The 72,089-nt window shown below is 42.2% G+C and overlaps 2 protein-coding genes across 8 annotated transcripts in view; both read right to left on the bottom strand.

Moving 5' to 3' along the window:
- Positions 1–17,233: 17,233 nt before the first annotated feature.
- Positions 17,234–25,852, bottom strand: LOC147898991 (DNA repair REX1-B protein). 2 transcript variants are annotated; one of them, XM_087378522.1, is made up of 4 exons: positions 25,659–25,846; positions 19,535–19,628; positions 18,149–18,253; positions 17,271–17,970 (listed from the first exon to the last, which is right to left on the bottom strand). In XM_087378522.1, exons 1-4 carry the CDS (start codon positions 25,769–25,771, stop codon positions 17,689–17,691), a joined length of 594 nt encoding a protein of 197 aa, XP_087234648.1. In that variant the 5' UTR covers positions 25,772–25,846; the 3' UTR covers positions 17,271–17,688. The 2 variants fall into 2 exon arrangements, with proteins under 2 accessions (XP_087234649.1, XP_087234648.1); XM_087378523.1 differs by lacking the exon at positions 18,149–18,253 and having other exon boundaries at positions 17,234–17,970; positions 25,659–25,852.
- A 28,354-nt stretch (positions 25,853–54,206) lies between these two features.
- LOC147898990 (small ribosomal subunit biogenesis GTPase RsgA 1, mitochondrial-like) overlaps positions 54,207–72,089 on the bottom strand; it is a 19,013-nt gene continuing 1,130 nt past the window's right edge. For 2 of the 6 annotated variants that reach the window (XR_015541448.1, XR_015541449.1), the window contains 6 exons: positions 71,807–72,089; positions 69,895–70,149; positions 56,831–57,100; positions 56,560–56,747; positions 55,863–56,155; positions 54,711–54,832 (listed from right to left, as the gene is read on the bottom strand). The exon at positions 71,807–72,089 is cut by the window's right edge. Coding sequence is in view for 2 of the 6 variants with exons in the window: in XM_087378554.1 (XP_087234680.1) it covers positions 54,706–54,832; positions 56,560–56,747; positions 56,831–57,100; positions 69,895–70,149; positions 71,807–72,089 (1,123 nt within the window). In the remaining 4 variants the exon portion in view is untranslated. Of the gene's footprint in view, positions 54,833–55,862; positions 56,156–56,559; positions 56,748–56,830; positions 57,101–69,894; positions 70,150–71,806 lie in introns of those variants that run through there. The other 4 variants (XM_087378554.1, XM_087378553.1, XR_015541450.1 and 1 more) reach the window with 4 other exon arrangements.

The following is a 72,089-nucleotide window of genomic DNA, read 5'->3' as shown; positions in this document are numbered from 1 at the left end:
TTCCACATTCGATGAGTTTTCATCAATTTTGAATGGGATTATTAAAAAAATACCTTGTTCAGTGAATGTGTTGTTTTTTTTTCCATGTTCAAGAAGCGAATGCCTTATTCTTCATTTTCATCAATTTTAAATGGGTTATATAAAAGAATTGTCTCTCTATAAAAGCTTTAGCATTTTTATGTAGAGAGACCTTCACAAACTGGATGACTTTAGGTTTTCCTTTTCTTGATTTGGTTTGACACACAATTGTATTCAGCTAGTGTCAAACACATGTTTGACATATGTGTTGTGTTTGTTTCATGTCAGTGTCTTCCAAATGACTCCTCTTGAATTTTGATCCATTGATTAGAATTGGTGATTTTTTTAAAAGACATTAGGAGAATTTTGGACTTAAAAAGGGTCTCATAAGGGGGAGATAAAGAAAAAGATTAATGACTAAATTTCTAGGGAAAAAGGTTGTGGTAAGGGAAAATTTGACAGTTCATAACTGAAGGTTCACGTATTTTTGTTGTCATTTAATGACCTTCATTTTCCAGCGTGGATCTAGATTCCTAATCCAATGGCCCACATACGTTGCCTATTCTAAGCCGTGGATTTGAATCCCTAATCTAATGGCTCACATGCCACATCTTTCTTAGGTCGTTGTTCACATATTGATCCAAGGGCACACCATGGACCATGGAGGTACAAGTCTCCAACGCAGATCTTTGGTTCAATCCGAGGGCTCACATGAAGCGCCTTGTATGGACCCTTAGATTTACTCCCTCATCTAAGGGCTCATGTATAACGCCTATTTTCAACGATTGGATTGACCTCCCCATCCAACGACTCTCTCGATTAGGCGGCCAATGCCATTAGGAGGGATGAGCCTCAATGCTTGCACATTCACCATGTGGACTAAGGACCAGTATGACAGCAGCGACAACAACGACAGCCGATCTGCACCCTTAGATCAAGAAATCATCAAGAGGAAAAGAAAATTTAAATAATTTAATTGGCCTATTATCTCATTTTCTACAAAGCCACAATAAACAAAAGGAATCTAGATAGCTACTTAGTAAGGCTTTAGGTTTGGGATGGTAGACAAAGAAGTCTCAACTTCCTAGTTGAATTAGTTGCATCACTCAAAATATCTTTCCTGCATGAAACAAACACATAATTTTATATTTCTATTAATTATCCAGCTGACTTTTTATTTCTATCAATTAGCTAGCCAAATCTAAATTATTTTACCTTTTTCTCTTAAACAAACAAGATGGATGATTTGTCACATATTTCACTTCTTTACTAGTTCTAGACCAGTTGGCTTGTCTAATAACAAGCACGGGTAGCTTTCACTTTTATACACACCCTACACTACCACTAAAGCAATTTCACTGATCTTAAGTTTTATTGCCAAAACAAATGCACAAAAATAATGTATAGAATGTAAATAACATTTTACATAAATTTTAAAAAACCATAATGAATACAAGACTACCTCTTTGGCAAATAAGCTAGCTCAATCTTTTGGATTGGCTTTTATCCAACCATTTCTACATCAACTAGCAACTCGTTGGCCTCATTTTTTGTTTTCACAACCAAAGCCTTAATGAGTAGAAGGTAGCTCACTTTTGGACCATCTCCACCAGTGAGCAAATGCATCCAGCCTGGCCGACTTCAGCGAGATCTGCACAATGCAAAAAACGGACATCCCAACTTTCCATGAGCTCCAACGGACAGGCCAGAGTAGTGCATGACCTTCACGCACTCGGCCAATGGCTCCATCTCTATGATATAGCAAGCAGGATGACTAAAGGTACGTGAGCTTCTGCCACAAATGATGCCATGCTCTAACAACTCGACGACACGACTACAACAACACCTCCAACTCCACAAAGCTTTCAATGGTTGGCCCCTACATGGAATCCACACTCCATTCAACCACAATGAGCAGCCAGCATGGCTCCAACACCAATTACAAGCGAGTCACACAACCCAACCAGCAGGTGTGACTCGAGGATCACCTCCAACTAGCAGCTCTCCATCAACGAAGAATGAGACACGAGCCACGCCCAAGCTCTACGGACTACAATGAACGATGGCATCACTCAGCAATAAGGAGTGCCATGCCTAGTACACTCAATGTAGAGAGCCAAGTCGGCAACTCACAATGAGCTTTATAGAGCTAACGAGCTCTCGGCGACCCCTGACAAAATTTTCTATGTAAGAGGAATCTTTTAAGATTTTGACAAAATCTCTAAAGATTTCTTCTAACCTTATCACCAAGGTTGGGTCCTCTCAGTGACACGTGGCAATTCTTCTACCCAGCCAAGGCTTGGTCAATGACTTGACATGTGGCAGGCCTACCCTATCCTATGCCACATCAGCATCGATTGACACATCAGCAATCCAATGACTGCAGTGCCACATCCTCGATGGCCACCTTAGCACTACCACATCATCAATGCCACATGTACTAGCATGTCATCATGCCACATGCCACGTGTACTACCATGTCATCATGCCACGTGTACTACCATGTCATCATGCCACATGGCACAGTGCCTTCTAAGCACACAATGCCTCATAGGCACACTTTGTAATCAGCATGTGACCCATAGTGCCACATCACCCTCCAACTACACCATCATTTTGATCACCCCCTTATGATTAAAGTTTGGACATTCTTCTGGGAGCCATAACTTTTGATCTAGATGGAATTTTGAGGTGATCCAAAAAGTAAAATTGATCACCCGACCATGCTCTACACATTGAGCACCTCATATATACTATTTGACTTCTCCATAGGTTAGCATCATCAAATACTCATCATCAAAGATCTACTATAATGTACTCACCACATAAAACAAATCTAAATAAAATTCATTTGCTGCATTTTGCACTTTGACATGTAGTCTAGCTATAGACTAGCATAGCCTTAGAGGAGATTAAACTCCACCAAGCCAAGTAAGCCATTACCATATCACCTGATTAGTTCCCATCGGCATCAACCCCTTTGGATCTATCATCGGGATACATGTTCATACATGTGACACCAGATTAGTCTCTTGGCATTTGGAGATTCATCACGTTAGTGTGACACTTAGCAGTCATCTTCCTCTCGGAATTAGGATTGTTGCACATTTGCACACACATGCCACCCATGTACAGTCATATTTACTAACTATTTTTTGGCATTGGTTCCTACACACATATCCATCAGCCTTGTACGGCCTCTTAGGTATTCTTGACACATGTTTGATCCTTGGCACACAACAGTTCTTACACCATGACATGGTTTTGACCATTTAGTGTAAGCCCCCAGTGGTAGCTCTCATATAGTGTTCTCATGGTAGACACTCTCATCGGTACATGAGTAAGCCTCTCGCACATAGCATCAGACAACCTCCAACATAGAGTTATCCACATCACACAATTTATGATACACTAGTTATGACTCTGGATGAGATCCGTGAGTGGAAAGAAAACCTACTTCAAACATTCATTGCCATAGGATATGTACCAATTTATGATGCAAACTCGAGCCTCATTGGTCTTGAGAGATTGGACATAGCTGTTCATGATAGCATGGATTAGCCCTTAGTTTCTGATCATGCAAATTTTTTTGTAAGACCTCAGTATGAGGCACATTTGACAGTAAGCCCTTACCACGAGGCAGTCCCATCTACATCAACACAATATGAATCTAGTGATGTATAGCCTTCACATTCATGCATGGATCTGACTCCATGGACTACCACATCAGATGCAAATACACAATAGGAGTTCACCGGTGATCATGTAGTTATTCAATAGGTAAGATCTTAATATGAGGCACTCATATCTCCAGCTGCATGTGGAGATACATGTCCCAATGCATTCACCTACTCAAGTGATTCCCTTGTAGCATCCATCACTGATGCTTTCACCTCCAACATGGAGCTTATCACATCCTTGGACACAGTTTTGATGAGCAGTTCAAATCAGCACATCGGTCTTCAAGACATTCAGCATCGGCTCAGTCATGTTGCATTGCACCACCCTTGGATCCAGTTATCACTAGCACCTCATATCTATAGCAGATCATTCCTCAACATAGGGATATTTATGCATCAGTGCAGTTGTGCCCCAATGCAATGGACATAAAGCTACTTTAAGTAGGCATGCATACAAAATACATGGCCATAATAAGAAAGCCTCACATGATGGATAATTATAGTTTAAGGTTTAGCATTTGTACAAAGAGAAGATGATTGAAGGTGATGAAAAATTACAAGCTACAACCATTGCACTAGATTATGTAAGAACTTCAAAAATGTGAAGATCATGGATAAAAGAAGACTAATGTACTATGCTTTATGAGAGTTTCAAAAGATGTGAAGGGGGAGACATTTTTGTAGGTGCATCTAACTAGATGCCTTGTGTATCAAATAAAACTTCAAGAAAAGGTTTTTTTCCACTATCTTGATGTGTAAAATGGTCCAAATTTGTTAGTCAAAATGATTATCTCAACATGACATCATGGGGAGGTCCTTTTTCGAGAACATTGTATATCCATCTTGACAATAGGACAAAGAAAACGAAAATCAAACCTTTCTTGCACACTTGTGTATGTTGTTGGATAATGAGATAGTTTATTCCTCTTAGTTGGGCATACACTAGTTTATTCCTCTTAGTTGGGCATACACATGATCAAATAGATAAAATGTTCACTACATTCTTCAAGAATCTTGGAAGAAATTATGCATTCTCTAGTGGGGATGATGGCACTTGTGAAATATTCTAACACTCCATGGTGTCACTTGAAGAAAACTTCAAAAAGTCTTTTGCCATAGGGAAGGTGAGGAACACTATATCAACAATCTTATCTTCTTGCCTCAATTTCTCATAGCATATCAAAGAACATATCGATACAAGAAATGATATACCTCTTTCTTAGATTGATTGTCGATAGATGGCTTACAGTTTTTGCTCTTTGTTCTTGTCCATGAAATTTGTGCTTTGGTGCAAGAATCTTTGTTGATTGAGAGTGAGGTCAAACAAGACAAGATCAAATAATGACGAGTATGAAATTCTAGTTGTGGAGATATTGCAATTTGGAGGGTTCAAGAGCAAGAACACTTCTTTATGCAATCTTTTGTATAGTTGACACCCTCCGATTCTTTAGTACAACTTGTCCAACCTTACTTCTTAAAGTATGAGCTTTGATCTATATACCGAATTGGGAGATGTACCTTGGCGCATGATGATCTCAAAAAGACAAATAGAACTTGTTGAAATGTGCACAAGTTTGATACTGGATCTAAATTTTGCTCCATGATTGCAAATCTTTCCAAGGTATTCTTGGACATCTTTTTTGGCTTGCACAGGTGGTAGAAATCCACAAGCTAGAGAATGGCCAAGTGCATCATATCATTAGATAATGGTATAGAATGACACATGCTAACTCATTAAAAGTAAATATGTTCTTGAACTAGTTCCATTATAAAAAGGAAAAGGACAAGAAGGGGTGGGAAAAATTAGCCATGCTTGGGAACTTATAATCTTAAATAAGTAGATGTAATTGTCTATGATTTCTAACTTAGAAATGGTAGATGCATCAAAATGAAAGTGATAGACATCCTCTTTGAGAATGTTCTATTAGCTCCTTCTTGAGACTAGCATGGGTGCAAATGTAAGTCTCCACATGGATGAAGAGAATGTTGTTAAGAAGGAGTATGGATCACCTACTTGTTCATCTATGTTGATGATCTTGATCGCAATGAAGATGTGCATGTTGACACAAAAGAGGATGCACTTGCAAAATAAGAGAATCCATTGGCATTTATGGTTGTGTAGCGATAACAAAATATATTTTTTAATATACTTATTTCAAAATTTGTTCTTTTCAATTTCTTTTATTGCAAGGGAAATAATATGGTCTATCTATTTTCTTTTTAAGAAATATCAAAATTTTGTGACGTTTTAAAATCCGTACGAAAGTTATTTGTAAAATGTAAGCCTTTTTTTTTCACAATGATACTATGTAATGGTGTCTTCAAAATTGAAATAAAAAGTCCATTATTTTAAACCTACCTTGCATCCATACTAGTTCAAGCAAGTGCCTACAAGCCCCCCCACCCCACCCCCCCTCCCCCTCTTCAAATTCGTGCTAGTTGGTGAAGGGTGGCAAACTTCAAATTTTGGAGAAATTGGTGCCATTCGTAGGCTCCTCCTTCCTTCTTACTTGAGCTAGGTCGTGCCACTATGTTTGATTCTTCCTCCTCCTCATGCTCCTCATCAACTTCCTCTTCGTCTTGATCCTCATCAACCTTCTCCTCCTTAATTCTCAATATCGCTCTACTCCTCACTAATGGCCACCAAGCAGCTGCATGTGCATGTCATGCATCAACGACTAGATGCTAAATGCTATAGTCACAGTGAGAAAATCTCCTCATGCTCCTTCTCCTCCTTGAACTTCCTCTTGCTCCTCCAACATCCTCTTCCTCCTTATCAACCTTCTCCTCCATCCTTCTCATCAACCTCCTTCACCTCCTGCTCGTCACTCATGGGAACCACAGCATTCAAGAGTATATTTGGGGGGGATGGTGGGTATATGGATCTACCGACTGCTCATCCCTTTTGTTGCTTCTAAAACGGAGCACAGAAGAAGTCCAACTACAAGGTGTCATCCACTCATATAGTGGTGGAGCATATTTTTATGAGACTAAAGCAAATGTGGGGGGTTCCTTCACTAGGTTCTTGATGTGGAGTCCTTACCCAAGATAATTGCTACAGCTTACGTGCTCCATAACATTTTTTTGGATTATGACCTAGGGATGTCCATCCAGGGCATGGACATTCACGCAACATGTACTCCACAAGTCCATGCAACATGGACAACGACACCTCTATGACATGCTCTCTTTCAGCACATGAGAGAAGGGCTTATGTGAGCCTTAGCATTTGTATCTTGTGTCACTTTCCATTTATGCATTTCACTTCTTATCTATCTTTATATTGGACCTTGTAACATATGTCAGAGAAAATGGTTATACATGTCAAATGGTCATATATGGCTTTATATGTGCCTATACATCCATGGGTATATTAATTTATCTATTTATATTTATATTATTGTATGGTATATCTATGGTTACATGTATATAGTTATATATATTCTTTATTTGTGTGTTTAAACAAATATTTACTATTATAATATATGTGTGTGCATGCGCGCACATGTGTGTGTGTATGAATATATACATCTATATATATATATCTACTTATGTTCTAGTAGGCATATGTAGATTGGGATAATATTGTTCACCCATTACCTCCCGGCTTACACATGTACTTTTCTTGAACCATTACAAGAACAACTCAAACATATATATATTTATATAAACACACACACACACACACACACACACACACATAAAAGATATATATATAAACATATATATGGTTATGCCTTTCTCTGGTATTTGTTTATTTTGGGAATGTGTCAATACTCAAGCAAATGATTTTCATCATTATAGCCTTGGATTAGCCAAAGCTAGATCAAACAAAATTTAAAATACATCTTTCATTTACATGAAGGAAGGGTGTAATGCCTAATTGTGTTAGAGTTTGGTGTTTGCTTTTGCAAACAATGTGACAAAAATTGAGCCTGAACTCTCAATACCTTCCCTCAAGATCAACATCATGAAGTAGGCCTTCCCTCAAGATGATGATTCTGGGGAATCGAAGAAGGACTGAGCATTACATTCCATCACACCCCTTTAATGGGAATGTCCTTCCTCTACGTCAAGCCAAGAGCTAGTCGGTGTTTCTCGAAAAGCTCTTTACCGAGTGGTTTGGTAAAGATGTCTGCAACATTTTCTTTGCTATCACAATGTTGTAGTGTGATGTCACCAAGTAACACTCTTTCTCTGATGAAGTGCTCTCTGACATCAATGTGCTTTGTACTGGAGTGATATATTGGATTTCTAGCCAATGCTTGAGCCGATTGATTATCACAGTATATTGCTGTTGGCTTTGACTCATCAAAGTAATCTGTTTCTGACAATAGTCTTCTGAGCCATATAGCCTCATATGCACCTGTAGTGAGTGCTCTATATTTTGCTTCAGTCGAAGACAAAGAAACAGTTGGCTATTTGTTTCACAACCATGATATAGCACCTTGACCAAGGAAAAATGCATATACCTGTGTCGATCTCCTAGTCTCATGATCTCCGCATAGTCACTGTCACAGTATCCATGCAACCGTGGATGACTTCCTCTATATTCTATCCCAAACTGTCTTGTACCTCTTATGTATCTCAAGACTCTTTTGGCTGCATTCCAGTGAGATTGTTTTGGATTTGCCATAAATTGTGCTAGTGAGCTTACTGCATAACAAATATTTGGCCGATCCGATGAGCTGCCTATAGTATCTGTCATTAACTGTAGGCTTTTCTGAATCTTTAGTAAGTTTCAAACTCTGTTCCATGGGAGTGACTGCAATCTTGCAATCTGCCATATGAAACTTCTTTAGGAGACTATCAATATACTTGAGTTGACTCATGAATGTGCTATCTGAATCTCTCCAGGACTCAATTCCAAGACAATAGTGCATAAGTCCAAGATCTTTCGTGTCAAACTCTGCAGATAAGTCTTATTTCAGTTTTCTGATGAAGCTATCGTTGCTTCCTGTCACAATCAGATCATCTACATACTAAAGTGCAATAGTAATGTCTTCCCCTTGAACTTTGTAGTAGAGAGTATGATCTGCATTGGACTTCATGTATCCCAGATCAGCAAAATACTTGTCGATTCTGCTGAACCAACTTCTGGGTGCTTGTTTTAAGCCGTAGAGACTTTTCTTGAGATGGCAAACCTTATTCTCCTTTCCTGGTTCAACATAACCTACTGGTTGTTGCATGTAGACTTCCTCGTCTAGATAACCATTGAGAAAAGCATTCTTGACATCGAGCTAATACACATTCCATTTGCTACGTGTTGCTAGTGATATCAGGAACCGTATGGAATCCATCTTTGCTACTGGAGCATAAGTCTCATCATAGTCTTGACCATATTGTTGTGCAAATCCTGTGGAGATGCCCAATGTGTGGCTTTTGTCCAGTGAATGCTTCATAAGGAGTCATACCCTGTATCAGTTTGGTAGGAAGCCAATTAAGCAAGTAGTTAGCTGTAGCTATTGCTTCTACCCAATACTGATTTGGAAAAAGCTTTTCACTAAGCATTGCTCTAGCACTGTCTGCTAAAGTCCCCTTCTTCCTTTCAGCTCTTGCATTCTGCTGAGGAGTATCTGCACATGTGAATTGTCTTCGAATGCCGTGATTTTTGCAAAAGTTCATGAATGTTGAAGACATGTATTCACCTCCTCTATCTGATCTCATGACCTTGATCTTTCTGTCTGTCTGGTTTTCTACCATGGCTTTGAATTCTTGAAATCTGAAAAACACTTCAGATTTCTCTTTCAGAAAGTAGACCCAACAATATCTGCTATAGTCGTCGATGAAATTCAAGTAGTAAAGTGAACCATTAATGCTGCAGGTCTGGGCATAACCCCATACATCTGTATGAATTAAATCAAGAATACCCCGTGCACGAGAGGTACTTCTGACAAAGTTGGTTCGCTTTTGTTTGCCGAAGCAGCATGCTTCGCAAACTTTTCCAAGAAACTGTAGCTTCGAAATCCCAATTGCCATACTCTGATTCCTAAGATCTAACAAGTACTTGAAGTTGACATGACCATATCTCTTGTGCCATTTTGCAGATAGTGGCATCTGTTGTGGTTGAGCTGACATGGCATGCTTATTTGGTACTGTAGCTAGCATTATGTATAAGCGTCCTTCCTTGACACCTTTTGCTACTAGCTGACACCTTTTGGATTTGTCTCTGATAGTGCATTCATCACCGTCGAAGATGACTTTGTAATTGTGTTCCGTCATTTGACCTACTGACAAAAGGTTATTACTGAGCTTCGGAACATAGAGCACATCTTTCACTAATCCTTTTGTACCAGTGAAATTGTTCATAGGGATAACACTTGTCCCTTGAACTAGATTCGATGCATTCTCTGCTGTGTAGATGACATTTTTCTGACTTCTAATGGCTTCATTTCTGTGAACCATTCCTGATGATTTGTCATATGAGATGATGCACCGCTGTCGATGTACCAAGGATCCTGTTCAACTTGGTCGACTTGATAGCTGAAATCCTCTTTGGGATTGAGATCAGTGTCTAGGTACACTGTATCAGTCTGATGCAATTCCTCGCTTGCAAGAAACATATTTCCATGTTCATTTGCAAAATGACTGTGACTAGAATGTCCACCACGATGATTTCCTCTGCCTCGAGAATTCCCTCGATTACTACTAGATTGACCGCCTTGGTCGTACTGCTTCTTGCGGCAATCTCTTTCATAGTGTCCAAACTTGTGACAGTAGTTGCACTGAATGTTTGACACATTGGTGGATGTATTCCCTCGTCCTTGGAATCTTCCTCGGTTGGAATGATTTCCTCTTTGCTGATTCTGATGTTGCTGATGCTGATTTTGACTTTGATTTTGTTGATGATGACCACTTTTCTGGTATGATTTAACTCTGCCTTTGCCTTTGCCTCTGCTTCTGTCTGAAGCTATGAATGCCTGATCATTAGAATAACCTTTACGTGCTTGAATGGTTTGAGTCCTGAGTTCTTCACCAAGTAGGACTTGACTGAAGTTCTTTCAGTGTTGGAATTTGCCGTTGGATGGCAATACTCTGGACTAGATTCTCGTATCCCTCTCCTAGTCCATTCAAAATGACTTGAACCATTTCTGCGAGGTTCATAGTCTCTCCTGCTGCTGCAAGTATAATGTGGGAGCATGGATGTCTTTGATGATTTGCATTAGCATGATGTGATCTCTAGGAATGCCACAATCCAAGCATACACCAAGTAGTAAGAGGGTTTACTGGTCTTGGAGCTATATACATGTATGCAACATGAAGGTGTCATGCCAGATATCTAGCCTTTGTTGAAGAATTGAAGGCTTGCAGTGTCCTGACAACACTGGAAGAGGGGAAGAAACTTGATAAAAACTTTGCAAAAATAAGATGCCTGGAGAAAGCTAAGCTATTCGTTGAGCGCTCCCAACTAGTGAATAGTGGTTTTGAGTTGAATGTTTTTTTGGGAACCACCTTGATGGTTTTCTATACGAAATGTGGAAGCATGCAAGATGCATGGTGTGTCATTGACAATTTCCCCTTTTGTGATGTAGTTACATGGACTAGCATGATCCTAGGATTATAGCAAGGAAAAGTTGTGCTAACTTTGGACTTGTACACATAGATGTAATGAGGTGCTAGCTTACACACCTGCCTATATTCACCCTTTCCTAGGTCCATATGACAATATCTATATATGTTCATACAGGAGCAAATTATAGCCAATGTATAGCATATATCATAGTATATACAAGGGCATGTAACCTGCATATATAGCCACATAGTTTTACATAAATAGCACTAAAAAACAGCAGCATTACACCCACCACTAGTAAGTGGAATCCAATAGATAGTAAGTAAAATTTGACATGTCACATCGCAAGTCTCATCATACTAATATCATAATTTTTATGGCCACATATGCTTTTTTGGCTAAGCCATTTTTGGAATATACTGCATAAATGCGGGAGAGAACACTGGTTAGTATCCTAGCATATCAAAGAGTGAAATCGACGCAAGCAATGTGAGAATGGGTGTATTGCTTAGGAGGTCGCAAGAGTAGTTGTAAGAGAGATAAGGCCAACATTTCCAAGTAATGTATGTATTGAAGGAGATACGGCCAAGGGAAAGGATCTAGCTAGCTAGATGTCACCGATAGACCCGCTATAAGAGGAGCAAGAGCTCCAAGATCAATGACGTTTTTAGTACTAGCCATATTTAAGCAACATGAAGGCAACTCAAGGGGGATGGTGCACCAGCAGCAGCAAGGAACTAACTCAAGAATGGTGCAACAATTTGAACATACGTTGTTTGCATTACAGACCTTGCGGCAAGTCAATTGGCTAGTCGGTTCAAGGAATCAACTGACAAACTCTAACCGATGCAATGGGCTAGTCTATTCAAGGAACCAAGTGATAAACTCTAACCGATTTAGTCAGTCTTCTTCTCGAAAAACCTTTGGGCGGCCAAATATGAGAATCGTGTTGGATATCCTGCTCAAAAATAAATAAAAGATACCAAAAGGTATTTAAAAATCATTTATAATGAGAAGAAAAAATCGCTCAAGAAGTGACAAGAAGATGAATCCCATAGGTATTAGTATGGTATGTATTGGTTAGCCAAATGCAATTGTTCTATAATGGAGAAATAGGACAGATTTTTTAATTTTTCAAAGAAGACAAAACAAAATATAATAGATACTTAGTGTGTGGGTGGGTGGGTGGGTTGAGGTGGGTGTTTGTGTTTGTATGTGTATGTGTATGTGTGTATGTGTGTGGGTGTGTGCACATGTGCGTCTATGTGTGGGGCACACGTGTGTGGGTTGGGGGGGGTCTGTGTTTGTGTGTGCATGTGTGTGTGCGTGTGTGTGCACGTGTACATCTATGTGTGGGGCATGCATGTGTATGTATGTGCATGCACCCTCACCATCTTATGTGTGGGACCCTCTCATTTGCATCGCTAATGGTTCTAGTCAAACAAGGGTTTTTATTAATAAACTTAATGCATTTTCTAAGAATTTTATTCCTTTTGAAACCATTTTGCTAGGATAGATGTACAAGCTCAACACGTTCGCGAATTCACAAAAGGGGACGATGCTAAGTAAATGACCATGTGAAATGACCTAGTATTATATTGAGCCATTGTGATAAAGTTCTAATGCTTGTATATTTGATAAACAATTGTTAGGAGTTGAAGTTTTTCTTTGTTCTAGCCAAACTAAACAAAAATAAACGTGTGCAAGGGGAAGAGAGAGTAAAGTTAAAAATTAAAAGGTCATTTTCGTGACAAAATAACCATTACAAGAAGATTTCCTCCTTTAAACAAGGAATTTCCATGGGATGAATCCAAATGGTGTTTTTTCGAGTGTAGGGTTGCATAGGCTAAAGAAACATCCTAAGGGGTTATTAAAGATATAGATATAGTTAATGTGCCTAAATGTTTTGCAAAAAAACTTAAGTCAATCGGCCCTCCCTAGCCTAGCTAGCCTAGATATATATTGAACTTCATAAATTGCAAAATACAACCAAATTAGGGAGCAAAAGTAACCCATGGGAATCGTTTTTACTCATGGTAAGTCTAGGCACCTACTTGAATATAAGAATTGTGAGGCACCTCTAACTCTTATCTTTGACCCTAACACTTTAAAGTTTTAAAAAAATGTGATCCAGGGAATTGAGAATAGGTATAAGGCATCATCTGCATGCCTTTCCAAGCCTAGTTGTAGTGCTATGTTTTAACATAGAAGGGTAGGGTTGTAAATTCATAATTTAGTGCATGAAATTTTACTAGATGGTGTAAAAAGGCATGATAATTATATAAATCATGTCTTGCTATGTGATTTGATATGTAACATGACCCCATTTGAACTTGTAAATCAAAAGATACAGGGATGTGAAAATGTCATCTTTTGGGCCAAAACACGTTAACACGCTTCCTGTTTTGGCCCAAAAGATGATGTTGCCAAAACTAGGAGCACATTAACGCGCTCCGTGTTTTGGCCCAAAAGATGACATTTCCACATCGATGTATCTTTGCAAGTTGTCAAAATTTAGTTGTTTTAGGCCAAAAGACGAGTTTTTGATATCTCTATATCTTTTGATTGTCAAATCCAAACGGCATAATGTTACATATCAAATCAAGTGACAAGGCGTGATTTAGATGAATATCATGTCTTTTTGCACCATCTTTAAAAATTTTGTGCATCAAAATACGAATTTTGGGCTTATTTGTTGCACCAAATTTATGGTGAGGTTCCCCTTAATAGGGAGCAAGGAGACACCCCTTCATAAATGTACATATAAGATTTACATTAAGTTGCTATTTTATTAATCCCCTCATGTACATGAACTGCATGTAAGTGCCCCCATTAAAAAAATACCCCTCAGTGCACTAAAGTGCTATGTTACATGTTTATGAGTGATCCCTAGGGTATTGCCAAACCCAAATGGGGTCACGTTAAATAGTCCTCAACTTTGGACTACTCAACTTCAAGAAATATGACACATAACCCCCCTTTTGAATGCTTTCTACTTCAAGCAATTATTTTATGGGACACTTAGATTCTTTCTTTGCTTGCTTGATTTTCCTACATCTTCAACAAATTCTCGCTCACTTTTTTAGGCTCGCTTGCATTTTACCACTCGCTCTATCGACTGCCTTCTTCCCAGGCAGCTTTTGCCAGAAGGACAAAGTCCACCACAAGGTTGAGGTGGCATTTTCAGCCTCAACCTTGGTGCTTTTCTAGCGCTCTGTGTAAGAATGTTTTTTTCCCATGGGTGTTCTCTTTCTCATGCCTACCTTTGGATCCTGAAAGAATTCCGCTTCATTATTCTAATATACAATTGGTTCAACTTCGCAAGAATAGGAGTATATAGGAATGACATAATAATGTTTTCTACACCAACACCCATTGTAGGAAAGTATGTGGACTTCCCTTAGAAATAAAGCTTTTCACTCGAGGGAGAAATCAATTTCAAAGATCCCTCAGCTAGCCATTCGATAATGAAGCGAATCACACTTTTATCTCCAAACCATACCCTTGCATAATGTAATTCTGCCATGAGCTTTTCTCTTGGGGTTTCTTTCATACTTAATAAAGTCTTTTCAATGGAAAAAAAAAACAGCAATGTTATCTGCAAGCTCACTATCCAAGAACTCCTCAACCTGTCACATGGAAAGACTCAATCCATAATATCAGCCTGAGATCTGACAAAAATGCTCATTGCTTCAGCCACAAACAAATACAAGAAAGGAGCAATATGGCATCCCTATCAAACTAATCTAGAAATCCGAAGTCTCTCTCCCCTATCACCTCTAATAAGCAACTGGTTGTGGGATGATCTGTACAAAGAAGAGCCCCTCTAATCCATGCATTTAAGAATCCAAAACGTAGGAGGGTACCTTCCAAGAAACACCAATCTACTCTGTCATAAGCTTTCTGAAAATTCAAGAGTAGAATGGCCAGCTGTTGGCCACTCGGCACAGCCCAGTCTGAAGCCTCCCAAAATGAGAAGAAAATGCTTCAACCATGCACAAAGCCCATCCGCGTATCATGAATGAGATGTGGAAGAATAGGATGCAAATGCAAACTTATAGCTTTAGCCAAGATCTTATAAAAACTGCCCAAAAGAGTGATTGGCATCCATTGGAAAATCAAATTTCTGCAACCCCTTGTTGGGATAAGATGGATGAGACCCTCTGTAACTGAATCACACATAGAACAAGAGTCCCAAACACCCTGCAAGCTAAGGTAACATGGTCCCCAATTATGTCCCAAAAGGAGGGTCCCAAATACTTGTTCTTGGGGAGGGCAAGGAGTGCAGTCCTAAATTCAAGATTGATTAAAGATGCATCAATTGAGCCTCATGTCTAGTTTTACTAATGCTGGAATACCCTGCCAAACTCTATATTTGGCATCATCTCTGGCAGGTGTATCAAGATCTACTGAAATAAGGAAGGCTTAAAAATCATGATCTAACTGTAAAACACCGTCAAAGTCAATAAGCTGAGAAACACTCTCTACAATGTCTTGGGCCAACAGTAGAGAACAAGTGTTTATTGACTTTGAATCCAAAATGATTCTCAGGTATCAAAGGCATACTCTGCTCTCTTATCTAAGAGCCCTTGCTGCAGCAAGATGCTCCCAAATTTATAGGCCGTTTTAGCTCCTCCCCTTGCAAGCCTGACAACTGTTGTTTGAGGCCTGTCTCCAGTTTGAGAATCTAATATCTCCTAATACTAGCGATAGGATGATAAAAATCACATGCATATTCAACATTGATCCTACTTGCTCACGACCTTGACTGCCCACCAGAAGAGGAAACCATTCGATCGTTGGAGCATGATATGGTCATCGAAATTATTAGGGTCAAGCACAATGACCCTAACTCTAGGTACCCCATCCTATCTTATTGCCTCTGCTACCGAAGAGGAAAACCACGGAGGGATCTCTGTGACCAGCCCAAAGGTAGCTCCAATTGTGGGCAAGGGGCCGATGGAAAACTAGAGGCAAACCTAGGAATCTGATAAATAGTGAAGTCACATGCATGTCCTTCTTCACAGGGTCAAAGCCTAAAGAGAAGTATTTGAAAAATATCTTCCCGGGTCTCCAAGTGCCAACGGGCTAGCCTTGAGCACTATGGTCGCGGCTCCAAGAGAGTCAAAAGCCACTTGAAAGAAACCTCACAACAAACATCGAGCATCAGAAAGGTGGGAAGGTAAGGTGGCTGAGTGGAGGGTCCTGGAGAGGTAGTAGGCAGCAAGGGCGGGTGGAGAGGTAGTGGGAGAGGAAACGGGTGAGGAGAGGGGGGGTAGAGCAGGCAGTGGATGGAGTGGGACCCGTGGCCTGCTGCATTCTCCCCCACCGCCTTCCATGCTCCTCCCCACTTTATGCTGCTGCTGCTTGCTGCATTCCTTCTCCCCATGGGCTTCCCTCCGCTCCCCTTGCTGCCTTCTCCTACCCATCTGTATCCTCCTCCAACTCCGCTCCTAGGAGAGCAGCAAGCAGCAGCAGCGTGCAGGGGCTATGCAGCTAGGGAGCAGTGCGATGGGGATATGGGCAGCATGCCTGGTCACTAAAAATACCTTATTTTCATGCCTATGGGTTTTCAAATTTTTATTCCACGTTTGCATATTTCCTCCAAGAAAGCGATTGATTATATGCCAAATTCTCCAAAGTTTTTGAACGAACCACGAACACGGTAACAAGTAGGGATAGCATCTTTGATCATACAATAAATCATTCCACCCTTTGATCATACGATAAATCATTCCACCCCTACGACGTCATAAGGTCGCTCTTATTATACATAAGTGCCTCTCCCTTAAAGCCTCATGAATGCCATCTCAATTTACATGCTTTTCAATGTTGAGCCTCATTTTTTGAGATGTATGAAGAAGTGTGAATCATGTTTATAACTACCCTCTCTCATTTATCACTAGAATTACAGCCACCAGAACCTTCTTTATGGTACAGTTCCAATGCCAATGGTTCCTAAGTTTCCTGTAATGGCCTTAGCAAACGATGGTCAAATGCCTTACTTATTGCATTTTTTGTCTCCCACATTATGCTTTGTTGGTATGTGAAATTGTCCACATTCAAGAAGGGCAAGGACTAACCAATCACATTGCATCGAAGGGTGTAGTGATCATCTTCTTGACCATATCTTTCTGCTGCATGTGTCTGTACATACAGTTGCATCAGCATAGCCTAGCTCTTAAATTAATAAATCTGTATACACTGGATTAATAAACTATGTCTAGCTGACATCACCTTGGTACAAGTTATGATGCAGAGAGATATGGACAGAGCAATAAATTCAAACCAGATTTGGACACAAAAATGCATCCATATATTGACCCCTCAAGTGTATATTGACCCCTAGAAGCTTATCATCACTCAAAACCTATTTTTAGAGGGCCAATTAAAATATTTGAGAAAGACAAGATGCTGTAGTCAAGATCAACTAATCCACGTTAACTGCGATTAAGATATCGAGCCGGAAAGAACATCCTAGTGTAGATCAGCTGCCTCCAGCTCTTCAACTTCATATCTCACTTCTTCCATACACTCGTTAATGGCTGTAACAGCATCCTGTACAGCTTTGATAGCCTCATTCAAAGCAGCATTATATTCAAACTCAGCCTCTGCATCCTCTAAACCATCAGCAACTGAAATTTCATGGACATGAATGCAATGGTGTTGCAAGGGCATGTTCTCAAAGCAGCACTGGTCATGAGTGACAACACGTTCAGATGGCCGTCCTGCTTTCTTCAATACCTGCATCTGTGCTGTCTGAACAAACAAACAAGCAAACAGCAGCTTATGTTAGGAACGGGTCTACAAAGATATCTAAACTTTCACACCCAGGTGATGAGTGAAAATCAAAATATAGCCAAAAAATGGATCAATTAGAGGATTTATTAGATGACTCTGAGATAGACAAGGAATAATTTAAGTTTTCACACCACACCATATGCAATTTTTTCTTTTCTTGAAGCTGAACAGAGTGCAATAGCTTTGCCATGTCCTCTCTGCAATATCCAGGGCTCCTAAGAGTGGATTCTATCTTGAGAACCTGCATCATAATGTCATAGAAAAAAAGGTTGATTTCAGCCTAGCTGCTGTTAATTTCTCCTGCTTTCAATTCTTTTTGGCTCATCATTGTCAAATTGATATTCCCTGCCAAAGATGGGAGCTCAAAACATAATAGATAGACAGAGGAGAATTTTTGAAAGGCCATGCTAGACCTTCCCTGAAATCTCAGTTAGGAATAGCCTTTTCTGTAACCTATCTTGTGTTAAAGGTAATCTATGTTGTGTTTAAGGTACGTACAGGGATGGAAAGCTCTGTATGGGGTAAGGATGCGAATGGGCAAACCAATAAAACCACTGGAGGACTGTCATGTTGTGGCCTTGAAATCAACTGGTTATTACTGGTATGATCACATGATCTTAGCCTGGCTTTCCAGGGGAGATCTCCCCTTACTCCTCTAATTTGTCAGCTTGTACGCCTCACCAATCATCTTTGGTTGATTTCTGGAGAAGGCGGACGAGTCTGATTCATTCAGCCTGAAGGCCCATCATTGCCCGGAGGCTTGTCCCCTTTGTCAAGCTCTTTGCCTTTGGCTTTATCTGAGTTGCCATCTCTATAAGAAATTGATGCATGGTCAAATTGTATTATTATCCTTTTAAAGACCACAGGAAAGCCTTTTTCTGTGTGCTGACCTTGATATTAAAGCCGATCATTCTTAGCAATGGCCTTGTGAGATCATGGACATAGAGCTGGGGTGGCACAGCTGGTTGACTTTCAATATCTTTTAAGTGTACCATGGACTGAGGTTGGCTCTTGAGTGAGCGTGGGTGTGCGTGCGTGCTTAGCACACGTGTGTTTGCACACGCACCTGCACACTCATACTACTCAAACGTCTGTAGAAAAGAGCTAGACTTGACAAATCAAATTTGCACTTAAGCTAGCCCTTTTTCATTTGAAAAAAGCTAGCATGGATAGAGACAATTTCTAGCAAATTAGCTTGTTTTGTATATGGACAGCCGAAATTAACATGTATCTAACCATGTACTTCACATTAGTATGTACTATGTAGAATGCCAATCTTGTACTTTCCTAAATCTATAATGTCTATCATTCAAAGTCCCCTTCCATAGAGTGCACAATCATCAAATTAGGAGTTTGTTTGGAATGGAGCGCTTCCAAATTCGGGGATCAGCAATTCCTTTCGGATTGCATTAGGGAGATTAGCTGCACTCTACAAAGTGCTGGTTACGAAGAGAAAGAATCTTCAAAGTTGATCAGCTTTTCTGAGATATTTAAAATGAGTATGGTAAAGAAAATGGCTCACTTGCTTTGAGCAATCAGTAAATTCAGACGTGATTTGACTGCAGAGTGCTTGGAAGGTTGACTCAGCTCCAGTCTCTTTGTAATCCGAAAAAGCTCTGCAAAAACCATGAATTGTCTATTGAATTTAAAGTTCAAATGCTCATTACTTTACTGTCCATTCTCTCTCTCTCTCTCTCTCTCTCTCTCTCCCCCCCTCCCTTAGGGCTGCATAAGAAGGAGCCAAGCATTAAAAAATGGCTGCATTTTGTTGCTTTGTAGATTTCAAGAAAGCATTTGACATTGTTCCACGCAAGAAACTATGGAAAAGATTGAAAAGCTTCAAGTCCCACACGAACTTCGAGAGGCTACATACCGTCTGTATGAGAAAGTACGAGCTGAGCTAGCACAGCCACTTGTAGATGGCTCCTTCTCCAAAGGGAAAGCTGTCATAGCAGTGACATAGGTATCAAACAAGGCTGTCCCCTGTCGCCAACTCTTTTTGCTTTTTATGGATGACCTGGAAGATTGGATGAGAATAAACCGTAGAGAAGCTGTCCAAATAGCAGGGTTTTTTCTATTTTTGCAGATGATATACTCTTCTTCGCAAAGAGCAAGCAGAGAATGCAAGCACATTTGGATGCAATAAGGAGCTTCTGCAGCTCAGAAATGCAAGTCGACATAGCCAAGACAAAAGTCATGGTGATTGGGACTCGCAATAAACAGATTGATGCCACTTTCAAAGGGGAGCCTTTGGAAACAGTCAAACTCATATAAATATCTAGGGCTGGAATTCGCCAATAACTACAAGTGGAATACATGTGTAGAAAGAAGAATCTTGGGAGCATTGAAAGCTTTATACAGCTTCCAAAATAAGTGCAGGAAGACACATCTATGGAATTGGGAAATGAGAAAGTTTCTATACACTATGCTTGTACAAATAGTGATCCTTTATGGGTGTCTAGCATGGGCTATTGGGCTCTCTAGGACCTACTGGAAAAGAATAGAAACGTTACATAAGAGATTTCTCATAGGGGAATTGGGGGTTAAGGCTCAGACACGCTACCCCATCCTGTTGGCTGAGATAGGTATAATACCTCTCGAAGGGGAGGCACTATGCCACAATTCATGGCTTACCTCAACAAAGTTGAGAAGATGGATGCCATCAGGATACCTCACAAGGCATTGGAAGCTACACAAACCACTGGATGGTACCGAGATGGGATGGAATTATGGGGTATAACCAGAGGATGCATGTGAGATGAGGGGGATGGTGGCACAGAAGATGCTAAAAAAATTATAGCAAAACCCAGGGGCAATTGCAGTTCTACAAACATGTGATTAATCCAATGGACAGCTATGGGATGCAAAAATACCTTGAGGAAGACGTAAGAAGGTTTGAAAGGCATCTAATATGCAAGATGAGAACCAGCTCACATGACCTAGAAGTGGAGAAGGGAAGGTGGGAAAGACCTTTGGTGCCAAGAGAAGAAAGAACGTGCAAACGAGTAGCACGTACTTCTAACACGTCAGACCTATGCAACAGCAGAGAAAGATACGATAGAAAAAGGGGCAACCTGGAAATTCTATTAGAGCAGCCAGCTACAAAGCTAGGGAGCTATATAAAAGGAGTTTTGGAACCCACAACAAGGTACTTGGACTAGCACACAAGCTAGCTCAACAAGTACTAGTCTATAGTATTTTCTTTCACCCGATGTAAAAGACCACTATTTGTTGATGGTGATCACCAGTCCCATAGATCCTGAAGGGTCTAATACAATCAAACCATATCATATCTCTCTCTCTCTCTTATGCAAGCTGATGCTTCATGTGCCTACCCAAAAAACAAAGAAAAGGGTTTGATTTAGCATCACATTAAGGGGAAAGGAGAACGAGAGAATGACAGAGAAAGGGATAAGGGGAGAAACAAGAAAGAGTACAAGATTCCAAAGCAATTGACTCTACAGGACATTAACACACACGTCAACAGGAATGGACTAGGTCTGGACAGCAAAGCGATAACGAAGACTGCTACAGTATCTACCTCGGTGGGGCCATCATCCTCATCATCATCACCAACATCCACCTTGGGGTCCTCACCATCAACTTCGACAACCACAGCGGGATCTTCTACCTCGACCTCGACCTCGACATCGACCGTTACATCAACTACAGTTCCATCACCTACTTCACAGTCTCCAAATATCTATACTGGCCTACAGTACTCTCTCTCTCTTCCCTGTCACCCCTCCCACTTAGCCAACCCTTCTTCCAGTATTCTACTAGAGTCCCCTTATCACTGCTCAGCTCACTCGATCACCACCCACCATCCAGCCCCCCCACCTTTGTACTAGCTCCCTTCCGGTTCGAGATCCCCAGAGGATTGGGCTACCCACAAGCTGACCCACCAGATCGGTGGGAGTCTCTTCTCATATATGTACACAGTATTCGGGCACGTGAGGTGGAGTTGACCTGATTTGCACAAGAGCAGGCCCGTTTCCGCATGCGCTCGTCATTCAGCAGCAGGCCAGTCTCATCCAGGAGCTCAGATGGGTCACACCAGCAGTGGCGGTGGAGGCCCAGATAGCCACCATGCAGTCGGCCATAGCAGAGACTTCCAAATGGGGTAAATGTAGTGAAGTGGGAACCTGCGAAGGCAACCGTTTCGCCTACCCTTTTGGAGCAGCAACAGAGGGCCACTAAGGCTTTCAATATCAAAGTCCGAGGAATCCCACAAACAGAGATCTCACCGATGGATAATGCGACCACCTTTGTGGCGACTACACTAGGGGTCCCTGATCATGCTATTGTGGGAGCATGGTGAGTGGGGAGAGACCCCAACAGAGAGTAGCCTCTTGTTATACACTTCAGCAACACTCAAGCACGCTTGGCAGCTTTGCGTCGTAGTTCGGCCCTACGGGGTCACCCCACTACATCTATGGATGAGAACCTGACTCCTTTGTAGGTAGAGGAGAGACATGCTCTCTTGCAGCTGCGGGATGCGGCTCGAAAGGAGAAAAAGTGGGTAGTAGTGCGGGATGGACGTCTCATCACCGGACCCCACCGATCACCTAACCGTCCTCCCACATAGGGGGCGAGGTCTATGAGAAGCAAGATACCGAGACCCTTGCTTGCACCATTTGGAACTGTAATGTAACCCTGGTCCCTTTGGTCAGAGCCTCGGAATTCCTCGGAGTTCTACACAGGACAAGACATAGTCTTCTACACAGAGACACATCAGAGCCTAGAGCGCCCCTTACTGATGGTCAGTGGATACACTTGGGAGTCAGCCTACCGGGGGGAGACGAGGGAGACATGTGGAGTATGTGGTTCAAGAGGAGTGGCAATCCTACATAGATTGTCTCTCATTGGAGCAATCTCAGTGGAGAGGAGAGATGCACATTCTAGGTTCCTTTGGATCTCATTATGACGCACGACTAGCCAAGATCTCTTCGTAGCGATCTGCTACTTCCCACCAGAGACATCACACTTCACCAGGGTAGTGCAGGAGGAGGCCGAGACATCACCATACACAACTCTCCACCAGGATATCATGGATTTTTCAAGCCGCGGAGATGTTCTTCTAATTGAGGACTTCAACTCGAGGACAAGAACACGTCATGTGCCACTGCTAGATTTTCGAGAGAATATTGTTTTACTTCCTGACATAGATCTCACTGACGTTGGCATATCATGAGTGTCCACTGATAGACGGGCCCCTATTACCTCCTATGGACATGCACTACTTGATCTAGGTACAGAGCATGATCTCATTCTCTATAATAGCCTTGAGCAATGGCCCTCCTCCAGTGGCTTCACCTGCTTTCCACATGGAGGGGGGTCTAGCGTGGTTGATTATATCTTGGGATCCCCTGCCTTCACATCACACATCACGGACTTCTCTGTTTCGCCACCTCCACCTAAGGCGGATCATACACATCTCTTCTTTAGTATCCACCTTGCTACACCACCTACAATACCACCCACTTACACTACCTATAATGGCCTACACTTCGATCATAGCCTCTCACCAAGATATTATGCACGACTCTACACTCTACTCACCTATATTGATCACATACCTCTCCTAGAGGACGGGGCCACTTTGATTAGCCGATCACTGCACGAGACTACCCTTCACGCCTTCCCATACACCACACTCTCTAAATGTCCATCATCTCTAGGATTCATGCCATGCAATAGCTGGTATGATGACGAGTGTAAGGCTCTTTGCTTTCAAATCCATACATGGCCTACCAAGAGAACTGGACATGTTACGCGAGTATCGCCGTCTAGTTCGCCAGAAGAAACGAAACTTTGTTCGCTGAAACGAGGAGAAATTAATGAACATCCTGTTTAGCAATAACCCCGAAGACTTTTGGCGACAGTTTCTTGAAAGGCGGTCCCCCTCACCACTCACAAATACTCAAGGTTTGGCACAACTACGCTCGCACATTATATGACATCCCCAACCAGCCCACTCCTGATCTTTCATCCACACTGTGACCGATCTTTTGCAGTCTATTCACTAAGAGGAGCGTCAAAGACATGGTCATGAAGCTTCACAATGGCCAAGCGATGGTTCATGAGGGTTTATGCACCGAGTTTGTTGCATACGGGATTGCTATCCTAGCAAAGCTATTTAACGAAGCAGTTTGTCTCAGTTCCCCACGCACATGGACCCTCAACACTCACACACCTACCCACAAGGCAGGGGATCCCATGAGTCCAAATAACTACAAGACCATTATTGTTGGGCATGTCATGTCCAAGATATATGCGTCAACACTTGATATGGAGGTCAACCACTATGCAGAGATGCAGGAGCTCAGAGCAGATGGGCAGGCAGGCTTTCAGCATAATCATGGGACCATGGACCGTACTTACACTTAGGAGTCAAAATGGAGACCAGGGCATGGAGACAAGAGGGACTATTGCAGCTTTGTGGATTTCCAGCCCTTGATACACTACGAACAGCAATCTCATTAGATGGTTGCAAGAGCTACGCTATGGCCAGGAGATAGTTTGGACTGTTATGGCACTTTACGAGAGGGTTTCCAACAAAGTCCGAATAGGGGTGGATGGACAGATGAGATCATGAGCACTATATGTTTCAAACAAGGCTGCCCAGGCTGCCCACTTTCACCGACCTTGTTTGGCCTTTATATAGACGAGCTTGAGTCTTTTATGAGGACCCTAGGAGGAGCTGGTTGCTCCATCGTAGGCTATGCTCCAGATTCTATTGCATCCAGTCTGCACATGCTGGCTCCAACTTGACTATCTTGGTCCAAAGCTGATTCATGACTGCTGGTGCAAGAATCTGTTCGATATTGGTTGGATTTACTGAGAGTCATGTTGGAACGAAGTCCAAAATTGCTATAAAATCTAATGTGAGGCTGAAGTCGTGCATAAAATCTAATGTGAGGCTGAAGTCGTGCTCAGGGTTGAGATTTTCACAATTGAAGACGATTTGTTGAATGTTCGATCCTTCACTCAGCAACTAATCCTCCTAGTGTTGAAGAAACAACAACAAATACTTGCTAGGGTCCCTCCGGAACAGAACGGACCTCAAGGAAGCCAAGCTGGTAGGGCATTAAATAGTAGGCTCTAGAGAAGTTTTGATCTCTTCAGGCTGATGGGGTGAAATCCCTATCACCATGAAGAGAAACAGATTGTTGTTTCACCTAAAAGATGTGATTTATTTTCAAGGACACGGTTTTCATTGGAAGTCAGGTCACACGTTGACTACAGGAGCCCTTTTTTTACTTAACCACACGGCTTACAAGCACTTTAATTGGTACTAATTGGTCTTGCTCTTTTAGGATAATTTTCATGAATGAGGCTTTGAGTTTGCAAGCTTGGACTATGATCTGCCATAGATAATTGGAAAATTTGTTTCAGTAAAGTCCACCATTTAAAGAAATAGTTTCTAAAATTTGCGGATGAAATGCTTCGAGTTGCACACTCGCGTGTTCCACGTGGATGACGAGTAGCGGACTCGTTAGAAAATAAGCTATTTCCCACACACCCGACTCTCCGTAAAAAGCTCTGATCCTCACATGATTGCAAAGACTTTGCACGGAAGAACTTGAGATATCAGATCAAGGCAACCTTCTATGGCAATTGATTGCAAACGAAAGTCAGCCTACCTGTGAAGCCTATTATAGATGCTAGCACGACGGTACTGGATTGAGAGAAAGCGACAGAGCAGCTCACGAACGGACTCAAGCTGGGGCTGTGCAGAGAGGGAGGGAGAATCCATGGTGCATGAGCCCACATCTACAATCAAATGTAGAGAAAACCCATAGTGTGCAAGGACCTCATCGTAGCAGCCACGTCAGCACCCATGGATGTTCCCCCAAAGGTGAATTCATTCTCTGACGTGTCAGTTGAAGTATTGCTTGAAACACATCGTTGTAAAAAAGGAGCAAGTGGGTTCTTGGTTCGGGGTCTTGCGTGTTGGTTAAGATGTGGTCGATGGTGGATCCATAGATCGTTGCTGGTGCGTTGATGAGCTTACGAATGTTTTGGTGGAACATGAAGTCTTACAATTGAGCCATGCTCGGCGAACAACAATTGAAGTCAATGTTGAAGTCTCCCAATACGTACATTGGTGTAGAAGAGGGAATGAGTTGTAGTACATTTTCCAAGGCTTGAAGTAACAATGTCATTTTGCTTGTCGGTGATTTGTACAAGTTAATGATTGCGATTTGCTTTCCATCTATTTCTTGGAATACGGTCAATAAACATTGAGAATCGGCATTGTAAGTTGCTGGTGTAGAGAATCCTGGCGTGTCTTTTGTAGTATGTGGCAATCCCCATGTCCTCATGTTGAGAGACCACGCTCAACATCATGTGATTACATGTTCATAGCACTAACACATATAGAGTGCTATAAAGGAAAGGGTTAGATGCCGTAACCCTAACCCTAAATGGGTTTGTATATATTCTACATTTTCAACTAAATCTAGTGTACAGTTAGTCATTTGTGGTGTGCTCTCTAGCTGTGCCCTCTCTCCTTATCTCCACTCTTCTCCTCTCCCCTCTTCATATTTTGTAATGGTATTTAAGCTCCCTTGCCTTCCGTTGAGGCATTGCAATCCGTATGAGAGAGTGTGATTGATTGAGAGATCGAGGGTTCGAGAGTTCTTTCACTTCTGATGAGTGATAGAAAACTTCCGTTCTTCTTAGAGAAAATTTCCGTCCATTGAGAGAATTCCTTCTATCCTTTGTGAAGATTTCCATTCATTCTTCTTAAGAGATTCAGTGAGAGAGGGAGGTCATATTGCAGTGAGACTCTCATCATTGCATTTGATAGAAATTCTTCTCTTTAGGGAGAGAGAGAGAGTTCTTGTTCATTTCTACTCTAAGTGAGAGAGAAAGATAGGTTTCATTGAGAGAGTTTGTTCATTAGAGAAGGCTACTCTCTATCTGCGAGAGAAAGGTTTCTTCGAGGGAAAGGTTCCTCCTACAAGTCTCAACCATTATCCTCTCTGTTCATTGAGAGAGAGCTCGAGGATCCCCTACAGCTTTGACAAAGCCAAAGCAAGCTAGGCAACGGACGACCTTCTTCAATGACTCAGATCTACATCCAAAGCTCAAACATGAGCCAACTTTAACAAGACGCCACGCTCCAACCGGCTACTACCAACACAACATCAAACCTCTTCATCTATTGGACTACTCACCCGCTAGCAAACAACAGCAGCGGCTCAACAACTAGTAGCTATCCAACAACAAGCGGCTACACAATGGACTGCAGGCCAACTCCCTTCAGCAAAAGACTGCAGCAGGTTCCTTGACCAAGCTGCAAAGCAACTCACGCCAGTAGACATGCCAACTCTACAACGATGTCTGGGAGTCCCAGCATCCTTCACGGCCTTCTCCAACAACAGGGCCAGCCTCAACCCAACGGCATGCAACGTCTCCCTCACCTTGACTCCTCCATCAACGGACTCCCACAGCGAGCCCACACAGTGGGCGACTCTTCTGCCTATAGCTTAAAAGCCTGATTGTGAAGAAAGGACATAGAAATTCCTTCGTCCCTCCAGCAGACTTGCTTCTGTGCCACCCGCGACTGACATTGCAGTTTATACGTCTGTAATTTGTGTCGCCATTTGCCAAGGAAAGCTCAACAAACAGCCGTGACTATTCATGCCTCCTTCTAGGCACTTCAAGCAGGCTTGTGATCTATTCTAGCCAGCTTTGCAGTAGCATTCTAGCGAGCTTCTAATCTTAGGTGCCTATCGCGATAGATTTGTAGCCTTTTTTGAGCTCTCAATTTTGCATTTCGACGCCGTTTTGACGTGCAACTAGTTCCAAAAGAAGGCACAAACACCTGCAATAGGATTCTACACACTTAGTAACGCATCAACGATGCCACAAACTGCATCGCCATAGCTAATCTCCTCCTTCACGTCGCCTCTCTACCACAAGCTTCTAATTTTGCTATGTGGTAGATTGGCTCTAACCATGATTGGGTCAAACCGACCTTGGGTTGCCATTGGTTAGACTTTTGACATGTGGCTCTCCTCATACCACACCCCTTATCTCGTTAAGTTAACCCGAGTACCATAACCCTCGTCAACAAGTGGATAGGGTTGGTCAAGTAAACCTCGAGTCAAGCTTAAGTCACCACACTAAGGTTTGGTCAACATTCTGACATGTGGCAGCCGATTGCCACATCATCTTATCTACCACCTCAACAATACCAGTCATCATTCCACCTCAATTACCACATCATCATTGCCATGTGGCACTGACCCCTGTAGGCACAGTCCTCTACCCGGCACACTGAGCACACACTGCATGTGACCACTGCCACCTGAGCACACTACTCTAGAGGCACACCTCTTCACAGGCACAGGCACTACATGTGACCCCCTGACTGCCACATCATCACTGAGCACTTTGCACTCCTTTTGCCCCTCCACCTAGATCAAGTCGTATCTCTTGATCCAGGAAGAATTTGAGGGCACTCTAAAAAGGAAAATCTATCAACTTTTTGTGCTCTATGCGCTTGTCATATCACGTGCACATTTTGGTACAAGTTGCCTACACTTTTAGGCCTCGTCGACAAATCCACTTCCTACACACACATCAGCCTCTACATTGATGCATCTAACCCAGCACATAAAAAGAACCAAAGAAATATTTGATGTTCTTTCATTGATCAATGGTTGGTCTGGATCTAGATCAAAGTAGACTAGGTCACCGAGACGATTTAAATTTCTCCAAGTTGCCAATCTAAACCATGCCCAAAATTCCCGACTAGTTCCTACTCGAAGTCAGTCCCTACACTCACATATGGTTTCACATCATCACATTACCTGAAACCTGACGTTCATCAGTTGAATGAGCAGACTTTAGAGTGTTCAGAGGCATTGACCGATTGCTCAGTGGGTAGATAGCACATGATTTGATTTCACACACACATGCCATCATTGTAAAGCCTATTTGGCTATTTCATGGCATTGTGCACTTTATTCCAACCTTGTAAAGCCTCGTGGCTATTCCCAGCAGCATTTTCCACAAGCCTTGTAATTTAGATTGGATTATATGTTGGAGTTCTACCTTGACCGATAGTTCAGATTTCACTTGCCCCACTTAGTGTTTTGCAATTGATTCAGACAGTGATATCATTTCTTGCACCATGTTTACGACTAGCAACCTCAATCTGGAGGCATCTGCTAAGCTAGACAACTCCAATTATGGCACATGGAAATACCAAATGTGAAGAGACATGGAAATAGGAGAATGCCAAGCTAACTAGGAATGCAAAATGGAAAGCAAATGAAAGAACAAGTGCTAGGCAATGATAACCAAAATACTCACATGATATAAGGCTTGATGTTGACTGATGTGAATGACTCAAGAAAAGTACAACACTATATAGTGTGCCACTAGACTCTAGAAAGTCACAATGTCTATGGGATATCTCCCAATATGACACGTGGCATGTCTAGGACTCACTAGACTATAAAACACCCCCTAGACACCTAGTACACTCATTTTTTACTCACTTTGGCTTCATATCCAACACCCCCCCATGAAGGCAATGTGAAAGACTACTGGAATGGAACGAAGAACAGAACGGTCATCAAACTGTGCACCCTATGTAACTCAGAGGCTAAAGTTTGAGCATGTTTAGAGGTTGATCCAAGCACTCTCATGGCTTGAGAGTCAACATGCTCAGAGGCTCACGTTATAGCATGGCTACATGATCAACTCATAGGTCTAGTAATACACCAACATCTTGGAACTCAAAAGCCATGCCTGATAAACAAATAGACCTATCAAAGACAATACATATGGCTCCCACAGTACATCCCCCCTTGGCTTCATAATAAGACACGTTAAGAAGCCACACACCAAAAAAATAGGAAAACCAATACATCTTTTTAGGAGGACTATCCAAGGTAGAGGACCTTTAGACTCAATGAAATCCAAACACTCAATATATATAATTTTAGGGGGACTACCGAGGGCAGAGGACCCCAAAATAACATCAAGCATGTAGTAATAAAAAATAGATCCCTTATGATAAGAGATGTCCTCCAAGTAGCCAATGCACATGTGTACACATCCCTGCGAGACGATGACAATGTCAATGAAGCACTAGGCAGGATTGCCCCAAAAGATGTGTCGGTGAAGTCCATGGGGTAGCTAAATGGAGCACTCACATAGTGACTCTCAAAATGGCTAAGGGAGAGTTATTGATGTCAAAGTAGAGGCCAGAGGTGTCATGAGCACTTGGAGAGTCGGTCAAAAGTGGAGCTCGGGCACTAGGAACAATCGTGGTAGTAATCAGAGAAGTCAGAAAGTGTTTGGAGCTCACATAATGCTCACTATTAGGAACCTTCAGGGCACAAAAGCCCCAATTTTTATCCCAAAATAGGACAGAAATGGTGTGTAGACAGAAGCAGCAATAGCAAGTGGAACTTTTGAGTCATGAAATGAGGTGTGGATAGCAGCAGTCGGTGGGAATCCCGAGGGCAGGAGCAACAGCTTGGCAACAATCCCGAGGGCAAGGTGAACAGTAGATCCAAGGTTGACGTAGGTTGGTACAGACATATGTACGATAAGGCAGTCTGTACGTATGTATAAATGTACGGCATGCGGGTCAGGTTGTACGATAGATTGTAGGGTCAATCATAGGGCAAATCATACAGGCAGATGCAATGACTGGAACGGGCTGTTGTAAGGTCTGTTTGCAGCGGTTTGTAGCAGTTGGAGGTGAAGCTACTAAAGTGGCTCAGTTGGCTAAGCAATGGCAGGAAAAGCACGGGATATGTGGCAACTCCAAGTCATGGTAGAATCTAAGCATCATGTCATAGATGGGTAGCTTCACGTTGGTGAGGCTTGGGAAGAAGAGAAGGGAAGGGGAGCTCCTCCAAGAGAACAGAGGGCAGCTTCTCTTTCTGGCTACCCTCTACCTCATGGAGAAGCAAGGAGGTAGGGAAGGGATAGGAAGGAAGACTCTGATACCCTATGAAGAGACATGGAGATAGGAGAATGCCAAGCTAACTAGGAACGGAATGGAAATATGGAAAGCATAATGGAAAGCAAATGAAGGAACAAGTGCTAGGCAATGATAACCAAAATACTCACATGATATAAAGCTTGATGTTGACTGGTGGACTCAAGACAAGTACATCACTATATAGTGTGCCACTAGACTCTAGAAAGTCACAATGTCTATGGGATATCTCTCAATATAACACGTGGCATGTCTAGGACTCACTAGACTATAAAACACCCCCTAGACACCTAGTACACTCATTTTTTACTCACTTTGGCTTCATATTCCAACAGAATAGAGTTCAAGACAAATGGGAGTATGTTGATGGATCTACACCTAGACCATTGGATGATCCAACCAGCAGTAGCTCTACTCCACCTAGACCATTGGACGATCTAGCCAATAGTAGCTCTACTCCACTTGTTGCCTCACAGCACCGATAGTGGGATCTCCAGCAACACAAATAGTTTTTGCACCTGTAGTAGATCCTGCCATTGCCCGAGCACAGGTGGAATGGGACAAGAAAGGCAAGTATGCATATCATCTTATCAAGCAAAATGTGTAAGAAGTCATGCTAGGATAGCTTAACACCATCAAGACATCAAAAGAAGCATGGGATATGTTCGTAGCTCTCTATGAGTCCAAGAACACTTCCAGGATTCTCACAATGAGAAACCAAATCAACCAGAGTTTTAGCAATAGTAGTGAAATCGATCATGCTTACCTACTCAGGATCAAAGACTACAACAATCAAGTTGCTACAGCAGGAGAGACTATGAATCCCGCAGAAATGGTTCAAGTCATCCTGAATGGACTAGGAGAGGGACAAGAGAATCTAGCAGAGTATTGCCATCCAACGGCCAATTTTGACACTGGAAGAACTTCAGTCAGTTTTACTTGGTGACGAACTCAGGACTCACGTTATTCATGCATGCAAAGGTCATTCCAATGGTCAAGCATTCACAGCTTTAGATAGAAGCAAAGGTAGAGGCAAAGTAAATCATTCCAGAGAAGTGGTCATCATCAGCAAAAAAGTCATCAGCAAAGTCAGAATCAACATCAGCATCATCCTCAGCAACATCAGCATCAGCAAAGAGGAAATCATTCCAATCGAGGAAGATTCCAAGGACGAGGAAATGCATCCACTAACGTGTCAAACATCCAATGCAACTATTGTAATAAATTTGGACACTATGAAAGAGATTGTTGCAAGAAGCAGTACGACCAAGGTGGTCAATCCAGCAGCAATTGAGGGAATTTCCACGGAAGAGGAAATCATCGTGGTGGACATTCTAGTCACACAATCATTATGCAAATGAACATGGAAATATGTTTCTTGCAAACGAGGAAATGGAGAAGACTGATACAGTGTATCCAGACATTGATTGCAATTCAAAAGAGGATTTCAGCTATCAAGTTGACCAATAGATCAAGATCCTTGGTACATCAACATCGGTGCATCATCTCATATGACAAAGCATCAAGAATGGTTCACACAGATGAAACCATTAGAAGGTTAGAAGAATGTCATCTATACAGTAGATAATACACCGAATCTAGTTCAAGGGACATGCATTATCCCTATGAACAATTTCACTGGTAAAAAAGGATTGGTGAAAGATTTACTCTATGTTTCGAAGCTCAGCAAGAACCTCTTGTCAGTAGGTCAAATGACGGAACACAACTACCGAGTCAGAGACAAATCCAAAGGATTTCAGCTAGTAGGAAAAGCAGTCAAGGAAGGATTTCAGAGACAAATCCAAAGGATTTTAACCAGTAGGAAAAGCAGTCAAGGAAGGGCGCTTGTTCAGAATGCTAGCTACAGTATCAAATTTGCATGCCATGTCAACTCAACCGTAATAGATCAGTGCGATGGTAAGTGCAACTAAACACTTGTAGCACGGTGTAACGGAGGCCAACACAGAAGTAAATGGAACGCTCTATATTTCAAGGTGGCAATATATATAGTCTTGTATGCCTTGGTTTGAAGAACAATAGCAAAAGTAAACCTATAGAATTATGGGATGGGAAGAGGTTTTATTCCCACCCCAATGTATGTAAAATGTTGCATTGGGTCAACCAAGCATACACGATGGAGCTAAACCTTAAGTAGTATGTTGTAAGGAAAGGTAAAGTAGGTAATACATCTACGCATCTGCTTCAAATGCCATGACGAATCTGGAGTTGTTTATTGTGAAATGCCTAGGTAGGCGATGGCCCATCAATAGGTTTTATGTAGCCACTACGATGTGGATCGTACTCCACAAACAGGCAACGCGATCCCAAGACCTCCTCTGTGTGACCACCACAACATGTGAACCATCACAAAGTACAACATGGCCTTTCAAAGAAGGAATGGAGAATATGTTTTGCGGGCTAGTGCATGTATAGCAGAAAGCACAGGCAAGATCACGGCTTATACGAGAGCTTGCACATGTACCACACTGAAACTCAACCAAAGGGCCATTCAAGTCATTGAATTATAGAAGTCTGCTTACCTAAGCACACAGCAAATGATAAGTTAAGTATTCAACTCACCTGCTTGTGCCTATGGTTCAAAAAACAATTAGAACACGAACAAGTTGCACCTTCTATTGGTCATATGCAAGTTCCTGACACTTGATGCACAAAGGCAACTTGAAGAGTATCATGGAGTCTTCCTTTCAAAAAATAGTAATGAGAATGGTGAAATCAAATACTACCAACACGTGGCAAGCGCCCATGTAAGAAATGTCCTTTGCCATGCACATAACGATTCCCTCATCATTGAATTCTTACTCTGTGTGTGAGGGTTTGTCTTCGATCATTCACGAATGATAACTACAAAAACAAGGGTTTGACAAAATATGAAGAGGGGAGAGGAGAAGAGTGGAGATGAGGAGAGAGGGCACAGCTAGAGATCACACCACAAATGACTAACTGTACACTAGATTAAGTTGAAAAAATAGAATATATACAAACCCATTTAGGGTTAGGGTTAGGGGATCTAACCCTTTCCTTTATAGCACTCTATAAGGTTAGTGCTATGCACATATGATCACGTGATGGTGCTATGCACACATGATCACATGATGTTGAGCATGAACTCTCAACACCTTCCCTCAAGATCAACATCATGAAGTAGGCCTTCCCTCAAGATGATGATTCTGGGGAATCGAAGAAGGACTAAGCATTACATTCCATCACACCCCTTTAATGGGAATATCCTTCCTCTGTGTCAAACCAAGAGCTAGTCAGTGTTTCTCGAATAGCACTTTACCGAGTGGTTTGGTAAAGATGTCTGCAATATTTTCTTTGCTATCACAATGCTGCAGTGTGATGTCACCAAGTAACACTCTTTCTCTAATGAAGTGCTCTCTGACATCAATGTGCTTTGTCCTAGAGTGATATACTGGATTTTTGGCGAATGCTTATTGATTATCACAGTATATGGTTGTTGGCTTGGACTCATCAAAGTAATCTGTTTCTGACAATAGTCTTCTGAGCCATATAGCCTCACATGCACCTGTAGTGAGTGCTCTATATTTTGCTTCAGCTGAAGACAAAGAAACAGTTGGCTATTTATTTGACAACCATGATATAGCACCTTGACCAAGGAAAAATGCATATCCCTGTGTCGATCTCCTGGTCTCATGATCTCCGGCATAGTCAGTGTCACAGTATCCATGCAACCATGGATGACTTCCTCTATATTCTATCCCAAACTACCTTGTACCTCTGATGTATCTCAAGGCTCTTTTGGCTGCATTCCAGTGAGACTATTTTGGATTTGCCATAAATTGTGCTAGTGAGCTTACTAAATAACAAATATATGGCCATGTGATTGTCAGATATATAAGAGATCCGATGAGCTGCCTGTAGTATCTGTCATTGACTGTAGGCTTTTCTGAATCTTTAATAAGTTTCAAACTCTGTTCCATGGGAGTGGCTTTTGAATCTTTAGTAAGTTTCAAACTCTGTTCCATGGGAGTGGCTGCAATCTTGCAATCTACCATATGAAACTTCTTCAGGAGACTGTCAACATACTTGAGCTGACTCATGAATGTGCTATCTGAATCTCTCCAGAACTCAATTCCAAGACAATAGTGCATAAGTCCAAGATCTTTCATGTCGAACTCTACAGATAAGTCTTGTTTCAGTTTTCTGATGAAGCTATCCTTGCTTCCTGTCACAATCAGATGGTGAGAATCCTGGATGTGTTCTTGGACTCGTAGAGAGCTGCGAACATATCCCATGCTTCTTTTGATGTCTTGACTGTGTTGAGCTGTCCTAGCATGACATCTTGCACATTCTGCTTGATCAGGTGATAGGCATACTTGTCTTTCTTATCCCATTCTGCCTGAGCTCGGGCAATGGCAAGATCTGCTACTGGTGCGGAAACTGTTTGTGTAGATGTAGATCCCGTTGCTGGTGTTGTGACAACAGATGGAGTAGAGCTACTGGTGGCTGGATTGTCCAATGGTCTAGGTGTAGACCCATAGACATACTCCCATTTGTCCTGATGTACAAGAATGGTCTCCATTCGGTATTTCCATGTACCATAATTGGAGTTGTCTAACTTAGCACATGCCTCCAAATTGAGGTTGCTAGTCGACATGGTGCAAGAAATGTACTCAAAAGTGTCGTGAAAATCTCTGCGTGAATCAACTACAAATACACTGACTATGCCAAGTGAAATCTCTGTACCGTCGGTGAAGAAAGAACCGCAGTATATAAAATCTAATTTGTCTTACAAGGCTTGTGGCAATGATGCTGGGAATAGCCATTAGGCTTTACAAGGCTGAAATGATGTGCACGATGCCGTGAGAGCCGAATAGGCTTTACAATGGTGGCATGTGTGTGTGAAATCAAATGCTATCTGCCCACTAAAACAATCTGCAATGCCTCTAAAGTCTGAAGTCTGCTCATTGAACTGATGAACATAAGGTTTCACATAATGTAATGATGTGAAACCATATGTGAGCGTATGGACTAACTCCGAATAGGTACTAGTCGGGAATTTCGAGCATGGCTTAGATTGGCAACTTGGGAAAATTCAAAGCATCCCCTCTATGGCGATCTAGTCTACTCTGATCTAGATCTAAACCAACCGTCGATCGATGAAAGAACAACAAATAATTCCTTTTCTTTTGTTCTTTTTAAGTGCTAGGCTAGATACATCGATGTAGAGGCAAATATGCGTGAAGGAAGTGGTTTTGTTGGCGAGGCTCAAATGTGAGTGTAACTTGTGCCAAAATGTGCGTGTGATGTTAGAGTGCATAGAGCACAAAAAAATGAGTGACTTTTCTTTTTGGAGCGCCCTCAAATTATTCCTACATCAAGAGATATGACTTGATCTAGGTGGAGGGGCAAAAGGAGTACAAATGTGCTCAATGATGATGTGTCACTATGAGTCACATGCAGTGATGATGTGGCACTGTGCCTAGCAAGAGGTGTGCCAGTGGAGCCTGTGCTGAGGTGGCAAAAGTGGTCACATGAAGTGACTGTGAAGCACTGTGTGTGCCTGCAGAGGTCAGTGCTGACTGGACAGCTGAGGTGGCACTGTTGAGGTGGCAAAGATGATGATGTCAGCAAGGTGACATGGCACTGATGATGTGGCACTGATGACATGGCATAGGTGACATGGACTACTTACGTGGCTGATGATGTGGCAAATGATGTGTCTGTGCTGACATGGACTGCTGACGTGGTAGTGATGACGTGTCTGTGCTGATGTGGCACATGTGACGTGGTAGCCTCACAGGGCTGCTGACGTGTCAGACAAGGCTAATGTGGCAACCACCGTGGCAAGTGATGTGGCAGATAGGATGAGGGTTGATGATGTGGCAGTCGGTTGCCATGTGTCAGGATAATATGGTGATGTGGCACATTGAGCGAGGGCGATGATGTGGTAGATAAGGTCTGCCACATGGCAGACTATGGTCCTAGTCTAGGGGTGGCCAAAATCATGAAGATTCGATAGAATCTACGAAGATTCCATCAACACTGAGGGTCATGGTTGAAGGAGGCCCATGTTGGCACCGTTGAAGCTGCTTGGTGGAGTTGTAGGGAGCCTAGCTGTTTTGGCTATCCTTGTATGCTACGGTTGCACTGGAGGCAAAAGGTTGACATTTGGAAGTCCGCAGGTAGGTTCGCCCAGCAGTGTCGATGGAGTCGGCTAACTTGGCGGTGGTTGCGAGCCTTAGAGCATAGGTTGCTGTCGTGGATGCGCCATCGACTATGAAGGCTGGGTTGTAGTTTGCATCAAACTTGCGAAGAGGCTAATTATAGCAATGGAGAGGCAGAAGGTAGATCAAAGTGGCTAGTCGTTTCCCGGGAGCCGCAAGAGCATTTAGGCGAAGGATGTGAACACCTCCTGGCGTTGCAAGAGCCTTGTTGAAGGAGTGCTATTGAAATTCGTAAGGTTATATTGGAGTCGAAGACGTCGCCCGTGCTCTTGTTGGAGAGGCTACAATTGAGCGCAATTTGGTGCTGGCAAAGCTACGTGATGGAGGTTATTGCATGTAAGGCTTTATTGGAGAAGGACGCCTTCTGATCTAAAACCTGTGAGGTAGCCCGTATGGAGAGGCTTTGCTGCAGGACATGCAGCCCGTGGCTGTTGGAGCGATGGCTCTTGCTACGTGCTGTCGCTTGATGAAGGATATCATTGGAGTGGCTTTGCCCTATGTTGGCGTTGTTGGTTGCTTGGGCATACTACTGCAGAGTCACGGGCGTTGAAGAGCGCAGCTACTAGGAGCATGGCTCGTTGAGGACCCGGTTGGAGGAGCTGGAGCACAGTCACTGGGCAGCCGCTTGGTCACCTATGGAGCGTGGCTATAGGTAGTGCCTTGGTTGCTGAGGAGCTGGACGCTGGAGGTCACCTGGCAGAAGCTTGTTGAGTCTAAGCAGTGGGCTGCTGGCTTGAGTTTGCAAAGGTTGCCCGTCAAATTACAGCAAGACAATGAAGGCCTAGCTGGGATGAGTGGCACCGCCTTTGCTCATGAGCTCATGCTACAGTCCATTGAAGAGCCTTCATTTGGAGCCTTGGAGCTGTTTGCCGAAGGCGTTGTAGGAATGGATGTCGTTGCAGGGCCCGATTGCTTGGATGGCTCATTGGAGTAGAGGCTAAGCTAGAGCTTATGAGCTCAATGGAGCCATAGATAAAGCTTGGCTTTAGGCAAGGTAAGGTCTCTCTCTCACAGACAAAATGACTAGAATTCGACGGAAATTCTATTCTCTCACGACGAATACAAATAGATCTCTTCCTCTCGAATCAAGATCACACTCAAAGAACTCTCTCTTTCTTTCTCTCAAAGATGGAAATCACTCTCACAAATCTCTCACAAACAATGAATCTCTCAATGAAACAATGAATCGAATGGAAGGAGATTAACGGAAATCTCTCATGGACGGAAATTCCTCTCAGATGGACGGAAATTTCTCTATCACTCAATGGAAGTGAAAGAACACTCAATCTCTCTCAATCTTTCGATCTCTCTTGCACTCTCAAGGATCGCAATGCCTCAGCAGAAGGCAAGGGATCTCTACTACCATGACAAAATATGAAGAGGGGAGAGGAGAAGAGTGGAGATGAGGAGAGAGGGCATAGCTAGAGAGCACACAATGACTAACTGTATACTAGATTTAGTTAAGAAAATAGAATATATACAAACCCATTTAGGGTTAGGGTTAGGGGATCTAACCCTTTCCTTTATAGAACCAGGGTGGAGGTCTATACATCTAATGAATACCTTGTGTGGCAATGACTTAAAAGTTATCAAAAGGCCAAGTTTTGTAGAAATGAGTCCCACCTTTTGATGGTCACTCTAAAACTTGAAGTCTCACGCTCCCAAATGGTGTGTAGGGTGTAGATGATATTCTACTAGATGGTGATGAGGATGGCTGTCAGGGGGACTTGATGGCATCCCATCACAAAATTGTTATAGAAAATCCAGATGTTCTAGGCAGTGATGCTAGACATGGTCTCCCAAACAATATCCTCTAGCAAAGGCAAAGGGCTTAGTTGGGAAGGAGGTGTTGCATCATGTGCTTCTATCTTGAAAAGTTGTTGGACTTGCATCTTGTAGGCTTAATAGGTTGGGTCAATAGAGAAGGCATGGGCCCCTTGTTAGCAACACAACCATCCCTCAAGCAAGTCTCACTGCATTCGCTATGTGTCAACCACAATATGGAGGGCTCCATCCAGAACCTTTGAGGTGCTAGGTAGCCCAAAGAGAGGTCTATCAATGAGACTGTTGATGGTAGAAAGGTGATTGTGTGGGAGCCCCGTATTCTTGCTAGGGCCTGGGGGGTTCTAGGGGGGCTGCTAGCCCCCTTGGTGGGGGTTTGGGGGCGAGAGCCCCCGAGGCGATGGTATAGGGAATATTCCTTAAATATTCCATGGACAACTAGTCGGTTCCACTGACTAGGTTGACTGGTCATCTCCATCGACTAGGTTGACTGGTCGGTTCCACTGACTACGTTGATCTGACTAGATCTTTGAACTAGTAGCTCTTCACCTAGTATCTGTCTAGATCACCATCTAAGCTCCACTGTGGGAGCGCATGGGTGGACGGAGCCATTATCTGTACTACATCAGTATTGAAGGAAAATTTTATTCATCTCCAGTTTGCTGTGTACTCTTTATTCTTTGTTCAGTTTCTGTTCCACTGCATGTGTAATTTAACAATACATAGTTGTATTGCTTGATCACATGGGAGAAAGAATTATTGCATATGGTAGCATGATCTTACTTCATACCTTTACTCATACCTTGCCCATATTATGTGCTCATGGCACTGTAACTCTCAACACTTTGCTTTTTTCTTTGATCTACATTCACTTTGATAGTGACCATCCTTCCAAAAGGATAACACTTCTTAGTTGCTTTGTTGAAGAGTGCTTGCTCTTCATAGGTGTTGCTTATTGTGATTTACTTTAATTTCCTTTCATGTTGAAGCCCATACGGCTCAATCTTGAGATGTATTTCTCAATTCTTTGCTTTAGCTACAAACACAATGGTCAACTCATCTCATGCATCTTTAGCATGTTCCTTTGAGTCTATATGATGGATTAGATTAGGACATACTGTATCCCAACTAGTGATAATGGTTTCTCACCTTTTCATACCAAAATTTCACTCAATGCATTAGGTATTTTTTCCTTACCTATCTTATTGTGTATTAAGATAGGTGTGTAACCCTTTCTCAGCAAACTTCTTGATAATTGAGGTGCTTAATGCCATTTGTAATTGAATGCAATGGTACAAATGTGATAAGCATCTAGAGCTTTAAAAAAAAGGTGACTTTGCCATTTTGAACACATGTGAATACCACTTGGATCAAAAGCTATGACTTGTCAAAACTTTGATCAAGAAGCAGGGTCAAAATAAAGATGTGGCATTGCAATGATGTGGTAGTGTGTGTTTGCATTGTGTTTGCATGCTACTTACTAAAGTGTGCTTAGCAAAAGTGATGTGCTTATATGGAATGATGACTAGATCACCATATGATGATGATGATGTGGCATTACCACATGTTATTAATGAGGTGGTAGTATGTGCCATGTGGCAATGCTAAGATGGTTATTACCTCATGTCTTGATGACATGGTAACATTGCCACATGGTTTCTACTGCTAAGGGCCCTATCCTTCCACGTGGATATTGCCACTTGTCCTCCTCCCTTATACACCTTATCTACCACATGGCCTGATGCCATGCAACATCATCTTCTCTAGCTATGCTATGAGGTGTTATAGGTTGTTGGAGTGCTCTCATTCATTGGAGTTCGTTTTTGCAAGTTCTTCTACTTACCATCTACTTGTTTCTTGTAGTTGATGTTGATGTCACTATAGTAGGTTATTGCTAGGTTTGTTACTTTCTCATACTATCTGGTTGTTGACTGCTTGTGTTTTGCATTCAGTCATTGTTTATTGGTTTTATAAGTATGCTTGGTCTATGTTTTCATTCCTGCCTTGGTGCCTACTTTTAGCTACATGTTGCCTACTTTGTATCCTTTTCTTGGTTATATTTGTTGGCATTATTTACTTGTTCATTGTTACATTTTCAGCTTGAGCTATTGTACTAGTTTAGTTTTTGTCATTTGTCTTACTCAGGATTTTGCTATTACTTTAGTTGCCATCACTTGCCTTAGTTTGTAATCGAACTATTTCCTTAGTTGTCTAGAATTGATTGGTGCATGTTTCTTGTAGTGTTGTCTTGTAGGCTTACTTCTTTACAAGACTTACTTCTTTTCCATCTTATAGCTTGTCAAACTCAATTATATAGATCCAAAGTTATTCAAAGCTGAAGAAAATCCCAAAGTGATAAGATCAAGCTCCTTTATGCTAATTATCAAAGAAATTTTGAAGCCTTAAAAATTTATTTTGATAAAAAAATTGTACTCCCCTTCCATGTGCCCATTACCAAGGTCCACATCATATAAGGGTCATTTGAATGCCACATCAAAGCTATACACTATTTACAATTATACTACATCAAGAAGTTGCCATCATGGGGCAATGTTAGCAATTAGATGTGCAAGGGATCCATGGTATAAAAGGGTCATCGGATGACATCTTAGAGCATGTCAAAAAGTAGGCCATGTTAGTGAGTAATTGATGATCTTTTCATGTTAGCAACTACATGTATGACTAAATCATGTCCATTTGATACATTGGACTACCCTAGGGTGGTCACTCTATAAAAACACAGGGAAATACGTGAGAGCAAGCACACATTTAAAATACCCCTATATTTAAAAATTTGCCATTTAATTTTTAACATAATTGTTTACACCTCTTCCATATGCAAACATGTCTTGATTTTGAACTTACATGTGCATGCCAAAATTATATTAGGTAAGTATTTTTTGACCCCCTCCTATCTGTAAATGGACCGTAAGTGCCCCAAATTAAAATATCCCCTTACATTAATGAGCCTAATACCTACATGTTGTATAGAGTTACTGCTCCAGGAGGACTGCCATATGTATTATGTGCCACACATCGATGTTGCCTTGTTAACAACCACACCTGTGGCTAGTTTATGTCCATTTTGATACATTGTACTACCACATCTATTGAGTGCCATATGTAGGGTGCCATTATCAGCATGTGTAATATGTGAAGGGAAAGAGGGAACAGCACGAGGAGAGAGAATATAAGGGGAGGAAGAATAAGATGAGTATGAGGGGACCAGATAATGCTATTACGAGTGATATGACTAATGACGATGAGAGGACATGAGTAGTAAAGATGTCGTATGATTCAACCATTAGATTTCATATAATGGTAATGAGGGGAAACCATGGAGATAATATAATGGTATGATTCAACCATTGGAGTTAATACAATGGTAAGGAGGGGAAACCATGGTCATTTAAGAGATGGAAGGAGTTGCAGATAAAAAGATGTATTGACAAATAGTTTGTAGAGATGATGCTATTAACCTAACATTATCCAATCATGGACTCACGTGAATTCTAAACATTAATAGCTATGCAAGAAAAGGCTAGAAGAAAATTAGAGAAGCTGACTTGGATTTTAGGCTTGGCAAGCAAAAGGGACTTCCAATTGATGCAAGAATCTGGAATAGAAAAAGTGGTACCCAAGGGACACTCAAACACTCATCTATTATGTGTATAAGACTAGTATTATGACTAAGTAGAAGAGAATTCGTAATAAGAATACCTATACTTAAGTATTGATAGCAAATTCAAGAAGAAGTGGTAGGAAGAAGAAAGTTTCAATAGGGAAGAGCCAATCCATATTGCTATCTTGCCTTTTACCTATGTCATTTCTACCCACCCAAATTGGATTCTTCTCCCTCTCCCCCTTCCTCCCTTGTGGTAATTTTCCTTGATTTTTTTTCGAGTTGTGCATATGGTTCTACTTTTGATGTTCAAAGGATTCATTATATGTGGACTTTGAAAGAAAATGCTCATGCTTAATTTGGATGAGTGAATTCCTATTGCCTTGTCCTCGTCTTATTATAAGAGCAAAAGAAAATAATTAGCATGCTAAACCCCCCTCCTCACTTAAGAGCACACTATTACATGAATAGCAGGGCCCGTTTTTTATTTTGCATTGTCTTGTGTGAAGTAGAGTAGTTATGGAATGCTACTTTGGCCATCTCTTGCTAACACCAACTATTCATATGAGCTATTGGTCTTAGCCATTTTAAAGGAGTATTTTAAGGGTCTCAAGATTGAGTTTAGAGCTTTAGGAATTTTGCACCTGGTTGAGTGGTGTTCTAGGCAAAATCTCACTTTGAAATAACCAAAAACAAAAGCTTACATCATAATACTTTATATATTTCTAAGAAAAAACTAGGTTAGTAGCATATGTACTTTTGTACTAGGTTTTTCTACTAAAATTTATTGATGTTTTTACATGGTAACTTTATATAAAGGTGTATGCTATGCACTAAGAAAGGAGGGTAAGATCAAAGAATCTCCTATGCTATGATGCACTTAGGATGATGTGAAAGGATGCATGCACTATGATGCCATCATTTGAGGGAAATGTTTATGTGACATCACCACTTGGGAGATGATGATTCTTCCATGGTGGTTATATTTGGCAAAGATTTTATTGCCTTCATGTCAAGGTTTATCAAAAAACATAAAAGGCTACTTAGATGATGATGATGAACAAGATGTACAAAAAAAGCCAATACATAAGAAATAAAAGGAAAAGGAGAAATATTATTCAAGCATAAATTAATAGCAGAAGTCTGGACTCAAAAAGGGCCTCTCTTAAGATATGTGATTACAAAACAAGCCAATGGGAAGCCTTGGGCATTAAAGAAATGGAGGATTCCATATTAGCCTCTCGTTGGTGGAGAGACCTCTCTTCGTCCCCACTAGGCTCCCACTTGCCTCCCTCTTGCCCCCACCGCCTCCTCCCTTGGCTTTTGGCTGGCCCCCCTACCCTCCTCCCTCTCTTGGTGGGCCCCCAAAATCATGAGTTTTTTTCCCTCTAAAAAAAAGAAAATTTTCCAAAAGTATCCTCACCCCCACAACACCTCCGAAGAGTCTGTCCAAATGATCCCCATTGACTCACAACCTTCCTCTTAGCCTCTTCCTCCCCTCAACCTGCTCTCGGCCTCCTCCTCTTGCTCCTCTCAACCTAATCCTCTCAACCTCTTCCTCCTCCCAACCTCTTTGCAATGGACTCTCAAATGTGCTTCAAGCTCCAACTATCTATGAACTCAAGACATTGAATTTCCCCATTTGGCATATGTATCTCTACCTCTGTGTTGTCCACTTAGGTATCCATGTGCCATGGTTATTTTTCCAATGTCCATAAGCATATCTCATGAAACAAATACTAAGCACTACTTGATACCTTATTACTAAGCTTTATTAACTAACAACACATCAAAAATTATCTCCCTTCTGCAAACCTTCCCTAATATACCATATTGGGTATAGGAGATTATCAAGAAATTCCCCTACTAGGTCTCTACATACTTGGGTAAATGGTCTTTGTTTTGTGGAAGAAGACTAATTTGAAGCACTAAATAAGTAAAATGGAGGGCATGAATCAACTAACACACATACACTTTGAACCAAAAATAAACTTCAATGATGATACAATCTCATATCTCATCTTCATTTTAAATGCATTTATAGAGAATAGATTACGAAAATACCATTTTTGGCTATCAAAATTAAGAAGAGAAATGGGACAGAGGCTTCCATATGCACCTGCACTTTCCCAAAAACATTAATTCCCCGATGTTTGAATGGAAAGCTTGAAATGTTCCCGTGAGAATTTCCAAGGACGGGTTTCAACTTTGGTAGAAGGAAAGATATCTACATGTCAATGATTGGCTCAATCTCTCTCTCTCTCTCACTCTCTACCTACCTCACACACTTTTTTGTTCTCTCTCTCTCTCTCTCTCTCTCTCTCTCTCTCTCTCTCTCTCTCTCTCTCTCACACACACACACACACACACACATGTACTCCCTCCCCCCTACTCTCTCCACAACACACCGTCTCTCAACACACATACACACTAGAATGGACAAATGAAGTGCCATAATGAAAAAATGACATTGTAAAAGAGAGATACAATTTGAAGGAAAGCAAGTTCAACTTCTAGATCTAAGTTTTAGGTCCAAGTTTATGTCTTGAGCCATGTACACATGTTGAACCTTCACCTTGAGTGTCTTTTTTGTATTTAAAAACCCAACAATGTGACCCTTCCAATGCTTCTCTTTCTTTGCTATGTCCTTTCTTGAAACCTTGAATAGAACTATTGAAGATGGTTGAATTGTGACCCTGGACTTTAGCCTAAACTCTTTAGGCATCAAAATATCACTATCATCCTTCAACATGTGACCCACACAAGCTTGAATTGATAGCTTTAGCTTAGGGAAAGGGGATTGCTTCACCAATTGTAGAAAGAATGAAGAGTATCACCTTTGGTAATAGGGATTTTTTCTTTACACTAAATGGGAAGATAGTAAAAGAAAGTGACTTGAAGCCAAATCAATGCTTAGCAAATGGAAGCCTACTTGTACCATGGCCATTCATACTAGTACCAAATAAAATTAATAGTTTTTGGTCATTTGTGAATCCATGCAATGAGTCTATACTTAATAAAATTAGTAGTTTCAAAGTTCACAATTTTTTGATTTCGTGTGATGAGTCTATAATGTTTTTTTGAATCTTTTAAATGTTGATTGCTTTTTGGGAAAGTTTCATGGTAAATTAAAGCATCTAATCATGGTTATAGATTTGCATATTGGTCCCAAATTATTAGAAATAAGCTAATATATTTTATTGCCAATATTTTATTACATAAATTATATTAAATGTAGTCACCTTTGACTCTTAAGGGTGTTTTAAAAAGTCGACTACATAAAGGCCCTAGGTCTAAACATAGCCCTTATTGTGCTCATATCCTAGACATAACCTCTTCAACCCCAACTCCTACTGGCTTCCACAAACCTCTAATGGCCACACCCCACAACACATACCATGACTTTGTGGCTTCTACTCATTATTCATGTATAGAGGTAGAGTTGTATGAGATTTTTTATTGCAAGATAAATGTGATGGCAACAATTCAAAAACACATGGATCTTTTCAGAGATGTTATAGATTAAATCAATGAAAAAGTTAGACCCTACATGATCCATTTAGACATAGATAGAGTAGGATGGGTTCTCATCAACCTCTCCAGAGAAAGGTGCAACATTGATACTGGTTTTAAAAATTGGTTGCATAGATATATGTAAGTCCCTAAGTCCAAAAGCTTTTAGAAAAATATCAGAGGAAGAGTTAGATCTTCAAATGGGCCCTATAGGAACCCCTTTTGTATCCTTAGAAATAATGTATCATGCAATTATTCTAGAAATGGAGGACACCTCTACACCTCCATTCATATAAGAAGTGTTAGACACCTCCATTCATAAAAGAAGTGTTAGCTCTTCTTGTAGTAGAGCAAGAACTAAAAGCAGAAGAAAAACTCAATGTGATTGCAAAAGCCACCCTTGCTCTGGAGTGGTCCAAAAAAACCTTGGACAAAGGAAAACACATAGTAGAGGTGGAAGAACTAACAAGCTTAAAGTTGGCTATGGTTCCTAAGGAAGTAGCTAGACCATCCTCCATAGGATAGCTCACCATGGCAGAAGAGGAAGAAGAGGAAGAAGTGGAGGAAGCTATGATGGATGAGGTTTTAATGCAAACCCTTCCATATGTTTTGAAAGAAATTAGGGAATATCTATTTTTAATTAAAATCTAATATATCAAGAAGGGAATATTTGTTTTAACTGACATCCAATAGAAAATAGACAATATTTGTTGTTAACTAACATCCAATCGGTCAAGATGAGGGAATATGAAGCACTAGGGACACTCTTCGCTTGGGAGAGTAATATCAATTTTGGATTCCCATAAGAAGTGCTTGATAGGTGCATGGATTTGGCACCTGCCAACACTTTGGAGCATCTAATCTTTAACTATACAGGAGGAAATACATGCTCAAGCCATGCAACAATGATAGAGACGGAAACACTAAGGCAAAAACGGTGTATAATGCATGATCGCCTATGCAAAGCATATCCGATGGGCACAATACTTTGCATATGCCTCAACCTATGTGGTATTGAGTTTCATGCAAAGTGACGTGCCCATACCATAAGTACTTGTTTGGATAACATAACTAGGAGTGTGTGTTTTGACGATAGTGCATAACACAAGGACAAAAATGGTGTATAATGCGTGATTGACAATGCAAATCATATCCGATGGGCACAATACTTTGCGCGCACCTCTACCTAAGTGGTATTGACTTTTGTGCAAAGAGGTGCCCCCATGCGATAAGCACTTGTTCGAATAACACACCTAGGACCGTGTTTTTTTACGGTTGTGCATGACACTAAGGCAAAAATGGTATTTAATGCTCTCTCGACCATGCAAATCATATCTTCATCCTTCTCAAACACAATGGTATTGAATTGCATGCAAAGTGGTACACCCATCCAATAAGCACTTGGTCGGATAACACACCTAAAAGCATGTTTTTTTATGGTTGTGCATGACATTGAGGCACAAACTGAAGATCTAATTACATTAATTTGTCCCAAAACATTTCAACAAATTTGACCATTTAGAGGGAAATGCAAGAAAAATTCGGGGCAAATGCAATTTTTTTATGCAAACACGCTCTCCATGGAGCCGTGGACTTTTCCCCCAAAGAATTTGTGAAAAATGCCCAATTTGGGCAATGTATGCACAGGCGCCTCGGTGCACATGGCTCAATTTGCGTATTTTTTTACAAATTCCATTGGGGAAATGTTCCTAGAGATGTAAACATCTACCCAAATTGGCCATTTAGGGAGAAATGCAAAATTTTAGGGCATTTACAAAAATTTTCGGAGAAAATTTGGGGCAAATGCAAACTTTGCACAAACACACTCTCCATGATGCCGTGAACACTTCCCCCTATAGAAAATTGAAAAAAAATTCCCAATTTGGGTCATGTGCATGTAGGTGCAAAATTAGGCTTGACGATGATGCCGTCTGGCCTAATTTCACACCTACCGCACATTGCCCAAAATTGGGCATTCTTTTATAAAAATTGAAGTCTTCCTAGAGGTGCAAGCATCTAATTAAATTGATTTGCCACAAAAAATTTCAATACATTTGGCCATTTAGGGGGAAATGCAAAGTTTTAGGACAAATGCAAAAATTTTGGGGTGAAAATAGAGGGCAAATGCAAAATTTTTGCAAAAATACATTCTCCATGGTGCCATAAAAGTACAAGGCCATTTTATTATTTTTAATTATTGGGAAAGAACTACATGGCACCTATGGAGGTCCAAATCACCAAAAACATTCATCGAAAATCACTAAAACGATTCATAGTGTATCCAAAACAACTTGATATAGCATTGAAAAATCAACAATGTTTTTATTATTGAAATTGTTACAACCATTTACAACCTTCTGATTGTTTAACCACCACAACCTCCAAAAATCACCATATGGCTCACCAAAAAATTGTTTATGGCCTAAAGGTTAGAACGCCTCTGATCCGCCTTGCAAGTTGCATGTCTTTGCTCATGACTGTAACCCTCTTGGCATGGATTTCACACAAGTTTGTATCCTCAAGAAGGTATACCAGAGCCATTTCGCATGCCTCTTGTAGGCCGGCCAGTGTGATTGATTGAATTTAGAGGTCATTCTTGTCTTCTTGCATGATTTCTTTAACCAATCAAGCAATCAAAGCTCTCCTTTGCCTTTTCCTCTGCTAAGTCTACTCTCTTCTTCAATTTTGGAAATGATTTTCTAACACTTTGGCTCACTCATGGATAATCTGCATTGTTATTTCACCATGGCGGTTGTTGTTATTGCTATTGTCATTGCCTTGTCTGTTGAGCCATTTCAATTCTTATTTGGCTTGATTCTTCTACTTTTGTCCCATTCTTGCATTTTTCATCTTTTGTATGCTTGTTCTTCTAGTTTGTTATCTGACTCTTGGGATGCCTCTAGCTATCTCTAAGAGTTTGATTACTACCTTGGATCTTGTTTGTCATCTATGTCTTCTCCATTCAAATGTGTTTCTATCTCCTCCTCTTCCTCTCTCCTCTTTTGTCAATCTTCGAACATTCTATTCTGTACTTCTATTGGGATCAGGAGTTTTGTCCTTGCATCAACTAGTCTTCTAGTCTGCTCTGTTCTCATCATATGGGTGATGGTAGGGCTATGGGATATTTGAAGGTAGGAAGGAATAGAATGGTACAAATAAGCATTGTGGTACTGAGATAATGAAGGTGTTTGCCTTTATTTAGTGCTACATTTATTTTAAGCGTCATGATATCCCCCCACTTTTGACTTAAAATATTTTGATAAGTATAACCCAATGTTGAGCTTTTTACTAATTATAGCTCCCTAGTGATTGAAACAAATATTATTGCTTGAATGTACATGATTGTATAAAAGAGAATGATGTTCAATGCTGGCTCCACAAGTAAGGAATTTCAACGTTTCTATAAACAAAACAAAAAAATTGAGCCAATTATTCAAATGTGTCCTAAAAGCACTACAAGAAATATTAAATTGAGGTTTGAATTAACATCAATGTACATCTTATTTGGTAATCCAATGCTTTCATATACAACTCTAGTTGCTAACCACCTTTTATGTTTCTGGAAAGGTTGCGAAGAATTTCCATGAACACCTTATTTTACTCATTTAAACTCGACAAATTGCTTGGGCTTACTCTGTTTGCAAAGATTTATTCTTTGTATACGAGGACCCAATTATACCACGATAGAACCACTCAAATATTTTACGAAGAGAATTACTTCCATCAACCGACCTCTGTACCATGTACTTTTGAAATAAGCACCTCAATATCTATAATGCGAATTCTCCATCCCTTGGGCACTCTACACAATCAACGAACCATATTGTTGAAGGAACCACAGGTCGTGAGCGTAAAGAATGTGTTACATCCATAGGAAAGATATATGAGGTAAACACCCCCAAAGGATAAATTTAATTGCAATTAAAGTTTCAAAAAAAGTGAAGACCAAACATGCCATGTAATGAGTATTGTGTGATTTACCCCATCCAAGGGCCATGGATTCAATGAACTCTTTTACGATGACTTTATAGCTGCACATCCTCATCATCTATGGAAGGCTTTCTTAAGATCTTTACCATGTTGTACAATGCTTTTCCAAAGATGTTCTCTCAAGGTGATCATCTTCCAAATTAGTGGTGTAGTAACATAAGTCTTTCCAATAATTCCAATGCATATTTAATCAATTTTTTCCATAATTAGACAAAAACCGTCGTGCCTTTGAGCCCCCCATAGACAATTCATTTGGAAGATTCCGTGATTTTCATGAGAGTTGTGTGTCTTTGGACAGCTTTAGATTCCCTCCATGTAAACCAATGCTCAAGAGAAGAGCTTCAACCCTTGCTATACATGATTCTACTCTCTCTTCTAGTTTCATGTTCTATACATATGCAATGTGCAAGTAAAGGAACTTATCAATGAGCCATATCTCGGCATGCAACACACAAAAATATACTCTTTGTAATGGGATATTTAAAATTGGATCCCATTGTTCATCAATTTTATCTCTATTGGGTGCAGCATCCTAATCGTAGCTCATTACTCCATTGCTTTAGTACATCCATTTGATATCATCATCATCTAAGATGTCAGTCATCACATCTTTACTATTCGCAAAGTTATTTTCTCTTTCCCTCTATGTTTTCCTGCGCTCGTGTTGTTACTCACTCAAGTTTGTTCCATTCCATTTCAAACATACACTTCAATGTTTTAAGGTCTCTTGCCATGTGTCATTCGACTTTGAAGGATCCAAACCCTTCAATTGAAACAACTCTCCTTTTGTCTAAGCATGTATGACACTTGGAATTGGAAACCTATCAAAGACCCATTTCAAAAACAAGTGTGTCTCTTTAGGAAGTTCAAATGTGGCAAGCCACCAAATGTGCCTTTTTTTAATACACGCTAAAATCTTCTCTAACTTCCTTATCTTTGGCATGTGTAAGGGCTTTGTTCATCAAAGTAATACTAACCCTCTCCAACTTGTGGCCTTTTACAACCTCACACGCATCAAATTTGATAACAAATACTAACTTTCCTTCACAATCTAAAGACTGTAAGATTTACACTAGCAGAAAAGATTCCGATAAAAATTGTAGCTCAAATAAATAATATAAATGTCAACCTACCTCATGCTTTCATGTGTAAAACTCTACCATCGCAGCTTGTACCCCACATACCTCCAAAAGGACATTGTTTTGCCCCGTGTACTCAAAGTTGCTTGGTCCTTGCTTTTCCCCTTTGACTACCTTTATTTTTTCTCTATTGGCCTTTCAGCTTCTTTGTGCCTACAAACATCATGCTTTCTGAAATGTGTATAAATCCACCCAACCAATCGTGGATAGCATATATTTTATTCCTTACATTTCTAACATATACCAACCTAGGTAATAAAGGATTCTTTACACCTTGACCTCAAAGTGCATTTCCAAAGATGTTATTACAACTAAGTACCCTTGCCGACTAATGATAGCAGCATCACATGCATGGACAACTTCCGATGGATCTACAAAATTCTCTAAATCAGCTGCAACCTCTTGTAAAATTGTATGTCGCAATGCACGTTGACAGCGAGGATCCCTAGGAATAGAAATGAATTCTTTTTTCTTCATTACACTCTTTACGGCATAGAGTTTGTCGGATGAATCTCTTCCAATACCCTCCTCCATAAAATTTTTGCAAAAAGCATAAAAATAAACGACTACATCATTTGTAAGTAATGCTTCATAATTACAAAATAGTCCGAACATACATACGGTGTAGCTTGTACCATGCGCTTCCTTACTCCACCACCATTAGCTAAGCTCTCCATTGGTTGCACAAGCTCAATCCTATGCTTGTAACCTAGAGGGGTTCTTTTTATTTTTTCTAATCTCCTAGTCAATGTAGCAAGCTGTTGTTGGAGGGACCAAGCCTCTTTCAACAATTTGTTCTTATCGTGATTGTCTCTTGTAACCTTCCTTTGCAATTTTAGAATCAACAAGTCTTTTTAAGCAGGGTCTTGGATCAAAAGTTAAAGGAGCAAAGATTTTAGATTAGCAGGGTAGAATAAGATCATTGGAAGCAAGTTTGGGATTACAACAAAACAAAATAATGAGATAAATTTGGATTTAGAGGTTGAAAAGTATTATGGTGAGGGGTATGATTTAGGTGATTATGCTGAGGAGGAGTAAGCCTTAGTTGTGTGGAAAGTGATTTAGATGCATAGGCATGGTTTGGGGGAAGGTTTGGAAGGGTTCTGAGCCAATTTTGGCACTTTTGAAAAAAATCACATTTTTGGGGGGGATGGTACCCACGACATACTTTTTGAGAATGGGGACCACCCCAAAGGAGTCAACTTTTTGGAAGTGGGGGGCCTCTCTAAGTGGGAGAGGGAGGTAGACTTTTTAGGATCACCAAGAGCCTAGGAGATGTACGTTTTTGTCCCCATATGGGGTTGATGGGACCCTCCATAGGCCTTGTTAGTTCTTAATCCATTTTGCTAATCCACTCCTTATGAGGCCCTTTTTGAGTCGGAAAGTCCCCTAATGTGTGGAAGAAAATAGAAGGGAACCATCATGGTAGACATGTGAACAACCTCATGCAATGCCGTGTCTCTAACCCTCGCCTATAAAGATGGATGCAATATCATGCCTCGATGTAAGAATTTCCTTTACTAACAAGTTCGTAGAAATTATAGTATACTTTCTTATGTAGTAATTCCTTGTAAAGGATCTTAAATGTAAACTATTGTGATTTGTTACCGCCTAGTGTGGTAATATAGCCAAGATCAAAGATGAATTGAACCTCCCTTGGTCAATCTTGAAAGCTCCAATTGATGCACTATCCACTTTGGAGCAATGATTTAAAAAAAATTGTGGAGTCTTGTTGCTAATGAGAATTCATGAAATTTAAGGTAGTAAAAAACAACGTTGTTGATGACCATATCAATCAAGGCTTTATTTTTTTTAAGAATGAAAATAAGGACTGGTTTGGGTGAAAATGTCGAGATAAAGAATGACAACAAACACGACACTTTTTGTCATGCACCAAAGGTGCATTTTTACAAAAGGTCTTGGATGGATTGCTCTTTGACACAATACAAATATGGTTTGTGCCCCTTCCATGTTCCTATCCCACCCTTCATATGAAGATGCCTATTCCTTTCCTTTGTAAAAACTTCCTATCCAAATTGTGAAAATATGTTCCCTTCCCATCACCTTACTTTTCTCTACTCTCCCTCCCATAATTTAATATATGAGAGCCTTCCACCCCCCATGCACATCGCCCCTTCCCCTCAGTCAATGAAGAACCTTGCCCTACCCCTTCCCCTCAATCAATGAAGAAACCTTCCCACCCCCCTTCTCTCTATTTTTCCTTCACTGCTATATCCTCACTATGCATTCTTCCCTCTTCCCCTTTATTTCCCACTTCCATACATACTACTATCTACTCCAATTATTACTACCTTCACAAAGGATGCATATGCAAACATCATGGAATACTAGTTGTCATCCAAACCTTGCACACATTATTCTCAAGTCTATTTTGCTAAAGCAAGAATTAGGCTTTGCACTTATTTTAGCTCATTTGGCGCACACGTACTAATTTAGGATTCATTTCAAAAAAAATCATTGCCTTGATGCAAGATTTTGGACACATGAATATAGGCCGCTTCTTGCAAATGTTTCTTAATTAATTGCCGGCTCACTCTTCCTCTCATCAATGGTCTAGCATGCTCACAACCTGCCTCTTGTTTGCTTAGTCACAATTGCTTCCACATAGTTACGCTTTCTTTTGCTTGCAACTATTCATAAGGCTGCTTCCTCAAACACACTCAGAAACTCAAACCTTGATGCCTTATCTCCTCATAGCAAGTTTTTTGGTTTCATAATATCGGGCTTTGTATGATTGGTTTGGTCATAAAAAGATTGGTTTGGGAGTAATATCCCATGAAAAGCACCTCTTTTCCAAATCGTGGGAGCCCTCGAGCATTAGCTCTATAATACTTCACATTGCAACATACACAAATACTGCACTATGAACAAAATTGAAAGCAAAATCTTCAAAGTTTATTAGCATTACTCAATCACTCAACATTCTCTTGTCAATTGATCTTTCCTTGGCCCCATATGCACTTTAATTTTCATGGTTGCACTTTCAAAAGGTTTTGTTACCCTTTTTCTCATCTATATTTACTTCCAATTTTCAAACTTGCCATCAACTCTCAAAGGCTGCATAAAATATTGGGTTTCTTGACCATTTCAGACTTGCACCAAAATTGGCATCCACAAGATTTGATATGTTCGAGTCTCCAATTTTTTGACAAAAGAATTAGGAGTGGCCATCTATGTTGCAATAGAAGTGTTACTCTTCCACTTAGGATACTCTCCAGCTACCTAACTATTAATGAATTCTCACCACAGAACCATTGTCCAGAAGCTCTTCAAGCTATCCCACGTCCTCTGCAATCTCAAATGCCAAGTTGTCGCTTCTCTTCAAGCTTGAAGTTCACCGGTTCTTTTGTAAGTTCAAGCCTTGGTCTGGCTGCTTCAAACCCAAAGCCTTCACCTTATACCTGCACCATTGTATTTCCACATCCATAGAAACCCTTCGAGCTATTCCACTTCCTCTGCAATCTCAATCGCAAGTTGTTGCTTTTCTTCGTGCCTAGAGGTTCGCCGGTGTTTTTTTAGTTCAAGCCTTGGCTCTGGCTGCTTCAAACCCAAGGCCTTCACCTTATACCTACATAACACAAGAACTGATTTTCATGAATCTCAACATTGCAATAAGATGTAATCTTGATCATATCAGATCAGATAACTCAATTCCAAATCACAAAACAAAACTTTTCCCAACAAGCTTGTATTCGCGAATCACATCGTAGTCACAACATAATCACTTATATATCTAGCTACACTGATTTTCATGTCAGTACGAAAAAAACTCAGCTTTCAAATCATAAACCAAACTTTTCCCAACAAACTTGTAATTTTATCATATTCACAAAATAATCACTGAAATTTTATCACAGAGGAAAGTAGCAAAAGAAGGATAGTATAAAATGCTTTAAACGAGAGAAGGCTGCCAAAACCTGCATCACATCCTGGACATCAAAGCTCCACATTGATCCCATGTGAGTAGAAGCAAAAGGGCATGTCAAGGAAGGATCTTAGATAACCTGGGCCATGTGCAACCACATTGCCAAGCAGGCTAGGCACCAGCCCAGGCATCAGATGGGCCAGATCATGCAAGCCAGTATGCAGACATGTAGCAGGACTGCCGTATCTCATCCAGCTTATGGTGGGTTGCTACACGTGGCATGTCAGCTGGGAAATCTGCGTCTGGTCAGCTGAAAGTCAGCTCGTGGTTGGCCCAAGTCAGCCCCAGGATTGCCAGGCCAGTTATGCACTATGGCAGGGGAATCGACCTGATGATATGCTCATGTGGAGGGCAATCCCTTTTACTAGTAGGGGTTGCAATTTTCCACTATTTCGTTCACTCATCCAACTTGATTAGTGGCGGCTACGGAACAATCAGTGTGAAGATTGTGGCAAGCAGTGAAATTTGTGCTTTCTTTGCTTCCTTAAGCCAAATGTGGGGCAGCATTGTAATGGAAGCAATATGCTCTCGTTCATCCATTGATTGGCCTTAATTATTAGACTTGATCTTGTGGATTTATTCATCTCAACAAGTTTCAAAAAGAATCATAGTCTTTAATTCAGACATCATTCCACATTAGTTCTTGGGAGAAATCTCATGCAAGATGACTAACCTTTGACATCCCATGCTCTGTCCCTATCCCTGAACCCACGTACCACCTCCTGTTGGATATCCTCTCTAACATCATTGCATTCACGAATCAACAAATTACAAGAAAAAACATGATCGAAAGTTCAGACATCATGTTGGGAGAAATTTCTAGTGGACCCAAGATAGATGACTGTGGTCTTTGACATCCAAAGCTTCATTGCTGTTTCTGAACTCATGTACCGCCTGTAATACTTTCCCTCTATGAAATCATTGCATTCATGATTCAAGTTTGCCACCTGCAGTTGTATGTCATTTCTGACAAGCCAAGAAAACTAGATGCTATGTAAGAAAAATATTTATTACCACTCCTTTATAAAAAGACAATTATTCAAACATAACAATGAGGGATGCCTCACGAGAACAGGTAAAAAAGTTACATAATGACAATGACAATTTATCTAGGACTATGCTTTTCTAGCGTGATAAGTAGACATTGGTGGCTGACTCAGACATAAGTGTAAAACAGCAGTAGATACAAAAACACGTCAACAGAAAACACCGACAAAGCAAATAGAGCATGCTTGTCAGCGGCTGTGATCCCTTTGTCCACTTCAAATAGCAACATGTGTATCAACCATTGAGAAAGAGATAACTTCATAGTTTGCCAGCATTAAGATTGATAAAAGAGCCATGCAACAGAAATTATAGAGAGAACAGACCTCACATCACTCTCCCTTTTGGTGCCGAATGTTTTCAGCTCAATCTGCTCACGTTTCTTCAATTCTTCAAGCAGCTGAAGGTAATGGACATAGCGCTCCCAGTCTGCTCGCACTGCACAGTCTGGCTCCCCAGTGTGAAGACAGTCAGAAAAGCCGCACAGTCCTCGTTCGGAAATTCTAGTTCTTATCTGCCAAAAAAGCATACAAAGCCCTTATGGAGGCTGATCACATCACACTCAAAAAATCACTACTAGAAGCAAAAATATCATACCTCTGGAAACAAATGTGGCAGCAGCTTGGTAGTGACTTTGACAAGTCCTGGCTGGTTGAAACCTGGGGTGTCTGCAAGATAGCCACCACTGGGCAGCCTCAGTAACGTCACATTGCGTGTTGTATGCTTGCCACGACCACTTCTTTCAGAGACTCCCCCAACCATTTGTTCTTCAAAACCCTCACTCCAGTTCTGCAACTCCATGTGCATGGATTCCTTTGAAGAACCCTCACCCCAGCTTTGCACCTGCATGCACATGGATTCCTTGTCCTGGAATGCAATTGGAAAATTTAGATAAAATGTAAACATATCAACAGCGGAATAAACTGGACATTGAAATTGGCATCTTAAAGACTGTCCTCACACTCTCATTGTTTTAACCACAAGCAATAACAATCTTCACTGTCAATACTTGAAATCACCTGAGACCTTCCACAACATGTATATTTATGCAGCAATCATAACAGACTTCAAGCAGTATCATGCACAGCAGAGCATCAAAATTCTGCATTGACATGAATCAGCACGCATCACATCTTTGATAGCACAGATATTACCACATATTTCCTCATTATTACAAACTTCAATATCGACTCAGGTTTTTAGCCACGTCTCTATCCACCAGCTCATCACTGATAGGTGGAGCACACCGGGTTACCAATACGCAGGACACGCAGTTTATCTTATCCCGCATTATTAGATGCAGTTGTGGTGTTTGTTCTTAGTGCCCACGTATGTAAGGCACAACTGCCGCCGCACAACTAGTATATCATGTATTATGAGGAGCTCACTAGAAGAAGAAGAAGGCTTCCTCCTTCTCTGTGTGTGTTGCTATGTACATGATACCTGTCATTCTCTTTCATAAAAATATGACTCACATTGGGCTGGTGATAGCAGTCACCCAGTGAAACCTGTTTCTTTTTCGGGCATTCATGCATTTCATGATAGAGTATCATACAATTGTCAGTTGCTACCTCCTCTTGTGAAGCTGAGTATAGGGCAGCTTTCACAACAACAAATGAATGCATTTGGTTGTGACAATTGCTTGCAGATCTACATGCATCATTGGAGCCTCCCAATCCAATTCTCACTGATAGTCAGAGTGCTATTCAGTAGCACGGGATCCTGTGTTTCATGATCAGATGAAACACATTGAAATTCACTATCATTATGTCAAAGAGCCGTTACATGCAGGGGAGATCAGCCTGATCTTTTTCCCAACACATCAGCATGTGGTCGATCTATTCACCAAGGCACCAACTCAAAAAATATTTGAGGCCTTTCGCAAAGCTTTAAACTTGTTTCCATTTGGGGATTGAGATGAGACCTTGTACATCAAGACATTGTCACTGCAGGGGGGGTGAAGGCACTGGTCAATGTTAGGCTGTAATAAGGCAGGGGACCTTTTCCCCTAATTGAGGGCTTTTCCCACTCAAAACACAATCAGTGGTTCAGTTAGTTGTTATATGGGTCCTAGCCCTTAGTTTGACTTTCACCTTAGGGTTTTAGGGTTTAATACCCTTGCACTATCCTTTGTATTCTCATTCTCAATACAACAGTTTAACAACTCATTTCTCCTTCACCGTTCTGCACCTTACTTCCTTTTCTCAAAAACTAGACCAAAAAGTCTAGCCCATGTGACAATATGATTTGACAACAAGTGGTGTAGGCACAACAGACAAAGGAGCTGATTCCTTATCTAACCATTGTGAGAGGGAAACCTCATCATAAAGTCAAAGGGCTAGATCATCACTTCTAATGACCATGGAGGCGCTTGGAAACAAAAAATTAAGTTGTCATGCACATATTTGCAATCAAGTAACCGATTGGATATAACAAGAGGGTACTATTGGGGAGAGTTATCCTCCATTCACAAGCCAACCTTGGTACCCATCTAGGGTTAGATGGAGACAACATAAGGAATTATTATGGGACCCAATGAGACCCTATAGCATGCTACTCAAGCATCTTTTGAGCTGTAGGTATCCCTTCTACGGTAGCAAGTTGGACGGTTAGGCAGCCAACCAACACATACATGGGGCTTGTATAAAAGTGCATCCCACATTATCAACAGAAATGAACCTTGGATGGTGGGCAAATGGGCAGCAAAGACAAAGACAGCAACACTTATGTACCTTTGTTGAACTACCATTTTTTATCACATCAAATGCATTGTGTGTGAGCCTTTCCCTCTTTTAAGTTTAATGTCCATACATGCCTTTGGACATGATCTACACCCATGGCACATACATATGCTTCCACATTAGCCCATGGAGCTGTTGGTGATTTTTCACAAAGTAGATATGTGACAGCTAGGTAGGTAAAACAACAAACAAGTCTATGATAAAAGCTGCAAAGATATGGGACCCAATGACGTAGTCCAAAACGCTCAACCCACCTCCACGCGGGAGGAAAGTGATCCGCGATGACAGTGACCAGCTCTCCATCCAATTATTATCTGTGGTCCTTATCTCCAAAAGTCTCGTCCAATAGAGGCATACCCCTACTGCTTGAATATTTTCAGGTCATGGTAACCTCTAGCTGCATATGAGACAACATAATGGAGTGTCTTGTAAAGTCAATAATGTGCATATCTCTCTCTGCAATGCATGCACTAAAGTCTTCTAGCAGAATAACTTCCATCCTATAAAACTCCAGCACGTCAAGGTATGAAAAAGGGAATCGCAGAGGCCCTTCATCCTCAACTTATACAAGGGGCTATGTCTCTAAAGGAAAATAGCATTTTACAGAGGCTCTATGAATGTTAGTTGGAGCCTCATTCGCATATACAGCATGCTCAAATCATTTCACCACGTGAAAACTTCGCTAAAATGTAAAAGTTAACATTAAACTGTCCAACTTGTCACTTGTCTATTATCTTTAAAAATTAAACTCCATGTGTATCTATGCAACATTGAAGCCCTCTTGCCAGACTCTAGTGCGTCTTGGGTTAGCAAACATATTCCTCCACATGATGGTGTTTCAAAAGTTCCCAGGCGTTCCCCAAATTTGAGCTTGGTTTTAGGATGGTTAAGGCTGCAATCTCAGCATGGTCATTCTGGAATTTTAGCACGGTTAAGGCTAGTATTCCAGGTTTCTCTACCGATATTAAGCTTGGAATTTGAGCATGGGAAGGCTGGTATTTTATTAACATACAAGTGGTAATTTTATCCTACCATTGAAAGTAGTTGTCTATGTTAGAGTAGACTTTCCCTTACAAGTGAGTTTAGGCCTTTCTTTAACTGCTGGCATTAATCATCACCTTTGCATTGCTATTAGAAATGGTACGGAGTTTGTTATATTAACAAATGCTTATATCTATGTAGACATGTAGGGCGTGTACATACAAGAGAGCATTGGTTCACACATCAGGCTGCACCAACCGTTGGGATTGTTGATGTCAATGGGGATGACTACTCTCTCCGCTACCCCCCCGCTACCCCCTCCGCTACCCCTCTGCTACCCCCTCGCTACCCCTCTCCGCTACCCCCCCCGCTACCCCTCTCTCTCCCCCGCTACCCCTCTCTCTCCCCCTGCTACCCCCCGCTACCCCTCGCTCAGCACCCCCCCCCCCACTTTTCTTTTTCTTTTTTTGGTAAAGTTTTTTTTTTTTTTAAAAACCCCCCACTCGCAGCTCCGACTCTTCTTCTTCAACAGCTCCGACCTCCTGCAATCCCCTCTTTGCCCGCTGCTGCCTCCCCCATAATGAAGGGAACACGCGGATGAGGACAGGAGACTAGGCGGGAGACCCTTCGGTCCAAATTTGCATACGCGTGGAGATGGGGAAGGGAAACGGTGACAAGGCGAAAACACAAAAGCAACTCAATCTAGAGGACTTCAACATACGCAGCAACCGGAGCGGTTTGATAGTGGACACTACCGTGGCCCAGAAGAAAGGGGCCCACCCAAAGCCCATGCCGCTCACCACATCCTCGACCTCTATGGTTACCACCACTATTTCACCACCATCATCCGCCTCATCATCTACGCCACCTCTCTCCTCCCCCTCTCCTGCATCATCATCATAGATCTCCTCTCCAGTAGCCTCACCACTAGCCCTACCAGCCACGGCTCCACAGTACTTTCCCCTCGTATCACCTCTACCTCTCAGTCAACCACCCTTCATCACCTCATCTGGCCTCGCTACTCCTACATACCACTCCCTCACCCAGATCATGCTGTCCCCACCCTCAGTACAACCTCAGCAGCCCACCTTCATTCCAACCCCTCTCGAGATTCAGTTCCCACCTGGACCAAGACATCTTAGGCCCCCACCAGATGCTTGGGACTCCCTATTGGCTGAGATACACAGCATCCGGGCGACACATTACACCCAAGAGCAGGCCTGATACACCCAGGAGCAGGCCCGCATTACACACGAGCAGGGCACCCTTATCCAGGGACTCAGACACGACATCACACAACTTTGAGAGGAGCTCGGGACCCTCAGAGCAGCACCTGGAGGGACCCCAGTCACATAGATGGAGGCACGGATAGCCACGATACAATCGGCTATAGCAAAGACGACTAGATGGGCGGACGTGGCGAAACGGGAGCCCGCAAAGGCAACCATTTCAGCCGCCATACAGGAGCAGCAGCAGAGGGCTTCAAAGGCCCTCAACATCCGGATACGAGGGATCACGCGAGACAGCACCAACACCACTACGACGCCCATGGAGGAGGCGATCACCTTTGTGACCACCACCATGGGGGTCCCCGACCATGGCATAGAGGGAACATGGCGTGTTGGGAGAGATCCCAACTGAGAGCAGCCCCTAGTCATTCGCTTCAAAGATTCACATGCTCGACTAGCGACACTCCGATGCCGAGCCGCTCTATGAGAGCATCCCACCCTGTCCACGGACGAGGATTTGACACCACTACAGATTGAGGAGCAACGAGCTCTTCTGCAACAGCGGGATGTTGCCCGCAAGGAGGAAAAATGGGCCGTGGTCCGAGATGGTAGGTTGTTGACCGGCACCCGTCGGGCTCCCACCCGTATCACCTAGGGGGACGAGGCCTATGAGACTCAGGTTTCCGAGACCCTAGACTGCACCATTTGGAACTGTAATGGTACCTTATGGTCAGACCCAGGGAAATTCTCGGAGTCTTATACAGGACGAGACATATTCTTTTACACAGAGACACACCAGAGCCCAGAGCGTCCACTACCGATAGTCAGTGGCTACACATGGGAGTCAGCCTTCAGGGATGAGACGAGGGATACAGGAGGAGTCCGTGGATCAGGCGGGGTCGCAGTATTGTATAGGTCTTCCCTCGTTGGAGCCATCTCCATTGAGAGGAAGGACGCACACTCCCGATTCATGTCGATCCGGATCCGACGTACAGACACCCGTGACCTTTTCATAGCAATATGCTACTTCCCGCCAGACACATCCCACTTCGCCAGAGTGGCATGAGAGGAGGGTGAGACATCGCCATATGCACCCTTACATCAGGATATCCCAGACCTTTCAGCCCGTGGGGAAGTTCTCCTTGTTGGGGACTTCAACCCCAGGATGAGCACGCGCCAGGCACCACTCCTGGACTTCCGAGACGACTCTATCATGCTACCAGACATGGACCTAGACGGAGCAGGTATGACCAGGACCTCATCAGACCGACACGGGCCTGTTACATCATATGGACACGCGCTCCTTGATCTGGGTAGGATGCATGATCTCATCATCTACAACGGGCTTGACCTATGGCCCTCCTCAGGTGGTTTTACTTGCTTCCCACACAAGGGGGCACTAGTGTAGATGATTACATCATGGGATCCCCTACCTTCACTTCATGTATCACCGACTTCACTGTAGCACCACTCCCTCCAAGAGCTGATCACACATACCTATTCTTCACTATCGCCACCCCACGCTTAGCCACACCACACACCCCACATAGGAAGCACGACACCTACCACGACACACTGATCACAACCTCTCACCGGCCTACTCTGGACGCCTAAACAGACTCCTAACCTACATCGATCACATACCACTCATAGAGGACCGTGCTGCCCTGATTAGTCGCACACTCCACGAGGCTGCCCTCCAAATCTTTTCTCACACCACACGGTCCACTAGACCACCACCTCTTGGTTCTGTAGCACGTGGTGGTTCTGCCCTGCAACAATTGGTACGATGCGGAGTGCAAGGCTTATCGCCGATAGCTCCGACTTGAAACCAAATGTCACCTCTCGAACACACTAGACACAGTACGCATGTACCGACGTCTCGTATGTCGGAAGAAGCAGGCATTTCTTCGTCGAAATGAGGAGGAGCTACTGCACATCTTGTACAGCAACAACTCTAAGGATTTTTGGCGAAGATTCCTTGAGCGTAGGTCTCCATCACCCCTCACCGACACGAGCGTCTGGCACATGTATGCACACCATCTTTATGATGTCCCACACCAGCCCACTCTAGATCTCATACACACACCTCGCCCCACCACTTGCACGTTGTTTACCAGAGGGGGAGTCAAGGACGTGACATTGAAACTGCACAATGACCGAGCTAAGGATCACGAGGGGCTATGCACTGAGTTTATCGCATATGGGATCGACACGTTAGCCCCGATCCTAGCAAAGCTATTCAATGACGTTGTTTGCCTTGGCTTTCCCCACACTTGGACACTCAACACCATCACCCCCATCCACAAGGCAGGGGATCCCATGGACCCGAGTAACTACAGGACTATCATGATTGGACATGTGATGTCCAAGATCTATGTAGCTGTATTGGATGTGTCGGTCAGCCTGTTCGCAGAGATGAGAGGGCTCAGAGCAGAGGGTCAGGCCGGTTTCAGGCGAGACCATGGGACTATGGATCACATACTCACACTTAAGAGTGTCATTGAGGAGGCCAGATCACGGAAGGAGAGGGTATATTGCTGCTTTGTGGATTTCTGCAAAGCCTTTGACACAGTACCTCGAGCTCGTCTCATCACACGCCTACAAACTCTAGGATTTGATCAGGAGATCATCTGGGCAATCATGACACTGTATGAGAGAGTCTCACGCCGAGTTCGGACAAGCGCATGTTGGACAGATGAGATCTTGAGTACCATAGGGGTCAAACAAGGTTGTCCCTAATCATCGACCCTGTTTGGCCTCTACATCGATGAGCTTGAGACTTTCATGGGGGCGTTCGGAGGGACCGGTTGCTCACTTGCCAGGATCATCATTAGGATTCTTCTTTATGCACATGACGTGGCACTCTTGTCGTCCACACCCGAGGGGCTCCAGCAACACCTAGATGCACTGCAAGCTTTTTGTTTATCCCATGATTTGGAGGTCAACCTTGGCAAGACCAAGGTCATGATCTTTAACCCCTCTCGAGCAAACATGCAACGGAAGCAGTTTACTTTTACTTTCAGTGGGTCACCAGTTGAGATCGTATCCTCATACACTTACTTGGGGTTCATCTTCTCCAACCCGATCTTCACGATGAGACCAGCGATGCAGGCCAAACTGAGCAGGGGATACGCCTCATTGGCTCAGCTAGAGAGACAATGCTTCCACTCCCACTTCCAGGATCCTCGGACCAAGGCTCTTCTCTTCGACTCCTTGGTCCGACCAGCCGGTATGTATGGCAGCCCTTGTTGGGGGCCTGACATGTCAGAGATAGAGTGGACACGGGTGGAGCGCCTACAGATCCTCATGCTCTCACGGATGATCCAAGGAAAACCGTCTGTACCACATCACATCATTCAGGCCGAGTTTGGTGCTTCTCCACTCCAGCTAGATGCAGCCTTTCAGACCATCACATATCTAGACCGGGTTAGATCATCTGGGAACTGCACATCAGGGAGACAGAGGTTGCCATGGTTGGCTCTCGATTCCTCCATGAGGTTGGCAGCAGAGGGAGACGAGCGATGTTGGTATGCACAAACTCACAGATGGTTTGTGAGACTAGGGTTCCACATCGATAGGATACCTCCTTTTCAATATAGTTTAGATGCCCCTCCGGTACTCCCACCCACCATCCCGATCGGGCCACACACCAACCAGGTCATTCGAGAGGATCTCTTGTAACTACAAACCTTTAAGACCTGGTTGGAGCCAAGGGAGCTTCCAGTGAAGCAGAGTTTCTACAGAGATTACTGTCTTCGTATTTCGAAGGAGGGATTCATCACACCACCGGGGTACACTGAGCTTCATATGCCTCACTCACTACGGATCTCCATCGGACAGTTTCGGGTATCATCACACCACCTCCGCATAGAGAGCGGCAAAGCAGAGGGGATTCCTAGGAAGCATCGCTTATGCATATTGTGCGACTGTCAGGAGGTTGAGTCGGAGGAGCATTTTATTTTCACATGCCCAGTGTACTACGAGATCCGAGGTCGCTACCACTGCCTCTTCAGAGACAGCTCCGGGCTCCTTTCCAGATTCCTCGCCTACCTAGATCAGAGATGCCTCACGGCCTTCATTCACAAGGGGGTCTGACACAGAGAGTACTTACTCAGGCGACGGGGCTTGGCCACATCATCAGACACCTCTCACAGCAGGATCACAGAGTTCTTCCCATCGAGTGACATTGATCGTCCAGTCTCTAGCCGCAGACGTGACAGACCCCGATCCGACGACCGCAGCACGACACACGAGACATCGAGGGGACACACAGATCACTCTCGGGGACCTCCCGTCATTGTTTAGACCCGGGATACGTCCCACGGGAGTCACGGTGGCTCTGGTCTTGCGTCGAGCCTCGTCTAAGAGACCAAGACGCACGGCACTCCTTGACGGGCACCAGCGTCCCATCACCGGCTATGCACCAACCAAGGCGACATGACATACGGAGGATTCCACTCCGCTCCAGTCCTTTTCTTTTCATTGTTACATCTAGATGTATTTGATTATGTATGATCAGTACGGGTGATGATGCTCGTTTCAGTAGCTCCACCCTTACTGTGATTTGTATCAGGTTTTCTTTCAGTCTCATAGACCCATCGGTCTTCCGAAGACTCTAATAAAATTTCTCTCTCTCTCTCTCTCTCTCTCTCTCTCTCTCTCTCTCTCTCTCTCTCTCTCTCTCTCAGCGAGGGCCTTAGCGAGCCCTTCGCTCCAACCCACTGTGGCTTGTATGAGTTTACTTTGTCTCCGCACTTTTGTCCCATAGGCCCGCGAGGCCTCCCGCGGACATTAATACATCTCTCTCTCTCTCTCTCTCTCTCTCTCTCTCTCTCTCTCTCTCTCAAGGAGGAAGGGAGGTGAGATGATATAGAAGATGTAATAAATAGCTTATACAAACTAGGGCAAGTACTGAACATCTAGAGTGTTTAGAGGGTCTGGAAAGATCCAAACAAATTAATTTTCTCATTGTATACAGCATTCTTAAAAAACTTTTGAACCAAGGCTTGCCTTGTTAAGAAAGGGGATGAATTTGCAGAGATTATGGATTACTTCAATGATACTTACCCCACTTTAGGTGGAATAGAAAAAATATTTAGACAAAATAGAGGCACGGGTCTTGTGGTGCCAATAAGGTAGACATGGCTTCTTGGAATGGTAATCAACTTTATGTTATCCAGCCAAAATTCTAGCTTAACATGCTGAGATTCTTGCCATAATCATTTCGAGTATGTCGGTGAATTTACAACCAAGTCGTCTTATTCAAAACACTGTGTGTGTGTGTGTGTGTGTGTAAGAGAGAGAGGCTCGAGAGCGTGAGAGAGAGGAGGTCGAGAGAGAGAGGGTCTCTGCTGTACAGCCTCGCCAGGATCCCGTATAGATTCCCCTCCTGTCCGTACACCTGTACAGTCGCCATACGTTAACCATACGGCCGTACGAACAGGCCCGTCTCATCCCTACGCAGCCCCGAGCAGTTCTGTTCCTGTTTGCATCGCCATCGCCGTACCTTTTCTGAAGCCCCTTTTGTATGTCCGTACACCCATGTCCTTTTCCGTACAGCCTGGTTTCCCCGTGCCCCGTCAGCATCTCCGCCAAGTTCTTCTTCTTTCGTACAGTCTCTGCGTGCCCTATCAGCATCCCCGTACGGTGCAGTTTCTTCCGTACAGCCTCCTCTGTATATCCGTACAGTCCGTACGGTCCCGTGCAGTCCGTACAGTCTGTACTGTTTGCCATGTACTCTTTCCGTACTGTTTGCCCTGTACAAACCCTGTCGTACAATTCTGGTTTTTTCTGCCACTTCATCAATCCTGGTTTTTTTCTGCCGTATTTTTCTGGTTTTTTCCATGGAGGACCAGCTTAAAAGTTATTCCCGGAAGGACTTGTCCCGGGACTCCAAAAGACAGCAAGTCGATTTCTCTACCGCAGCCTCTGTAGATGCTCACTATGTTTTCGACATGCTCAAGGATGAATTTCACCACAGCCGGAAGGAGTGAGCCAAACCTCCCCCGGCCCTTAAGTATAAGCTGAAGCTGCCCTCATTGGTCGCTCCTCTCCGAAAGTTCTCTCAGCAAGCAGTTATCATTTTCTTCCCAGGGAAGTTACCTTCAGCAAATGATGTAGCTCAATGGGTTCAGGCTTTGTTGGTATGCTTAATGAACTGGATGATGCTTTGAGTCATTTACGTAAAGGCAGCTCTCCTCGTTGGGATGGATTGACTGTTGAATTTTTCCGTGCATCCTGGGGTGATCTCAAGAACACTCTTCTTCTTATGATCAATCATGCTTGGGCAGAACAATCTCTTCCTCCTTCTTGGAAACATGGCAGATTACTGACAATATCTCCAATGCTTTGATTGCAATTGAGTAGCCAAATATTCTAAACAAGATGTTCTCATTCTGCAAGTGGACATTGCGAAAGCATTTGATACTGTCCATTGGGATTTTATTTCTCAGACTATGCATAAATTGGGATTTGGCCCTCGGCTGGTCCATATTATTTACTGGTTCTATTCTCATGCCACCGCGCAATGTTTGCTTGGTGGTGGGTTGTCAAGAACCTGGACTATGACCCGCTCAGTGAGACAGGGTTGCCCTCTTAGTTCGCTATTGTATGCCATTGCTACTCATCCGTTATTGCTGCATATGGACCATCTTGCAGATACAGGACAGCTTCATGGCTTGCAAATTCCAGGGGCACAGCCATTTCTTGCACAGGCATATGCTGATGATTCATATTTCATGCCCAGGAATTCTCAAAGTGACCTCTCTCATTTGATGCATACTCTGAATGATTTCGGCATAGCTGCTGGACTGCAATATTAACTTTCAGAAATCGAATCTTCTAGCATTGAAAGAAGCTGATTGGCATGCACTTCTCTGGCCAGGCCACATTATTTCTTCCCATACGATTGTGAGGCATTTAGGGATATCCCATTGGCTGGAATATGACCCCTCAACAACAGCTCAAATGGGTGCTTCAAAAGATTAACAAGAAGCTGGAATACTGGCATTTGTCCACTTGGCCTCTACATGTTCGACTTTGGATAGTACAGTCTATCATTATGGCATATGTGCAATTTTATTTGCCTCTTCTTCCCTGGTCTTTTAAGCATTTGGCTTCCTATATGTCCCAGGCTACGAAGATATTTTGGAAAAGCAAATCTCACAAAAAGGCTTTGCGACTACTTCCCATGCAGTCTGTTTGTTCTCCTAAGACTCATGGGGGACTGAATATTCTCAATCTTCAGTTTCATATGTTGGCAAGAAAGAGCACTATGATTGCTGATTTTTTTCAACAAAAACAGCCATGGGCTATTATGTTAGCAGCTATGTGTGGAAACATGACGTCCCATGCATATGGGCATTGGATTACAGATCACTGGGAAGCAGTCATGACCACATTTTAGGGAAAAATTCCTGGTTGTCCTGTTTCTACTGCTTTTATTCATGATTGGAAGAGAATTCTCTCTTATGCTAAATGGTCAGGTGCTTCTTCCCATCATGGTAATTCTCTTCGCTTGGAAAGCATCCATTGGAGCAAGGTGTTTGAATCGCCTCTTGCTTTACAGGCACCTATTAAAGCATATAATCTTATGAAATTGGACATAAGATTTGTCGGAGATGTTGTGGATTAACATGGTTATGTGCTTTCATTTCCACAAGCTTGCAGGACATTCCCCTTGGGTCTGCATATCATAGGCACATTTGGAGAATACTTACAATTATGTTGCAGCCATTTGTTCCTGTTCCTCCATTGTTTGTACAGGACAGATTACTGGACTGGAATTTGACTTCCTTATCTCCCACTACCTGTTCACTTTCAATGCATAATGTGGCCTCCTCAATGGTCTACAGATTTCTTCTTCCACCGCCATGGATTGATAAGCATGCCAACACTCTTTGGAATTTGGATAGGCCTTTATCTTGGTGGCAATCACAACTCAAGAAAATTTGGAAAGCTAAATTGCCATTGAAACAAAGGCTTTTCTTTTGGAGATGTATAGTGGGAGCTTTTTCCATTGGGGTGAAATTGGCAGCACATCGTATTGCTTCCTCTTCCTGCCCCCGTTGCTCTCATCACAGTGAGACAGTTCCCCATTTGTTATGGTCTTGCCCGCACTCACGGATATTGATCACTCATGTCTCTCATTTGCTGCGGCTTCGGTTTCCCTCTATCAAATTCGGGAAACTCTTCTGGATGTTTGGATGCTTCTCATCTCAGATGTCTCCATTCCTCCTTTTCTTTCACTGGGCTCGTTTTTGGGTTCTATGGACTATTTGGACACAGAAATTGCATTCTAGGATGGGACAACAGTTTCGTAGGCATATGCTTTCTTTCGAATGTCCCTCAAGCAATCTTTATATGATAGTTATGCTACGAGAGACTTGGATGCTACTAATCTTGAAGTGTTTTCTGACTGTTTTTGAGTTCTTCCATTAGGCTCTTTTTTGGAGTCTAATGTCATGTACAATGATCTCATGTTAATAATATAGTTACTGGTTTCACAAAAAAAAGTGTGTGTGTGTGTGTGTAATATAGCTCTCCCTTTCTGGGATAGCTTTTTTTGTAATAATATGACTCAAAGATTCCACAAAAAAAAAAAAAAATGTGTGTGTGTGTAAAAGACGAACACTCTGTGTGTGTGTGTGTGTGTGTGTGTGTGTGTGTGTGAGAGAGAGAGAGAGAGAGAGAGAGAGTTTAAACTCACTGCATCAGTATCTAAGATCCTTGAGGACTCATCTTCACAATCTGTCATCACCAAGTTGTTCCAAGACTTCACACCTACTTGATCATGTAATGCATTGATCAAGCTGGACTTGCCTACCCCACTGGGTCCAATAATAACACTGGTTTTGTTTGACAGGATGTTCACCAATGAAACAATCCCAACCTTGGTATTTACACTGCTGAAAAGAGGTTTATACCCCCATGATGATAACCGGTTTTCCCATTCGGAAATCTCCTGTACCGCAAAAATAGGTGGTAAATATTAGAGTGATCTCAATTTTAACAAATAACCGTTAAAAGTTTAAGCTTCTATAAGAGAGATCGTAGGTTAAAAATGAAAAGTAGAACTTGAACACCAGCTCCATCATTTATTTAAAAAACATGAAATAAAGAGATAAACCATTTTTTATATAAGTAATTGTAAAACATGGTGTCCTCATCATGGCAAGCACATGTCACGAAAAGCATAAAAGATCCAAACACTTTCATGAAAAAACCAACTAATTTATGATGTTGCATTGGCCTCAAATGGCGCAGAGTGCTGAAACATATGTATTTTTTATATGGACTCATCTATATCTAGAGAAACATTATGAATTGAGGGGGAATTGAGAGAACGCCAGAGAATGATGAAAGAGTACTACCATTTCAATAGTGGTCCTTGGGATCGCCATTCCATCCATATATCAATGCATCATCTATGTGGAGTGAGTACTACACTCATCGTAGAGGTCCCATGGCAAAAATACTCTCAGCAATCAGTACCTCGGGTGAGACATGCAATGTAATCAAGCGACCCCTAGATATGCGAGCATGTCTATCGTGAAGGGTTGGAGGTGCTACCCCCCTCTTCAGCATCAGGCAATGCTCCAGACCGGTGAGCCTCAACGACTCAAGCTGAAATGCCTCCAAGAAGAGCTGCAATACCCCAGGTGAATCTAAGAGGTCTCTTGACGGGGCAGTTGTTTAATATGCAGCCCACTCTTTCACAAAGGAAGGACAAATTTGATAGATTGTTATAAATTAGCTTTTGGCTTCTGGCAAGTGTGCCCCTCTTGGCCAACAAATTTGGGAGCTCCTCGGCCAAATCCATCAAGACACAGGTTAGTGTGGACCCCTCACCCCAAGGGCCCTTTTGTCCCCAGTTAGGGTTTTTCCCCCTTGGGTTAGTTAGGGCTAGTTAGGGTTTTTACTTTGGTTTGAGGGTACATAACCCTGTATGGATGGATGCTGCCCCTAGAATATAGAAACATGGTATCTCCACCGCATCCATGCTGTATGAATATGACAGCAGGCTATAATGCTTTTGGATGGACACGTGATACCTCTAGAATCCAGGAATAAGGACATGCTTACTATCAAGGTGGTGTAGGTGGCTAAAATGACAGAATCAAGGCCATACACTAAAATTTAGGCTCACTTTTATCTCATTGCAAAGCAGTACTCTAGCTTGCTTCCTAAACTGGAGCTTGGCCATCTTTTCTATTCTGATCCGTGGTATATCGAGGTTTAACAAGCTCAATCTCCTCGATATGTCATGCATTACACTGTAGAAAGATACATCATGGTTGGTCCAATGCCCATCTTCGTACTTATACCCCTCCCTCTCAGGTAAACAAAAAATCCACGTCTCTTTGAATTGCTCGGCTAACTACAACTGGTGTGCTCTGCCCATGTCAGCTGTGACTGGCTGACTATATAGTTCATGACCAAAACACCAGCTAGATATCATACTTTTGCCACTCTTGCATTCTTTCTTAGTGCAATTGATACTAACATTTGAATAATAATTAGGCAAGAGAGGAGCATATTTGTAACAAAAGCAAAAGAATTCCTAGCCAACAAATGATATCTAGCTATGCATCATTGTTTAAGCTTTAAAGGCAACCTACTTGAGCTGATGCCAGGTCTGTTTTATTGAATACTACAGTAAAAGGAATCTTTGTTGATTCTGCCTCAACTAGGAATCTGCTCAAAGAGAATGGTTCTGCCCTTGGACGATCCATAGAAAAAAGCAAAAGCAGCTGGTCTACATTTGCAACAGGAGGATCCAAAATTTCAGTCTCTCTGCCAAAAACTTGCTCTATCATTCCCCGACCATCTGTCCAGTCAATACCAGAAACCAGCACTCTGTCTCCTACCATAACTTTTTTGTTGATTTTTTTAAGAAGTGCT

Source organism: Dipteris shenzhenensis, chromosome 8, assembly GCF_047967505.1.
Source record: "Dipteris shenzhenensis isolate YYH24624 ecotype China chromosome 8, Dip_SZ_1.0, whole genome shotgun sequence".
NCBI lineage: Eukaryota > Viridiplantae > Streptophyta > Polypodiopsida > Gleicheniales > Dipteridaceae > Dipteris > Dipteris shenzhenensis.
Note: the sequence above shows the minus strand (reverse complement) of the source record. Positions and strands in the feature narration are given on the sequence as shown.

What these genes read in the sequence shown, in the direction of transcription:
- LOC147898991 (XM_087378522.1), bottom strand. Translation starts at nt 25,771, where the DNA reads ATGGATTCTCCCTCCCTCTCTGCACAGCCCCAGCTTGAGTCCGTTCGT. An exon ending in ATCTATAATAGGCTTCACAG is followed by an intron (nt 19,629 to 25,658) that starts GTAGGCTGACTT and finishes TGGTTTTTGCAG; the next exon opens with AGCTTTTTCGGATTACAAAG. An exon ending in AAAAGAAAAAATTGCATATG is followed by an intron (nt 17,971 to 18,148) that starts GTGTGGTGTGAA and finishes TTGTTTGTTCAG; the next exon opens with ACAGCACAGATGCAGGTATT.